This window comes from Muntiacus reevesi, chromosome 5, assembly GCF_963930625.1.
Source record: "Muntiacus reevesi chromosome 5, mMunRee1.1, whole genome shotgun sequence".
NCBI lineage: Eukaryota > Metazoa > Chordata > Mammalia > Artiodactyla > Cervidae > Muntiacus > Muntiacus reevesi.
This window is the reverse complement of record NC_089253.1, coordinates 52,100,567-52,172,188: the sequence shown is the minus strand read 5'-3', so window position 1 is coordinate 52,172,188 and position 71,622 is coordinate 52,100,567. Positions and strand designations below refer to the sequence as shown.

Sequence of the window (71,622 nt, the reverse complement as noted above, 5' to 3'; positions counted from 1 at the left end):
ATATACACACACCACACACACACACACCACACACACACCACATACACACCACACACACACACCACACACACACCACATACACACCACACACGCACACACCACACACACACCATATACCACACACACACACCACACACACACACCATACACACACACACACCACACACACACCACACACACACCACACACACCACACACACACACACACCACACACACACCACATACACACCACACACACACACCACACACACACCACACACACACCACACACACACACCACACACACACACACACACCACACACACCACACACACACACACCACATACACACCCACCACACACACCACACACACACACACCACACACACCACATACACACACACCACGCACACACCACACACACACACACCACACACACACCACACACACACACCACACACACCACATACACCCCCCACACACACCACATACACACACACCACATACATGCACCACACACACACACCACACACACACCACATACACACACACCACGCACATACCACACACACACCCACCACACACACACCACATACACACCCACCACACACACACCACACACACACCACACACACACACACCACATACACCCCCCCACACACCACACACACCACATACACACACACCACATACATGCACCACACACACCACATACACACACACCACATACACGCACCACACACACACACCACATACACGCACCACACACACACCACATACACCACACACACACCACATACACACACACCACACACACGCACCACACACACACCACACGCACCACACGCACCACATACACACACACCACACACACACCACATACACACCCACCACATACACACACACACCACATACACACACACACCACACACACGCACCACACACACACCACACGCACCACACGCACCACATACACACACACCACACACACACCACATACACACCCACCACATACACGCACCACACACACACACCACATACACACCACATACACACCATACACACACACACACACACCACACACACACCATACACACACCACATACACACCCACCACATACACGCACCACACACACACCACACACACACCATACACACACACACCACACACACACCACACACACACCACATACACGCACCACACACACACACCACACACACACCCCATGCACACACACCACACACACCACACACACACACCACACACACACCACATACACACCCACCACATACACGCACCACACACACACACCACATACACACCCACCACACACACACACCACGCACACACCACACACACACACACCACATACACACACACCACATACACCTCCCCACACACACCACACACACACCGGGCAGAACTTCCTCCAGGTGGTGCTGGGTACCCTCTGAGACTCAGAACAGCTCGCCCTGTCCATACACCTGAACACACACACACACACACACACACACACACACACATGGAATATCCAGCCAAGGCCACTCTCCTAAAGGTATGAAGAGGCAGGACCAACCCTCAAATGGAGGGGAAGGGTCAAGTTCAGTTCACACCCCAAAAGGCAGTGTGAGGACTCTGGGTGGCGGGCAGGAGCAGGGGCAGGGCGGTGGGACTGAAAGCAGTCGTGTGCATGCACACCAGGACTGCCTGCTCGCCACTGGACTGCCTGCTCGGTGGCCGTGCACAGGGAGTGCCGTCTCCCTGGACCCAGCACAGTGCCTGTCCCGTCTTCTGTGCTTGCGCATGTTTGCTAAACGAGGGGCTGCCCACAGGCCTGCTCCCACCCGTTCTGTCTGCCTCCCTCTCTGAGAGGCGGTCCACGGGGCTTTTGAAGATCCTAGCCGTGTTGTATTTTAGGTTGGCCCACTGTTGCCTTATGTGAGTTGAGGAAGGCGTGGGAGGAAAGGCGTCAGAGGGGAATAGGGCCTGGGTAAGGCCCTGGAACCTTTTGATGTTCACCAGCTGCTCAGGTCCAAGTGCCTGTGAGTTTGCTTATGGCCTGTTACGGTATTTTTCTGTAACAGCTGACTGCTCTGAAAGACAAAGCTATGGCTAGGGCCCTGTACTTGGGGAGACTGGGTTCTGGTGACAGACACCCTTTCCTGCATTCACTCTCACCAGCCTGGCACCGGAGCTTATTAGAGATCAGACGCAGGGGCGGAGGTGTCAGACCTGTAGGGACCACCCCTGCCCCCCAGCTTCTGCCTGTCTTCTCTACTTCCCTAATTTCACTGTGCTTTTATTGCCTGAGGCTGTCACCAGGTCTGGCTTCTCCTTGCCTGAGAGCCCAGGGACCCTGCCCCGCCCCGGGCGGGGAGCTTCCTGTCTTTGCCCAAGAAGGCTCAGAACTGGGGCTCCTGAGACAGCTAGAGGAAGCCTTTGGGAGAAAGAAAGTCCGTGCCTGACTGCTCTGCCTTCTTGCTCAGTGGAGCGGCGCCCTTCTCCCCCCCACCCTTGGGCAAGGGCTCCCGTCAGTGACTGAGCGGGAAGGAGCTGGTCACACTTTGAAGTAGAGGCGGAGCTGGGAAACAGGAATTAGAGCCACGGGGAAAACTGGAGTAATAATAGGATGGCCATGCTGCTCTAGTAGCAGGCATGTCGCTGGGCGGGCTCAGGTCTGGAGGACAATGTACAGGAGACTCCCAGGTCCATCTGGGTCAGTTCTGGTTCGGGACTGCAACAGTCCAATTGCAGCTCCAAATCTGGAGGCCTGTTTGGGACAGAGGCAGTAGAATCAAATCCCTAAGCATTCTCTGAAGTACTTTGACCCTCCCTCCCCTGTGGTGGGTGGAGTTTCCCACCCACAACCTGCTCCAGTACAAGGACCCTCCTCCCAGAGAATACAGGCATGAGGGAATGTCACACAAACACCACCACGCCTGAACCATGGGACAACCTAGATCTCTTGCCCTTGCTTCCAAGCTTCTTCCTTCATTCATTCAACAAATCCGTACCGGTATAATTCAGCCAACATCCTTATGGTGAATATGCTTCCAGTGAACTTTTCTCCAAGTGAGAGTGACTGCCTCCTGTTCAGTACCATCCATCAGACTTCCTAACGTCCCAGTTTGTTGCCACCATGGGCAGAGAGGCAAGGCTGCTTGGGTCCAAACTGCCCCCCAAAAGTACAAAAAAGTCTATGAAAAGTTAGAAGTCAGCTTCTGTGTGGATTCATTGTCTTGGAATTGATGGGAAGTAAGTTTGCTCTAACTTGCTTCCAGGTGCAAATGTTTCTTCCACACTAGCATACTGGTTCTGAGTGCCTGCTTCCACACTAGCATACTGGTTCTGAGTGCCACCGTGCGCTGGTTTGAGAAGTGGTTCTGCACCCTGTGTTTGGCTTCCTCTGGTGGAGGGCAGCACACTGGCCCCACTGGAGTTCTAGTTTTCTGGTCGTTTCTCTGGCTGAGCCCAGCCTGCATCCCCCACCCCTTACTTTCAGCCCCAGGGCCCCGTGCAGGCTGAGGTTAAGTGTTGCTCTTGAAGGGAATAGTGGGGCTGGGGGCTCCCAGAAAGGGAGCTGCTGCAGCCTGTCCCCCATGAGACAGGCTTCAGTCTCCAGTCTGGACGTCTGTTCTGCGGCCTGTGTGGGCATCCAGGCATTCTTACTGGAAAGGGGATGGCACACCTGCGGGCCCTCAGGGTGTGCGCTTGGTCGGTCAGATGGCCCTGAGGGGAAGGGCAGGAGGTCAGGAATACCTGAAGTCTGCTCCCACGAGCCTCAGCCAGCAGCCAGTTCCCCCATACCTCTCTGCTTCCTCCTGTTCTGCCTGTTTTCCACTGCAGCCCTCCACTTTCCTCGTGGTCAGCGTTCTTCCTTTGCCTGCCTGCTCCTTTTCTCTCTCAGCCTTCTCCTGCCCTCTTCTCTAAGAGCAGAATGCCCACCCAGCTTCTGCAAGCCTCAGTTTCCTTATCTACCAAATGGGAAGAAGAATGATAGCATTTGCGTTAACCAAATGATTATAATTAACAGGGGCCTAGCACTTGCATGACACATAGTTTTCATTCAATAAAATATGAGTTCCTTTTCTTTTTCCTCCTATGTCTTTCCTTTTCTTTCACGGTTTCTCTCAGTGTCTCTGTTCTGTCTCTCCTGTTTCTGTCTCCTCCCTTCCTCTGTTCTGTCTCCGACCTCCATTCACTCCCTCTTATTTCCACCCCCTGCCCTCCTGCAAGCCTGCAGGCCGGTAGCCGGGCGCAGAGGCAGTGCTGACAACTGGAGCAGGGCTGGGCGGGCGGGTGGCAGTCTTGGCTTCTCACCGAAGGCCCAAGAATGTGTGGAGTCAGGAGGGACAGTGGGAGCCTGCAGCAGGAAGGATGGAGCCTCTATCCAGGCAGGAGAGTCTTTCCACATCCTCGGCTCGGCTGAATGGGAATACCGGGAGCCAGGAGAGGGGGAGGCCCCGCCGGGTGTAGACATGGGGGACCCGCAGGGCTCCCCGGCGTTGCTAGTGTCTGTTGGTGTTTCAGGGAGAGCTCAGACCTCAGAGGTGACTGTGTCTTCCCCTGGAGTGGCCTGTCTTGTGGAGCAGGACCAAGGAGGCCAGCGGCCTGTGCGGTGGCTTCCGTGTATCTCTCCTTGGGTTGCCTGGGCCCTACCCAGTGCTCACCCCCCACAGAGCTTCAGATGGTTCAGAGGCAGCCACAAAGGAGACAGGAATAGAGGGGGTGTAGCCCCAGCTTGAGAGGGTGAATCCCTGGGGAGTTCTCAGCAAGTGGTGGTCTTTCAGCTGGAAAGCAGTTTCTCAATCCTGGAGGAAGCAGGAAAGGAGGTGAGGCCTGGTGACCTCTTTCCCCTCCTGCACATTCCAAGGAGCTCTGGACAGGCCAGTACCAGAGACTTGATACCTGTTCTTTCCCCTCTCCCTCCCTCCAATCCTCCTGGCCCGAGAAATGCCAGTGGAGAGGGGCTGCCTGCTTCCAGAGCTTCCCAGGGGCTTCCCAGGTGGGCTGGGGCTGGCAGGCCTGGGGCTGAGCCTGTCCCGTGCCCCAGAGTGGGCAAGCCAGCTCTGGGTCCCAGCTGTGGCCCAGGAACCCAAGGGCAGGACCCACCCTGAGCGGGTCTGAGGATCTCTGAGATAGAAGGCAGGCGGGCAGTGCTGGGCCGGAGGATGTGGAGGGCCCCGGGGCGGAGCAGTGAGCATGGAGAGAAGCTCCGCCGCAGAGACGGGGAGGGGCAGGCAGGCGGGAGAGGGGGCCCCCAGGGAGCCGCCTCAGGTCTCCTGCCAAAAATTAAACCATAAAAAAGCTGGAGGGGAGCAGTGGGGGGAGGATGGAGAGAAAAGAGGTGGGGAGGGAGGGAGGAGACCAAACAGCCCCTCCACACCAGTAGCCCGGCGGGGGGACGTGAGTAATACATGGCTGGTTCAGAGGCAGTGAGATCAAAAGCCAGCAGATACAAGAGGTTTGTGCTTCACCGACCAGACAGCCAGAGGCTCAATGAGACCTTTGTTACCCAGGCCCGAGTCAGGGTTGAAGGAATACCTGACCTCCTGGTCCTGCCCCCATCCCGGCCCCGGCGGGGGTGGCTGGCCAGGTCCTCACTCGCAAGTCAAGTTTAGCTGGGCACCGCTAGGGGCTAGGCGGGCCGCTCTAGGCAGGCCGCGGTGGGCGGGCAGAGGAGCAGGCCTGCCCTGGGGGCTGGGCCTGGAGCTTCTGGGGGTAAGTGGAGACCGAGTGGCTGCTGGAAGGTAGGCGGTGGCTCTGCGGGATGTGAGGGAGACCTCGGGGAGACCTCGTGGACAAGGGGCCCCGCTGGGCCCACCAGGTGAGCAGCCCCTTGGACCCCAGCCCAGGGCCCAGAGTCCCTTGGGAGGGGACTGCGGGCATGACATTTGGCCAATGGATGCCCACAGGTGTTTACAGGTCCCGAGTCTGGGGTTTGGGGCCCCGTGGGAGAGGAAGGGCAGGGAAACCAAAGGCTTCTGGGGTTGGGGGTTGATGACCCAAGCTCAGGTGAGAGGTTGGCCCCAAGTTTGGGCACGGCTGGGGTGCACTGTGTGGGGTTGCTGGGGCATGCGGGTGGCCCAGCTGGAGGAGGCCTCCCTGCCAGGGTCCTGCAGAGAGAGCCAGGGAGCTGGCCCTGAGGCTGGGTGGGGGGCTGCTGCGGGGTTGCTGCTGCTCCCTGACAGACACAGGGCTGGATCTGGTCCTGAGGTCTCTTCCCGTCCTGCTGGGGGTCCCTGAGCGAGGTCAAGACCAGCTCAGGGATCTGAATCCCTTGGGCCTTCCCTGCAGTCATGCCCTCCAAGGCTGAGGCAGGCCCACAACTGACCTATCACAGGAAAGGGAGTGAAGAGACAGTACTTGGACTTAGAGAGCATCTTTTCTGGGGTCCCGAGACCCTGGTTCATCTCAGCTGAGCTCTTCAACCTAGTTCTAGAGGTGCCTGGCCAACCACACTTCCTTCCAGTGAGAGAGGCAGAGCACCAGGAGCCCTCTCCCCCAGCACCGCCCAGGGATGGCCCCGAAGCTAGCTGCCCTCGGCTGCAGTGATTTCGAGGTCAGGCCTTTTCCTGCCTCCACTGAGCTCTGAAGACAGATCCCTTTCCCCAACTCTGGGGCCACCCAAGAATGGATGCAGTTGCTAGCCACCTGCACTAGTCTAAGAAGTGTGGGCTGGCCGCCAGCCGTGGGGTTGCTCGAGAAACTTGCTCACCCCTGTAAACCCAGGCCTTCCTCTGTCTTCTCTGCTTCCCGCAGCTGGACTAGAAAGGGTTAAGCTTTGTAAGGCCAGAGCCCAGTATGGGACTGGTCCTGAGCGCTGAGCAGTGGCGCTGAAAGATCCGGCCTCATTCTCTAGAGGAGGAGGTAGTTAAGGACCCTGGGCAGGGGGCTGGAGGCTCATTAAGGACATTTGAGGAGGTCCTTTATGGCCAGGAAGCCACCCCTCCTCATACCCCAGAGTGAGACCCATTGTGTGGGGCCTTTGTAGGGCGAGAACTGGGAACTCATTACTGGGATGGCTTTAAAAGCCGCTGAGGCCCCGGCAGGTGGTGGGGGATGGTGAGAGAATGTAACTTGGGGGGCCCCTGTACGTCTGGGGAGGCGGCGGTGTGGGAGGGTCGGTGGGAAGATGAGTGAGCACTCCCTAGAAACCTCCAGCTCCCTTTTGAGATTCCTGCCGCTGGACCGCCCCCTTCCCCCCAGCTCTGCTGTGGCCTATGGCTTTTCATTCCTATGTGATTACTGTTCCAAACTCATGTAGGGCTAAAAGCCATGGGCTACAGTGAGGGGCGCGCACCTACTCCCGCACCACCCGCATCCTCCCCGCCAGGACCAGGCTGGGGGGCAGCCACAAAGCAGGTACCGAGGGGGCTCCCCGAGGGGACAGTGCATGTGGGCATCTGGTAACCTGGGATCCGGAGGCTGTGTGACCTTGGCCAAGTCACTTCCCCTCTCTGGACCTGGTCTCTTACTCAGATAAGAAGAGGCTGGACGAGCGATTCCCCAGGGAGGCTCCCTCAGCACAGAAGGAAACGTTCAGGGGTGCTGGGGTCTCTGGGCTGGTGCGTCTCCCTTTGCCAAGTTCCAGAGGCCTGTCGTGTTCTCAGAGATCGGGCGGCTAGAGTCAGGGCGCTGGACCACATAGCACTCTGGCCTCTGCTTCCAGGCTTGGTGACGTCTCCTGTCAGCTCGGGATCCTCAGCCTTTTTCTGTGTGAGAGAGGCCTCAGGACTTCTCAGGGGCTGAACTGGGAGAGTTTAGGCAACAGAATGAAGCTGGGAAGGCTGCGAGTTGGTGCAGGAGAAGTTCCTGCCCATCCAGGCGCTTACCGCCCTCCTTCTGGGTCTCTGGATGGCGCCTGCTCTCCTTCTGCCCTCCTGCCTGTCACCCCTCTTGCCGGCCTCCCCAGAGCTCTTTCTCCTTTTGTGTTTAACCTGCCTGACTCCATCCTGGAAGACGCCAACACATGGAAACACGGCAGCCTGGCTAGAGAGCAGAGGAACCACCTTCTCCTCTGTCCCCCTTCCAGCCCCTGGTCTGTCTAAGACCACTGATGATCAGAGGGTACTCTGTTTGGTATTGAGAATCAGAAGACAAGCTACTTATAATGTCTCAGAGCCCTTAATTTCCACGGCCAGCATTTACCTGCCATGTACCACGCATGATTCTAACTTACCTGGTCTAACTCATTTAATCCTGGAAACAACCCCATGAAAAGGATACTGTTACTATCCCGTTTTACTTACGGGAAATCCAAGGCACAAGGGTGCTAAGGAACTGGCCCAAGTTCGTATGGTGAGGAAGAGGCAGGCCTGGGATTCAAATGGATGCTCTCGCCACATCATGCTGGGTGCTGGGAGAGCCCGCAGGCAGGCGAGGGCATGGGAAAGTGCTGCCTCACACCGGGGTCTCTCCTCACCAGGCCTCTGTAGGAGGTACTTCACAAAGTGGCCCCGAGGTGCAGCTGTAATCACCCTTTGTCTATCCCAGGTTTTCCTTTTCCATCAGAAGTGAGGGGGGAAATGAAAACAATGGGAGAAGCGAAGAGAAAGCCCGAGGCAGCTGGGTTTTTCCTGGGGCTCATCCAAGCCACTTCCCCTCTTGCCCCGGCTTAGATGGTGCAAGAACAGGGATGAGAATTTGCCAGGGTTTCCCACTTTCCCCCTGAGTTCCCTTGGCCAGAGATCAGAGGGGGGCTGGCATCTCCTTCCCTGCCTCCCTCCCATGAGCGTGTGCTGTTCCTCTGGGACATCCAGGCACCTGATTCTCTCCCTCTAGCTCCTGTCTCCTAAATTAACAGGGGTTGGAGCAGTGCCCCCTTCCTGCCTAAGGCTGAGTCTTTCCCAGGAATCCTGTTGCACAGTTTGCCAGGAAGGCCCCGGACACAGGGCTGGGCCTGGGAAGAAGGGGACAGATGACCCGTTCAAGGATTGTTATCCCTCTGTGACGCTCCAGCAAGGCAGACTCTCAGCAGGGGTTGCTGGGTAAATGTTTGCTGAATAAATCCTGAACCGGGAGGGCAGGAGGGAGGGGTCGAAGCCACTAACAGGGGCTCAGGAGCAAGCCCATCTCTCACCTGAGAGTCCCCCCTTGCAGAGCCTGGGCCTGGGTGCTTCTGGGGTTACAAAACTGCAGCTCCTTTCTCTTCTTTGTCTCTTGGCCCCTGCCAGTGGGGCAGGCCTGGAAGAGATAGGCAGTTAAATATTTCACATAACCGTTGAACTGAACTGAATAGGCGAGCTGGCCTCCTGCCCTCTCCCCGACGACGTGCAGATTGGAAGGCTGCGTCTGTCCTGTCCTCTGCCTGCAGACTGCTGAAACCTAAAATACTCTGAGCAATCTAAGCCTTTTTCAGAGCTACCAGCATAAGTCTTCAGAGCTACCCAGCATAAGGCCTCCCTGGGGAGAGTGGGCCCGTGCTTAACGCTGCTGAGTTTCAAGTGAATCTCTCTAGCCATATTCGTCCGGTTTTTAGTGGAAATGGAATTGTACTTCTAAAACTCTGCTTTCTGAATGCAAAGACTATCGAAAAAAAATCTCTGCCCCATCTTTAGAAGGGGGTGGCTTTAAAGTTTGACAGTTGGGGGCCCATGTCACCATATCACGCTGATGACCCCAGTCACTCTTGTGATGACCCTGGGGGTGGGCCAGCCTCAGACAGGCAGACCTGGAAGACCCTGAAAACCAGGGATTAAAGACATTTCAAGACTGTTAGTGTTTTGACCACTTGAGCTCCTAAGGCCCCCAAGTTCCCCAGAACTACTGGTAAATGAGGGGCTGCCCTGTAGTTTTGAAAGTTTCCTCTCTTTCTCCGTAAGTGGGTGAGTGAGATACAAGGGGTGGGGGCTGGCCTGGGCAAGCCATCAAAGGCAGAGGGGACCTTGGCTTCAGATTCCAGGCGCCCAGTAAGCCAGAGTCTGGAACGCCTTCCAGAGTCTGGAAGGCCAAGAAGGAGTTAATCTCCAAGGAGACCTGGGCTTCTTGGAGACCGGAGGCCGGTGCCCAGCTCTGCTGCTGCCAACTCTGGGAAGAAGGCCTGGGATCTGTAGTTTGTGCCACCACCCACCCCTGGCCTGCCTTGTTTATCAACACAGGCTGGAGACTACAGTTCCCAGAAACCTACAGAGGCCAGACTCTGGGGGAAGGGGTGGGGTGTGAGGCTCTGGGGTGGCAGGAGGGAGAGGCAGAGGGGAGGAGGTGGAGAGAAATCCCAGTTCACTCCCCTTTAATTCCGTCCTGGTGTGTCTGCTCCACGGCCGGATCTAATCCCCCAAATCCGGCCTGCTAAGCCGCAGCTGCTTCCCCGCGATGAATGGCGCGGGGAGGGAAGGTGAATCCATATTTTAATTACAAAGGCGCGGTGCTGAGGGGAGCTGGGGAGGAGCGGGGGTGGGGGTGGCTCTGCAGTGCTCTGGAGGTTGAGGGCACCCCTCCTCTCAGGGTCATTCCCCTTCTGCCCATTACCTGGGGTGGGGCTGGAGCAGAGTGCAGACTAGAGTGCCTTGCTGGAAGCTACCCTGCTTCAGGAGGTGGGGGGCGTGAGGGGGTGGGGAGTTGGGGGGAGGGATATATCCCTTTTTAGTCTGTCAGAGAATTCCAGGCTTGTCTCAACACTTGTAAATATGTTCCTGTCCTTCCAACCCCTACTCCCACCCACCTTGGTGAAGGACATTACCAAAATTTGAGACACCTAAGAATTTGTGGTCTGCAAGCTAGAACCCTGGCTTTCTCCTCGTCTTAGCCTCTGGCCAGCTCTGGCTTCCGTCTACCTCTTGGTTCTTCCACCATCTCTTCCAGCCATCTCTGATCCACTGCCCCATTTCTGCTGAAGGTGCTGGAATTGGAAGACCCTATCGGGTGTCTTCAGGGTCCTCTCGGAGTGAAGTGGGGGTGAGGGGTTGGGAAGGGTTGGCAGGGAGGCGGGGACAGTCCTGGCAGCTGGAGATGATTCTCTGGGGGTGGGCAGCACTTATGCTGAGTCCCCACAAAGCTGACTGGCAGAGACTCTTCTAGGGCCCCATACCCCAGACCATCTTGGACCTGAGCTGGGGTCCGGCCAGAGAGGAGGATGGGAAGGAAACCAAGGCCAACAGCTTGCAGTCAGATGCAGCCTAGCATGGGAGAGCAGGCGTTTGTCCAGTGTTCACGTCCCTTTCCTTCCTATTCTGGGTTTTGGGAGCTGTTTTTCAACTCTGTGCCCCATCCTGGGCAGGGAAATTGAGGCTAGAGGGGAAGCTGCAGAGTGGGAAGGGAAGTTTCCATCACAGACGTGAGCAGGGAGTGCCCCCGTGCTGGTCTGCTGGCTTCATTGAGACTCTCAGATTCCATTCATTTCAAATATTCTGACCCTTTTCCCCTGGAAACTCTAAGAGGAGGTTCTTCAAGGTCTGGCTTCTCTGGGGAGCCCTCCAGCTACTGTGAAGAGAAGGAAGGGGCACAGAGCCTGGGCACAGAGGGTACCCAGCTTCCTGCCGGTGGGGCAGAGGGACTCGGGGCAGGGGGAGAAAAGAGGCTCTCGGCAGGCCAGACACTGAGAGTGGGTGCAGGGGCTGCCCTGGGACTTGCTGCCGAGAGGGCTTGGAGTGAAGACCCTGCTTGCCCTGGGAGAGAACGGGTGGCCAGCCAGGCACTTCTGGTCAGAGCCCTGAGCAGAGTAACCAGGCTTCCCCAATACACCTTCCACCCTTAGAAACAGGGATCCGGCCTCCCAGGGGGGCGGTCCCCAGATCCACACTAGGGGGTCAGGTCGCAGCCCCTCACCCAGCTCTGAGTGGCTTTTTCAGCCCTCCTTTCCTCTAACGTGTAGGTCCTGGTTCCTTCCCCCATCCCCCACCTTGCTGACAGTGGGCAGAAAATTCAGCTTGTTCCCATCTTCGCCAAAGGACCCCTGGGAGGCACAGTCGTTGGCCTAGCTTGGAGGGCGGGTGGGGGCTGGGGTGGTTGTGTGCATTTTGCTGTTTTTAAGAAAGCAGGCATTGGAAGGGAAGTAGGGTGGGGATGGAAGAGGATCTCTGGACTCTGGGACCAGACTTGTTTTAGTTGTGAATTCCTTTCCCAGATCAAGTTTGTTGCGCCTGCTGATTCCTCCCCCGACACTTTCTCCTGAACTTTGTCGACAGTAGCCTTGATTCACTCCACATCCTGCAGCAAAGAAAGTGTGTGCGTTAACAATTACTGGTTACAAGGACCCCCTGACTCTCGCCCTCCAGGCGAGGATTCCCACTGCCCTTTCAGCCCCTTAGCTTTGGGGTCTAATTTGTTAAACCTTGATTAATCTCCTGGAGCACGGAAATGAGGAAGTGAAGGCCCAGAGAGGTACACTCACTTGCTTAGGGTGATACGCATACCAGCGTCATAGCCAAGAATAGAACCCAGGCCACCTAAGCCCCCATTAAGATCCCTGTCTCTCTCTAGGTTTGTCACGGGAGGAATCCGGAGATAGATATAGTAGTTGTGTCTCGGTTCTGTCTATATATATCCTGGAGATTGTGCTCTGCTCTCTATATATACTCCAGAAGAGTGGGTGTGTGGCTGGTGCTGGAAAGTGGGTGATTAAATAACCAGTCTACCTACCCATGCTGACTCAAGCTGGGCTTCCTGCCCACCCAGCTGGCCATTGGAAATGTGCTGCACCTATTAATTACAGTCATTATCCCTATTACCAGGATCCTGAGAGCGGGAGGGAGGAGAGAATCCTGACAGTACCCAGTCCAGTGTGGGTGCTGGGCTCAGTGAGGACCTGCCAGCCAGCTGGGCACTCTGCTCTGCCTGGAGACGCCTGAAAGGAGTTTGTTCAGAGAAGCAAGGTTGGCAGGACCCGTGGAACTCTCCAGAGAGCCACACCTGGGCCCTGCCAGGTCCCTCAGAGACAATGGAGGCAGCCCGCCCGCGTGCCCAGCGTCAGGGCTGGGGCCATCCCGTGCACTTCACTCCATCCCCTCCCAGGGCTGGAGGGGCCGGGACAGGGACAGCGGCATGCTTCCTTGTTCTCAGCCGCTTCCTCGCAGTATCTGGGCTGTCCTTGGTGTTCCTCCCAGAAAGAGAAGTAATCACAGCAGGCCCAGGGTGTGGGCCTGGCCTCCAGGCAGGGGGCTTTCCTCTGTCCCTGCTGCTCCCTCCAGGGGCAGAGGAAAGGCAGAGAAGGGAGCTGCAGGCGTCTGCGGGTGGCCGCGGCCAGGGAGGCCTTGGTGTTTGGAGAAAGGTTCACAGACTGAGAGCTGGCCTTCAGGAGCCTCGACCCCAGCCATGGCCCAGCCCAAGTTCCGCAGACCCCAGAGGGGCCCCTGCCTCCTGTGATGAGCATCGTGTCAGCCGGAACAGGGGTACAGTGCGTCCAGCTGGGATAGATGCAGCCTCAGCCTCTACCTCAGGCTGAGACTTTTGCACCAGGGACGCAGCCCCGTCCTGACCCATGTTCTTACCCCCCACCCCTCTGCCCTGCCTGCTATTGCTAAGTCACTTCAGTCGTGTCCGACTCTGTGCGACCCCATAGATGGCAGCCCATCAGGCTCCCCCATCCCTGGGATTCTCCAGGCAAGAGTACTGGAATGGGTTGCCATTTCCTTCTCCAATGCATGAAAGTGAAAAGTGAAAGTGAAGTCGCTCAGTCGGGTTCAACTCTTAGCGACCCCATGGACCACAGCCCACCAGGCTCCTCCATCCCTGGGATTCTCCAGGCAAGAGTACTGGAGTGGGTGCCATTGCCTTCTCTGCTGCCCTGCCTAGTGCTCAGTAAAATAACCCAGGGGCTGAAATAACCGTCTGCTCTCTGCTGAGGAGGGTGTCAGGAGAAGTACCTCTTGTTCTCCATAGGTTTCCCCAAGGGTCTCAGATAAATCTGGGATGTGAGTGGCGCGAGGAATCCGAGACTCAGCGCCAGATGTCTGCGTTGACATGGTGCTGGCTGAGGGGCTGCTGTCAAGACCCTGGAAGTCTGCTCTTGGATCACCGGACTGTGTGGTCCCGAGGACTCAGTGGGCACCCCACGCCCGCGGTGGCCCAGCCCAGAGCTCACTCTGAGCTGGCGCACTGCCTGCCCCCAGCGGCAGGTGCGGGATGGGGAGGCCGAGGGCGGGCCGGGATGAGGCAGCTGCACGTGTGGGGACCGGGCGGCTGCAGCCAGGGCCCCCTCTCCCCGGGCTCGCCCGGCTCCAGGCGGAGTCAGGACATCAGTCCTCAGAGACCAGGATGCATGGAGCTCTCAGAGACCACCCTTTGGTGACGCAGCCCCTCCCTCAGCACCGGGAGAGGCCTCGGGGGTCCCCGCGGTGAACCCCAGCTTGCTTGTCTCTCCTGCCTTTCTCCCACCCCCTTCCTCCTCTGCCTTTCCCTGCAGATCTCTGGTGAGCAGCCCACAGCCTGGCCCAGGGCATGCCCCAGTTCACTTTCGCTTGCTTCTGCGGCCTCCACGGTTTCTGCAAGATGAAGCGAAAGAAAGAGGAAGCTCACAGGCAGCGGGAAACAGCGGTGTGAGCTGAACCGGGGGCCCTTCTTCAGCCCCCGCCCCTGGCTGAGGCTTGGAGCAGGAAGCCTCCCTCTGAGTGGGGCTCTTCTCGGGTGACCTGACCCCCTGACCCCATCTCACCTGTAGAAGCAGCCTCGTGTGGCCTGGCCTCCTGCCCCTGAGTTTCCAGTCCCAAGACCTCCCTGAAGAGAGACCTGGTCACACCAGGGGAAGCCCAGGACCTGCTGTGGGCCTTCCAGAGTCAGAGAAGCCCCAGAGAGGCCCCAAGAGTGAAGCATCTTCTTGCCCTGGGGGCTTCTGCCCAGATAAACCACTCCCATGAGGGACATGCTGTGTGGGGCCAGGAGAGCTACTGTAAAATAGGAAACCGGCTGCTCTGCCAGAGAAGCTCCAAGCAGCCTTGACCCCGGGGGAAGCCTCAAGCAGGTGGAAGTGTGAGGCAGACCCCTCCAAGCCCAGGATGGAGTCTGTTCTGGAATCCCAGGACCTAAGCCTGGAGACTCCGCAGAGCCTGGAGACTCCGCGAAGCCTGGAGCCTCCGCTGAGCCTGGAGCCATGTCTGCGGGAGCGTGGCCAAGAGCTGAGTCCCCTGCCCTCCATCCCCTCCCGGTGTCCCGCTGGGCCCGGCCACAGGGAGGCCCCCTGCCACTGAGGAGTGCAGTGGAGGGACAGGGACGAGGAGCAGATGTCTGTCCTCACCTCAGCAGGCCACGTGTTCCCTGCCCCACTCTCCACAGCGTGGAGAGCAGCCTTCCCTCCAGTCCACCTCACCTCTGCCCAGCCTCGCCTCCACTGGGCCTCCTCAACAGCAACTCAGACGTGGCAGGGCCTCCTCAGGGACTGCCCCCCGGGCCCAGACCAAGGGACCCCTTTCCTGCACTACACCGAGCCCCTCCTTTGTTCTCCCATCTTCTCCCCCTTCCATCTCTTCTCAGAAGCCATAGGAGGGAATGCTTGCATGTGGTGCCTTTAGGGGACACTCTGATACCCTCCTGGACGTGTCCCCTAATCCTATCTTCAGGGTCAGAATCTATCCCATTCCCAGCCTGTTTCCAGGAGGTGGAAAGCAAACGGAAAACCGTTTCCTTCCTTCTCTGCCTCCCTTCCTCTGTCCTCTCATTTTGATGAAACCTGGCCTTCTGTCACTGTGCCTGGACCTCTCGGGTGCTAGAGGGTTACACACAGTGAAGCCAGTGGCTGAGACACAGTAAGCAGACTCTGCGTCTTGAGCGAGTCTGCCGTCTACTTTGTCACTGGAACAGCTCAGCCCAGGAACAGTCTGCATCCGGAGACAAAATAACCTTGCTGACACGTAACAAGTGACCTGGGTAGAGGAGTCAGGGTCAGCACAGAAGGGGCTGTGCACCCTCTGCTTGGAATGTGCCCATCTCTGGGTTGTGGGGGAGGGCAGGAGACTGCTGTCTCCGCTGGAAGCAAGGGCATGTGCCATCCTGGCAGCCTTTGTCTGTCCTGCCCACCCCCACGCTCAGGGGCATTTCCTGGGCTTTGAGCAGGTTTGGTGGCTTCCAGGTCCTCTTTGCAAGGCCAGAGCGCAGCTTAAGATCTCTTTCCTCCCAGCCTCCAGCCCCCTTCTTTGCTCTCACCGCTGAGCCCAAGCCCTCTACAATCTGTTATTTCCTTTTATATCCAAAGAATTATAAAAAGAAGTCCTTCCCTCGAGGAAGGAGCAATAATGACCACTGGGGTCACAAGGGACAGAAGAAAACCTCCCTGGTTCTTCGGCCTCCTGAACAGTAGCGGCCTCAGATAAGGCAAAGAGATGGTCAGGAAAGCACCCCAGGGTCCTGGTATGAAGCCACAGAGCCCTCCTAATGGCCAGGGACAGCTCTGGCACTTGCCTGCGAGGCTGCAGCCCAAGAAGTCACTTCTGTGGCAGAGGGTGAAATTGTATCCCTAGAGAGCGAGGTGTTGGGTGTCCTGTCCTGACCACACAGGTTGACCTGGAGGAAAGGTCAGGAGAGTGGGGAACACGCCGGAGGGGTGGTGAACCAGAGCTTCTCTGCTCTCAGGCCCGGCAGGGCTTTCAGCTGCAGGGGCTTGGCCCTGAGCCTGTTTGGGGAGAGCTGCTTCCCGCAGGGGATCTCCACTGGCTCTGAAGGGATACTGGATACCATGAGCCCCTGCTCTGGAAACGTGGAGAGGTCCCAAGGTCACAGCCCAGCTGTGCCTGCAGACATTTGCCCTTGGCCTCGCCTCCAAGCTGTGGCCCCTTTTACGTCCCGGGCTGAGGTTGAGGGCAACATGGCAGTTGGGTAAGAGGCAGCGGCAGCTTCCCGGCAGCTCACCCCATAGTCCCTTAGTTTCTGTCTCAGCGAAACGGGGATTTCGCTCCTCTCAGAGTCTCGAAGTTGAGCCCAGGGCACAGGTTTCACCCCAAAAGGCAGAAGCAGCCCTGGCATCCACACACCATGCTCCCCAGGCAGTGGGCTTGGAGTCCAGACTCTTCCTCCGGTTCCTTGTGGAGAGGGTGGGGTCTGGCCACCTTGCTTCCGGCCCTAAGTCTCACTCCTTCCCAGAGATCAGGTTGTACCATTGTGTCCTCCCTGCAGTCCAGCATCCTCTCCCAGACCCCACCTTGAGGAGGGGCCAGGAGCCCGGGGGTGAGGCAGGAGTCCCAGGAGTGATGGTTCTGAGGAGGGGTCGGGCCTCCTGGTCTTGCCGCGTGGTGTGAATCCCTACAGACACGTGGAGACCTTAGTTTCCCTCCCCAGGCGCACTTCCCCTCCATGGGGGCTGTTGAGGGGCAGGCTCCCATGACTGGACTGTTGTCTGGGACCCTGGCCGGAAGGGCCCCCAGGGCTCTTTTTTCTTGTCTCAGGCCTTTTTTTTAGAATGTCATTTCCTTCTCCGGAGCATATGAGTCAATGGGACAATACAGGGAGATGATTATTTTTTGAGGAAAAAAAGGAGTAATTTAGCTAAGTGCAGGATGCACGAGGTAGCAGAGTGGGATGCAAAGAGCATTGGGCTGGGAACCAGGACTCCTGGGTTCTGGCCCTGCTTGGTCACGGACGATGGTGTGGCCTTAGGCTAATTACCTTCTGTCTCTGGGATTCCGTTTCCTCAACCATAAATGGAGAACGGCACCAACGTCCTCATAGCCCCCTGCAGAGTCCCGGGCTCTGTGGGTCTGGGAGGCCCGTGGGGCCAGGGCTGTGGAGCCAGAGCGCTTGCTCTGTCCATGCAGCAAATATGGGGAGGGCGGATGGGAGTGATAAGGTGGATCCAAGAAAAGGTGGGAGGACTTAGGAAAAGCCAAGGCACCCAGAGCCTCTGCTAGATTCCCGCCTGCTCAGAGCCAGGACACCCTGCAGTTCTGTCTCCTTCCTGTAGCCAGGACTCCAATTTCAGGCCCTGCCGGGGCCATCCCAAGTGCCACTTTTGTGCACACTGTCTCATACACATACTCACCTTGCAGATGGGTCTGTAGGGTCTGCTCCCTGCCGCACTTTATGTAACCCTTTGCACAGCTGCTGGTGAGCCCATCTCCAAGCTGACTGACCCGCCCCACGTTATTACCTTGCCTTCTGCACGGGGAAGTGCCTCAGGCTGCAATCTGCTGTCTACAGACTTGGACGTGCATTTTGCCCAGCGCTCTGGGATGTGGGATGGGCGTTTGACTGTCCTTGGATGGAGAGCTGTGGCCGGCGTCTCCCCCCGCTCCGCCACGGCTGACTCGTGACCTCCACAGCCTGCTTCCTCTCTCCCGGCCTCCAAGAAAGGTGGTGACAAGACCCATTTCCTCTCTACCTCATAGGAAGGCGTACATTGTATCAAATGTGCCCAGGGGTGACTTGAACTTTTGCAGACAGACACTTGGTTCACAGCTATGAAGATGGGCTTTCACCAGGGAAGGAGATCTCGGGCTGCTGGGTCTGGTGGACTCCTTGGCATGCTGGTCCAGAAAGTGTGGTGTTCACTGTGAAGGTGGCCACTGTATCCAGCAGGTGATGAAGCTGACACCACCACGAGAACCAAGAACCCGAATGTGTTCACAAAGAGCCAATGCTGCACCCATCAGACACAGAAGCAAGAGCAAGAGAGAGTGGTCCTGCCCTCACCCTGGTCCCGACACACAGCTCCCTAAGGCCAGGGCACTGCTCAACAGAGGGACAGGGGAGTTAACCCTCCACCCCCAGGTCAGTGCTGGCTGGCTGCTGTGGCCAGTCCTGCCTGGGATCAGAACCACAGACCATGAGGACCAAACAGTAACCTTGGTTCTTCATAAGGGAGCCCAGAAGGTCAGGACCGTCCACCAGGAGGGTGGAGTGTGGGCGCTACCCTGGACTTGTTATACTGAGGAAGAAATTAAAAAATCCAAGAGCCCCCAAGCTGGGCAGTCCAGGCTCTGGCAGAAACCTCAGGCTCTGGAGCTCAGGGGTTTCCTAGCGTGTGACTCTCCTGTCTCCCTCCCCTTGGTCAGCCTTCCCTTCTCCCTCTGCCCATCCCTGAGTTCCATGCGAGAGGTGGGAGGCAGGCTGGAGGGGGAGATGGCAGGACCCAGAGATCCTCAGGACTCTCCCAGCCTTCGTTGCCATGGCAACGCTGCTATTTTTATCCCATTGTTCATGATGCTCAAAGCTCTGACTTTCTCTGTTCCAGAGAGAGGCCAGGCTGGCTTCTGCCCTCATCCTTCACTGCAGCACCTTCTCCCAGAGGCCTGGCAGGGGAAAGCGGAATGGAGGAAGCAAAAACCCGCTGGGTCACCCCTCAACCAGGGGACTATCTGACAGCAGTTTGCCCCTGCACTTTCGAGCCTTTGGTTTTTTAGCTGGCTTAGGCACTCAGTTTTATGTTTTCAGTGAGATCAAAACTACCCATGGTCTCCCTGAGAGGCTGCTCCAGAGAAAAAAGGAAGAGCTGCTGCTTGCAATGAGTTTTTCCCACAAAGCTATGACACTGGGGTTGCTGCCCTTCTTGGGAAAACCAGAGCTGGTTCTGAAGAATGTCCTGTTGGTACAAGCCAACCCCTGGCCCCTTGAAAGGGACTGGAGAGCTAAGTTTGGTTAGTTAGCAATCAGATATACTGGACATCACTAGGGAACCTAACGGTTCCTCCCTTTCCTCTGCCCCTCCACCAAAGAACTGGGCCAACTGGGCGTCATACCTTTGTCCAGTTTTTATGCCCAAAGCCTGTTAGCACATATTCTCTAGTCTGGGTTTGTCACCTTCCCACCCCCTAATCCCTCAACAGCTGTCTCTCTCCAGAGGCTTGAAGTCTTAAACTTTGATGATGCTCTTGAAGGCTAGGTTTAATGAAAAGCTTTTTTAGCCTCTCTTCCCTGGCCCGGCTTCTGGTCCTCACCCTACGCCCCACCTACTCCAGTGGCAAGGTACCCCTGAAAGCCAATGGTGCTAACGTTCCCCACTGATATGCTTTGAAGGCCAGTGAGATTTGAGCCCTTCAGCTGGGGTAGTTGGGTTCAGAGGGAGCATTTCATGTATGTCCTTAAGATCATGATCCTGGAGACAGGTCCAGGTCTTAACCCAGTAAAGTACAATCATATTGTGTCAGACTCCTGCACTGAGGTGATCTGACTCCTAGATGGCTAATTTTTCTAGGGTGGCTGGGACCCATTCACCTAGCCTCTAATGGGTTTCATTTTGGCTCAAGATGCATGGTTTCCACAATCTATGCACCTGGAGTAAGCACTTTTCTGGTTGCCTCTGAGAAAGCATGCCGGCAAATGCTGCTCTGTTAACTGCTGTAATAAACAGACTTTTATTATATCCCTTTGCAGTAAATGAATTATGTTGTCAGGGTAGGTGGGGCATCCGTGTTTATTTCGCACTGTAACACACTGCAGCAGCAAAAGCTAAGCATTTATTTCCACCAGCTCTGTTGGGGAGAAGGGAGACTGGGAAAAAGAGGAGCATGAACATAAAGTGAAGTGATGGTTCCAGGAGGAGGTTCTGGGAGATGCACAGAGCCCTGGGGCCGTAGACCTCACTTGTGCGATCTAGAAATTAGAGGAAGGCAGGCCTTCTCCCTCCGAGCATCTCAGAGAAATAGTGGGATAAAGCTGGCTGGAGGAGACGAAGTGGGGAATAGGAAGGGTCCTTTGGGACTACAGTATGATCACACAGGTATGAAGGTGCTTTTATTTTTTACAAGAGAAATAAAGACCTTTAGGTGTACTATTGACGGGACAAATGGGAATTTTCAGACTTACAAGGACAGAAAGATGCCATATTAGGAACAAGAATGATTATATCATACGGTATGTGAATTATGTTCAATAAAACTGTCTTTAAAAAGGATTATTATATCATAACTCCACTTTGATTAGAAGGCCAGTGATTTCAAATCATCAGTGAAACAAGAGGCTCTGAGGGGGCCAGAGAGCTAGAGCCATCAGGTCTCACACAGACCCAGCCTCCTGTGAGGCCCGGGGTGGCTGGGGCAAGGTGGAGCTGAAGTGTCTCGGGCTGCTGCAGCTTGGAGAGAGGACTGAATGCCCTGGAGCAGCCCGCCCCTTCTCCTGGCACAGCCACCGCAGAGCTAGTAACAGGCACACAACAGTGGTTGCTGACCGTCTGGGATTAATAAATGCCCCACGCCTCTCAGCCTTCAGGAGTCAGCTGGAGTGTCAGCTTCTGCTGTCAGAATCCCAGTCCTCACCCCTCATGTGGGGAAACGTGTGCAGCGCACTGCTGTCTGTTAATCTGTCCCATCAGACTTGAGTCCTGACTGCGAGGCCCTCGGGGAAGAGCCATAGGAGAAACACGGGGAAATCACACACTGTCCGGGCCCTTGAGGAACTCACAGTTCAGTAAAACGGAAAGACTTGAAGGATGCAAGATGCAGGGTACAAGGAAAGTGCTTTGAGGTTTCAGGGGCCTGAGAGGGGCCTCCAAACACTCTCAACTGTTCAGAGAGTGGGGAGGGATCAGGCAAGACTTCACAGTGGAGGTGGACTCCTAGCTGAGATTTGAAGGATGGAGAGGAAGGCATGCTCAAAGCACAGATCCCAGGACCCCTCTCTCTTTGCCAGCATCTAGGACATTTGCCCGTGGTTGTATACACATGCAGTGACCTTGCAAACAAGTGCCGTACAGAGCCTCTCCTGTCACAGGTGGGCCCTGTTGCTCCCAAATGCCTTTCCTTTCCAGGAGTCTGACATTTCTTCCTCTTCAAACTTTGACTCCCTGGGCCTTGTCCTCCAGGAGGAAGGGGAACCCTGGGCAGTCATCAGGTGTTTGCCCCACAGCATCAGAGGATACATCGGGCTCTCTCCTGGAGCAGGTTGCACTCGGATGGGAGAGAAGCTTGAGAGTGTCAGTCCACATCTGGGCCCAGGGTGGCATGGCTTGGTGGTCGTGCAGGCACCTGGCGGGGAAGAGGGATGAAGCAAAGGGTGGCCTGGAGCTCTGACAGTGAGCTTCCCCAGGCACCAAACTGTGCAGTCCAGGCACACTTAAGCTCCTTCACGCTCTAGAACTCCTCCCTCCTTTCCCCTCCCTCTTGTGTTCTCTCTCCAAGTTCTTTCCCCCCAGCTTCCTTCCAAAGGATGTCCCATCATGTCCCAGCACACTGCCAGGGTCCAGGAGATTGGGGAGAGAGCCGGGGGTTGCCTGTCCTAAAGCTGCTGTGTTTTTGTCCCGCCCTGCCCCAGCTAAGGTGCTTGTTGGTGGCCAGGAAGGCGCATGACTTCATCTGTCTGAATTCCAGTTTCCCCCTTTATGGAACAGGTGGATCTCTGCCTCCACTTCCCTTCCTCTCAGCTGGCTATGGGGGCAAGAACATAAGTCTTGGGTTCTGATCTCAGTTCTCTTCACTAGCTGTGGCAGTCCAGAGAACTCAGTCACCCCACCCTCTGTTTTCCGTATATAAAATGCAGATAATAATGCCCACCGCATGTTTTTTCAGGATCGAACAAAAGATAGCATGTGCTAAAATGCTTACTTAGCTCAGTGCCTGGCATAAAGCATGAGTCCAATGAGTTAACTGAGAGGGTTAGCTAAGAATGGCAGGAGATTTTGCCCTTATCTCACACATGTACTGCCTTTAGCACAGAGGGCTAGTGTGCTGAAAAGTGAGCCGGGGTTCCTCTAACTTCTTATTCTCCCCTCCCCTCCCCTCTCCTCCCCTCCCCCTCCCCTCCCCCCGCTGGACCGGGGACCGGCGTTCCCCCCGCCGCACTTCGGGGAGCGTCCTGCAGGCGGCGCTCTCCGGTCGCTGGCGCGCCGGTGGAGTTGGGGCTGGAGTAGGGAGTGAGGGGTGAGGGGGAGTGCGCAGGGAAAACAGCCCCACGCGCAGCTCACATATTTACATCCGAACTGTCAAAATAGTTATTTTTAAGTCGAGCTCCGTCTGCTGCGGTTTAAAATCGAGCAGGGCGGGGGCGGGGCGCCCTGCAGGGGAGCGCGGGCGGCGGGCGCGGCGGGGCTGGCGCGCGGAGCGGCTCTGGCGCGGGGACTCCGGCGGGGCTGTGTGTGTCTGGGCCCGGCGCGTGTGGCCGCAGCCTCATCCTCCAGCAACCTTGCCCCGAGCTTCGGGAGGCGCGGACACCCAAACGGGCCACGCCTGCCTTCCCAGAGCGGACAGGGGAGACCGCGCATCCCCCCCCAGCCAGGATGGAGGTCTGTCCTGTGCGCACCGTCCCCTGGGAAGGAGAGTCCCCCTGCCCCAGCCCTTGATAACCTCAGCCCCCAGCTCAACAACCATCATCCCTCCTAGCTGCATCTTGGACCCATCCGAGCTCTAAAGCAAGACCTCTGGGGCTCCAGATCGAGGTGTCATTTTGAGGACCCCCCCCCCCCCCACTCACTCGGGCATCCACAGCACAGCCACTCCAGGGAAGGAAGGTGCCTTCCAACGTTTGGACGGGCCTGAAGCTAAGGCCCCCTAGATCTGCAAGCAGTGGAGAGAGTGACTTCGCCTTAAATGTCAGCCATGGCAAGAATGAATTTTTTTTCTCGGTAAAGTGAGGAGCCTGCGGGTTTGACGCTTGTGACGCTTTTTTTCTGGCTTGCTCTCTCAGGGGCAGTGGGATTTGAGACAGACGCTGGCTGGCTCTGCTGCCATCAATATGTGTCCCAGCCCCGTCCAACGTCTGCTCTGTAATGAGTGCTGTTTGGGAATGTCACCTCTGCTGATGGGAAAGCGGCCCTGCGCACAGCCGGAGCCGCCTCTCCGTCTTCATTAGGCAGCCCGCAGGCTGGCTGCCCGCCGCCCTCGCTGGGTGACGGATGAGGGCGACGAGGAGTCAGGGCAGCAGCCTCCTGCTGTCCAGGATTCATTCCCAGACGATGACCCCACCGCCGTCCCTGCCGACCCCCCTCCCCTGATAGACAGCTGGAAAGAAAGGCCCTTCTAGGACAAGGCGCTGCAAGGACAGAGAATAGCCAGAAATCCGCACGGGAGAGTGGGGTCATTGCCCAGAACAGACACATGCCTTAACCACTGTGGTCTCCTGTCTGGATTGCTTTTTCGGGTCTTCCCCTCCCCTGCCCAGCTGTCTTCAGAGGCCACCTTTTGTGTCCTCTCTAATAAATCTGTTCATCATGCACAAGTCACCGGATAAGGGTATAACTGTGTTCTAATTCCAGACTTCCCCTAGCCAGGCGTGTTTATTGCCTCCCAGCAAAATCCTGCTCCTTTTAAATCTCAGCCCTCATATCTGCCTGAGACAAGGGACGCTGAGATGAGTGAAGCCTCAAGGTGGCATGAGACAATGACATGGCTTCAGAGGACCCTTGCTATTGCGATAAAAAAACATCTCCACGGATACGGATACCGTGTCTGGGTGGTCTCAGCGCTCCCCTCCCCTCAGGCTGTGTTACACCATTGTGGCATCTCCTTAGTCTTCTCTATGGGCCAGGCAAGTTAAGCTGGACTCAGAAGTGTTCTTCTGCACTTGTCAGTGGTTGGGGGTGAAGGCGGGTTGGTGCTACTTTGGAGGGTTAGGAGTGGAGGGTGTGATCATTCAGAATTGCCTGAGGAACTGTCTCATCCAAAAGCTACATGGATAGTTGATTTCTTGACTGGGTCTAGTGGTGGAAGGGGCTTCACTTTACCAGGTCCTCATTTTGAAAGGCTGTGAAGGGGCCACCTGAACTTTTTCCATCACTCCTCCATGACCCCGTAATGGGCACCCTTGTCCACCCAGGTGTTCGAGCCAGAACTCTTCTTTCAACTCAAACCAGAGTGTCATCTTGACGTTCCCCCACTCTCCACCCCACCCCCACATTCGATCCATCACCATGCCTGTGGGCTCTTCTCCCTAAATCTCCCTTGAAACTGCCTATTTCCATCTCTACGGCCAGCAACTTAGCCCAAGCCGATATCTCTTCTCACCTTGCCCTCTGATCTTGTCTCTACCACCCTTTCACTTGCACTTCTCCAGCCACCCTGACTTTCTTGATGTCCCAGGTGCACATGGGCATCCCTGGTCACCCATTCTAGAAATTAGGCCCTTCCCTCCCAAGTCCTTCTCTGTCTCATCTCAGTCTCATTATCACACTCTTAAATCCTCTCCTTCAGTCCATTTGCTTGTTTGTCTGCTTTCTCCTCCAGGGGCACAAGCTCTAGCAGGACAGGAACCCCATCTGCTTTATTTACCCTTAAATCCACAGCACCAAGAACAGTGCCAGGCATGTGGTGGAACTCAGGAAATGCTAGTTGAAGGAATGAATGAATCGGTGAGTGACTAGCTTGCCACCACCTCATGGTAGCCCAGCCCTGCCCCGCTCTTCTCTTTCCGTCACATTTAGAGGCATCTTCCTCCAACACCGGGGTCACCATGTCCTTCCTCTGCTCAGAGCCCTTTGGTGACAGGCAAAATGTAGGCAACTGTTGAAGCAGCGTGAAGGGTATGTGTGGCTTTTATCATACTTCCACTTTACTTGCTTGTAACTTACTACTGTTTGAGACCGTTTAAAGTAAATTGAATTTGAAAACTGTGGAAGCAAAAAAAAAAAAGATCAAACCTTCAGTGGCTCCCACTGTCCTCAGGGTAAAGCCTTGGTGCTCCTTCTCACGCCCTTCAGTCTCCAGCCCCTGCCAGGCCTCCAGCCTTACCCTCAGCGGTCACCTCATTGCTTTGCATATTGAGAGGATCCCCGTGGAACAGCCGCACTTGTTAGCATCAGAAAGACTCAGAGTTCGCTGGAACAGTTTTCTGTTTTCATTTTACGAGTATAGAATTGTAGATCTGTGTGTGGGGTGGGTGGGGAGCTGCTGGAAAGTAGGGTCAGCTTGGAGCGTCTCCTGCAAGAACTGTAAAAGTATGTGTAGGCCATTAGCGTTTCCATCTCTCTTAGCCTTGTTCTTGGTTCCATTTTATGCTCCTGCTTGTTCTTTTTTTCCTTTGCTTCTACCTTGATTATCTTTCTATGCCTGTCTTCAAACCCTCGCTGATACAGAGTCTCCTTTAAGCTGTGGGAATTCACCTCTCCTTGGTTTTAGGGGCAGGAATGGATGTCCCACCATACCCTCTTCATCTTGGTTTGTCTCATCTTTTATTAAATTTGGTCTCTGTTTGGCAAGTTGTTTCTTCCGCTGAACAACACTCTCTCCCTGTGGTGTGAGCCCATTCCCTCCAGTGCATTCTCTCTCTCTCAAATGTCCCTTAGAGTAAAAGCAGATCCCTGACTGGCCTTTTTATTTAACTTCATTATCATCCATAGGCATACAAATCCCCTCCTTGAACCTCCCTCCCACCTCCCACATCGTCCCACTCCTAAGTTACCGCAGAGCACCCTACACCATAGAGCAGATTCTCACTGTCTATTTTACACACAGTGATGCATATGTTTCTGTGCTACTCTCAATTCATCCCATCCTCCCCTTCCCCCACTGTGTCCACAACTCTGCTCTCTATGTGGACGTTTCCATTGCTGGCCTGCAAATATGTACATCAGTACCATCTTTCTAGATCCCATATACATGTGTTAGTATATGATATTTTTTCTCTTTCTGACTTACTTCGCTCTATATAATAGGCTCTAGGTTCATCAACCTCATTAGAACTGACTCAAATGTGTCCTGTTTATGACTGAGTAATATTCTGTAGTACACATGTACCACAGCTGCTTTATCCAGTCATCTGTCGATGGACATCTAGGTGCTTCCATGTCCTGGCTGTTGCAAACAGTGCTGCAATGAACAGTGGGGTACATGTGTCTTTTTCAGTTATGGTTTTCTCAGGGTATATGCCCATTAGTGGGATTGTTGGGTCATATAGTAGTTTTACTCCTCATTTCTTAAGGAATCTCCATATTGTTCTCCATAGTGGCTGTATCAATTTACAACCCCCACCAACAGTGCAAGAGGGTTAAGACTATACTACAAAGCTACAGTCATCAAGATGACATGATACTGGCACAAAAACAGAAATATAGACCAATGGAATAAGACAGAAAGCCCAGAGATAAACCCATGCACTCATGGGCATCTTGTCTTTGACAAAGGAGGCAAGAATATATAATGGAGAAAAGATAGTCTCTTCAATAAGTGGTGCCGGGAAAACTGGACAGCTGTGTGTAAAAGAATGAAATTAGAACATTTCCTAACACCATACGCACAGATAAACTCAAAATGGATTAGAGACATAAATGTAAGACCAGAAAACATAAAACTTTTCGAGGAAAACATAGGCAGAATACTTGATGACATAAATCACAGCAAGATCCTCTATGATCCACCCTCTAGAGGAGTGGAAACTAAAATAAAAATAAACAAGTGGGACCTAATTAAAAACTTTTGCACAGCAAAGGAAACTGGAAACATGAAAAGACAACCCTCAGAATGGGGAAGATAAGAAGTGAAACAACAGATAAAGGATTAATCTCCAAAATACACAAGCAGCCTGACGGGCCATTATAGGAGGACAGGCTCCCTTCAGTCTCCCCTGATTCACAGGGAGAGGTGGGCTGTGACAGTGAAGTTGGCAGGCGCCTATCACACCGTGTCCCCCCCCGCCCCACCAAGAGCCCTGCCCCGCAGAATAAGGGGGCTTCGCTCACAGCCCACACTTTTGAGTCCTTACTGTGGACACTACTGAAAACAGTGCATTAAGGACTTGAAGTGCATTACCTCGGTCCTGGGGCATTCTGTGGAGAAGGTAACTTTATTGTGCTTCCATTTCACAGATGTGAAAACCAGGGCCCAGGATCCCAGAGCTTAGAGTAGGAAGCGGGTCCAGGATAGAAGCAGAGGCAGCCTGGCCCCAAGTCTGCTCCTGATCACTCTGCGTCTGCCTCCAAGTTCCTCCGGAGGGTCCCGAGCTCCCGGCTGAGACTGGCAGTCCCAAGCCTCCCTCCATTGCCTTTGCTACTGTTTATTATCAGTTGACGGGGAGACTGGGGTCATGGATCCCCACGCCTCCCTCCCTACGGCCGCTCTCCCCCTGCGCTGCATCTTGTCCTGCACTGTCAGATTAGCCTTTCTGCCAGTCAGGGACCTCCAGGGACAACCCACCATTGTCATCAGAGAGCCCCAGAATGGGAGGATCCTGGAGGCAGAAGGGACCTGGGGCGCTACACCTTTGTAGGAAATCCCAGGGCTCTCTTGTCCAACTGTGTCCATCCCTATGTAAAGCAAATCCTTTGCTGAAGCTGGTCTGCTCTAATCCCTATTCCTACTCTAAGTCTTTGCTCATAATGTGTCTGTCCTTGCCTGGAATGCCCATCCTTTTGCTTACCCGCTCTAGTATTCTTGCCTGGAGAATCTCTTGGACAGAGGAGCCTGGTGGGTTGCAGTCCATGGGGTTGCAGAGTTGGACAGGACTGAGTACTCACACACTCACACACACACACACTGACACTCACACACATACTCACACACACACACACACTCACATACACACCCACACACTCACACACACACTCACTCACACACACACTCTCACACACCCACACACACTCACCCACACACACATACACACTCACTCACACACACACACACACACACACGCACACACAGAGTCGGAGTTTCACCTTCTCCAGGAAACTCTCCCTGAACACCTCCCACCCCTAACCAGGGGTGATTCTTTCTCCTCTGCTTCTGAACTTCTGCAACATTTTTGGGTACTATGTATGTATCCAATTATGAACTTTGACTTCTTACTTTTTATCTTATGTGTTTGGAGTCTGTTTCTTCATGGAGACATAATCTCTTTGAAGACAAAAATCACATTTTAGATCTCTTTCTATTGTCCACAGATTATCCAAAATCTTTTGCACATGAGTTATGCACAATCAATCCCGTATACAAGACCTACAGGATACCAGAAAGAGAATGCTTAAGATAATAACTTGTCAGCATCTAAGAGCTGATTTGCCTTCATAAGAGAACTAGAGGATAGATTCACTTCGGTTTTAAGAAGCAGTACAGAGAACAGGGTAGGTAGATGGGTAGCTTCCTAACTGCATAGCAGTGAAATTCTGCCTTTAAAAGCAATCTTCATAGGAGCCCAACATGCGAAGCTGGAAGAGGCAGACTAGTTCTGACTGCCCTGGAGTGTGGCTGCTCTCTGCTCACCACCCCCCTCCACGGCAGCTTGGAGGAAATCTTGGGGATGAAATGTTATATCTTGAAAACCACTGGGAACGATCCATCTTGTCTTACTTCACATAAGCAGCATTTACTAACTTGGGTGCTGAAAGAAGAGACTGTATGCACTCAATCTTACTGAAAACATATTTGCTTTGTGTTTATAAAATGGCAATTAAGCAACTTTCTTCTCTTTGTTTCACACAAATTTGGTTTTGTTTTTTTCCATTAGCCTTGTTCATGCCTTATTCTCCTGAGAAGATGCTTCTGCCAGAGCCCTCGCTGCATTTGGTTAAACAATTGTCCATTCCTCTGTTGTCCCCATTAAAGAGGCAGCTCCGTGAGAGCAGACACTGCCTTATCCATCTTCTCATCTTCAGTCTTAACAGGGTATCTGGTGTACAGTAGGTGTTCAGTAACTGATCTCCCAAGGGACCTGAGTCTCTAGCTACTCAGCCCTCTCGCAGTGAGCCAGGCCCAGCTTGTGGCCTCTGTGGCTGATCCACGTAGACTCTGGGTGTGGCCTGCCTTTCTCCTGCTTCTAGCCTAAGGCTGAGCACCTACCCTATCCTCCCCTCCTCTGCGCCCCTCTTCCCCTGCCTGACTGTCACGGGCTCCAGGAATATTAGTTAATTTTAATATTAGCCTAAGAAAGATTAATTAGGAAGGCAAATTTGCTCTTAAAAGTGTAATTAATTCCAAAGCCAAATAGAGGAGAGTTATGGATTATCTGCTTTGCTGCTGCCTTCAAGCAGTGTGGAGAATCAAGAGTTGACTAGATGAGCAAAGAATAATTGTTTAAGTGTCAGTGCTGTGTAGACCAAACTCCAGATGGCTCCTTGTGAAATATGCTCATGGCTGAGACAAAAAATTTAGGCTGAAGTAACTCTCTCATACACTCGCAAACCACATGTCTTTCTCTCTAGTCCTCCCGCAAACTGGCCTGGCCCAGTCTGAATCAACCCTTTTCTGGGCTATTGTAATAACTTCCCCAAGAGGCCTCCAGACTCTGCCCTACCAACTCATTCTCTACTCAGACTCAAACTGAAATTGTATCAAATGCATAAATGCATTATCCTCAACCCAGTGTCAAACATAGTCATGCCATGCGCTGCTTGAGAACTTCCAAATGTGCGTAGAGGTGAAGGGTTAACTCCTTGGCATGGGCCACAGGAATCTTCACAAATTGGCCCAACCTCTCCACCAGGCTCATTTCCTTCTTGCTCACCACATCCCAGAATGATGGTCCCCAGCTCTCTTTTTATAGGGCAAATTATGGCTTATTCTCTGGTGGCTCAGACAGTAAAGCGTCTGTCTACAGTGCGGGAGACCTGGGTTCGATCCCTGGGTCGGGAAGATTCCCTGGAGAAGGAAATGGCAACCCACTCCAGTACTCTTGCCTAGAAAATCCCATGGACAGAGGAGCCTGCTGCAGGCTACTGTCCATGGGGTCACAAAGAGTCAGACACGACTGAGTGACTTCACTTTCACTATGGCTTATTCTAGAAGCCTCAGCCCAGATGAAACTTTCAGCCTTTAGAAACTTCCAATTCTGGGCTCCTGGAGCACTCTGTTAACAGTTTATCTTATTTTCTTGCAATTATTTGCTTTCTTTTCTCTTTAAGGGAATGAACTCCTTAAAAGAAGGACTGTGGGTTTTGCATCTTTGTATTTTCTCTTCTCTGTCTCCCTAATTTAGGCCAAACATAAAGTTTATCCCATAGGAGATGACCAATAAATATTTGTTGAAAGAAATTGGTCAGTTCATAATTTCAATAGTGATGCCAACTGGATTAGCTCACTGAAGCAAACTTCCTCCTTTGTCCCTGAGTCAATAGTAAGTGCAGCTTGAAATATCTGAGAAAATGCCTCAGTTCCTCACTTCCTTGAACCTGCCTAGCTGAGGCTCAGAGGCAGGTGGCTTTGGGAGGAAAGTTGGGAGAGAATGGCAAGTGATGCAGACTTCAGCCTGACAGCTGCTGATCCTTGCTTTAGTTGATTTCCCCCTTTGCAAATGGTTATTGGCAATTGAAACTGCATATCTACTCTCTGCTCCCCTATGTAAATTGCATTTACATTTAAATTGTGCATTCTTCCAAAGCATGGGGTTAGTAAATAACATCAGATTAAGCTTGAGGAGAGGAAATTGTGCCCCATGTCAAACCTGAAACTGAAGTGACATCTGGCTTTTACTATTTCCGTTATTTCAGTTTAGTAACAGCATGTGGCATTAAGGGAAAAGAAATTGGATCTACATTTTAATGAAAGGAGGAAGCTCTCAGGGTTTAGATACCTTATCATGTTGAATACCTAGTCGATTGGCAATTAAAACTTGTTTCCCTGGAGAAATGGAATAAAACATCTTTGCAGCCATGGAGAGAATAAAACAAAAAACAAGCTAATGACCAGGACTTCACAGATAAAACCAAGGGAAATGGGTGATGTAAACATCAAAATCAAATATTTCAGGATGTCGCAGAATACAGGGATTTTTAAACAGAATAACACTGAGAATAGAATCATGCATATGCTTCAGACAGAATGGTTTGTGAATAATAGGGGTATTAACCCAATCATATCATCTGATTATACTCTTTGTCAACCTAACTTGTTTTAGTTTCCAAAGTTCTGACCAAGAAAATATTTTAGAAATGCTAGTTTCATCCCAAGAGTCTAACTGTTTAAATGAAAGCAGTTCCACCTGCTGGCTGCTTTCTTTGTTTAAAGCAATTCTGGGAAATGTAAATAAAATGATTGTGCATCCTAATAACCCAAGCCTATCATTTATTTGCTTTGATTTGAAACAAATGTGTCAATTTTCTAAGTCTTTGTTTGGTAAACCCAGTGTTCAGATGTTGGCAAATGTTTGCACTGCATGTTTGTTTGGAAACTGATGCTTTATTCACAGACTCGGAAGCCAGAGCCCTTGGAACCGCAGTCTGGGATGCCTCAGTGAGACTCCCTGACCGTGCACACAGAGATGTTCAGTCCTTTCCCAGAATCTGCAAAGTGTTGAATGACAGAATCCCATGGGCAAGTGTAAGTGGGATGGAGACTTCTAAGAAAGACATTGGACGTAGAAACTTTCTGAGCATGGGGTTCATGAAAAATCAAAACAACAGAAAACATTTATATACTACTTACTATGTGCCAAGCACTTCATATGCCAAGCACTCTGTGAGTCCACATAACAGTCCTGTGAGGTAGGTACCACTGTCATCCGCATTACAGATGAAGGAATGGAGACACAGTGAGGTTAGTAACTTACCCCACCCAGGGTCACTCAGCTGGTAAGACGCAGAACTGGAATTTTACTCTGGCCAGGCTGGCTCCACTGTTCTCTTAAGCTCTCCCAGTGATTTCCTCCTACCCCTGGTATTTAATGAAGGCATTGTGTTTTCACGAAGTTATATTTTGTCTTGCATAATTGTTTTTAAAGTCTCAGCAGTATTTTTTGAAATACCCAAGCTAATAGTCTGAGGGTTCTTTCTTAAACAAAATTAAGCAACAACAACAAAAACTAGCTGCTGTAATATGGATAATAAATAATATCTGTGCCAGAGGTCTTTCAGGAGTGTGCAGAGGATGAAATGAGATGATATGAGAGTGCTTTGAAAGGCCAAAACCATCAAAGTTTTGAAACATTGTTTATCAAAACACTGATTCTTTTTCCTATATGAGCAGTTTCCTTAACAAGTTAATATGAGTTCCTTCTACCTTCCTATTTTCCCTAGAGTATATAGCCAAATTACCTATCCACTACTGTGAGTCTTTTGATGATGGCCTGGACACTCGAGTCTGTTTGATTTCTCCTTTATCTTCCCAATTTCTTAGCACCATTTGGTTTGGTAACAGATCCTTCTCACTTTCTATGTGTGATAGTCTCTCTGCATCCCTTGACATTTTACCATGGCAGTTGGCCTGTAAAGTTGACCAGTGCCACCTTCTGCTTGAACTCAGGTTAAATTCATCATCTGACTTTCACATCAGTCTGTTGCCAGGGGGATTTCTGATGTCACATGTCAGTTTTATGATTACCATAATACTTAACAGGCCAAAAGTGATTGGTTGCTAGTGGAAATCCTTGGATGAAACTCACCCAGCTTTAGTAACCATCCCAACTGCATAGACTTTAGACAACCATGTAAACGGGTAAGTGAATTAATCATTCAACTGGATTCTATTTGAATTTTTCCTCCATATGTGTGTTCCCTTTAAGCAATTGTCTACTGTCACTTGAAATTGATGAGGGCTCTTTTGGAGGTTATTTTTGGGTAGGTGGTGAAACGACAGACAGCTGTTCTTGGGAGCAAGTGTCATAGGATCGGCCCAAGCTAGCTTCCAGTTTAAAAAATATCTGAGGTGCATCATTCTTTTCCTTCATAACATTAGGTCATTTACTAGTGGCCTTAAAAGTGTCAATTCAGCTTTCCAAACACACAGGAAAGAAGGAAACTTACATTTACCAAGTACCTACTATGTGCCAGAATGTGACTCTGGCCAAGGTAGAGCTTTAAGGTGGAGAACTGGTAAATGAGGCGTTCTTGAACAATCCTGTTATACTTGACAATTTACAGCTTTTTCTAGCTTATATACAATGTTCTTCCTAATTGGACATTGATTGATCACCAATAAAGTTCAAAGTCATTACTTAAAATTGGTCCAGATCCTGATATGCTGAGTAATTGTCTTGAAGTTGTTTTCACTGCAATATTAAGAAGAACATGATAGAAATGAGGTATAATAATAAATAAAGATTTGACAAATGCATCTGTCTTTTCAGAGTTTTATTAAGTAGGTGGAAGGTCAGTTTTAGGGGATACAGGGATCAACGAAATAAAACTGACTGAACCTGAGGTTGTGCAGATTTGGAAAGCCATATCAAGACTTGCCTAAATCTATATAAATCAATTTGTGTGCCAGAGAATGAATAGCTGACTTTTTTTCAAATGCCAATTCAGCAATTACAAAGTCTGCTGGCGGTTAATTAAAAACTACCATCTCATTATGTTCAGAGTTAAATTACAAGTGTGAAAAGAGGACTGTCTGCAATAACTGAATGCTCTGTACTCTCTACGCTCTCGTCAGAAGGAGGGCAGGGATAAATAACTTTTATTTAACGCACTAAAAAATCTCTCTCAGCTCTTTCATATTTAATTAACTTGTCTTCTCAGAGCTTGTGTCTTACTCAGAGCTCCTAAGCAGTGATCGAAATATTTGTTCATTTTGTGTAGAAGATTTTTCTTACATTAGTTGAGTAGAAAAGTTAGAAATAATCGCACCCCGAAGACTGGGGAAGGTGACACCCTACCAAAGCTTTGCATTGAGGCCACTAAACCCAGAAGAGATTGGTGACAGAAAAACAGCAGAAAATGGTGGATTTTGCTTTATTGACTATGCATCTCCACAACTGGGGAGCTGGGGCTGTAAACACTTTTGTGGACTGGTAAAGTTTTAGTTCTCATTTATAGGTCTCGTTTATAACTTAATGTTTTGCTATCTCAAGGATTCAACTGTCAGAAAAGAGACCAAACTTTTGTCACCATGGTGGAGGTGAAGTGTCTGAGTGATAACGAATTGCAGAATGAACTTGACAAACTCGGATTTTCACCTGGCCCAATACTACGTACGTATGTGGCAATTATTAGAGACCACTCAATGATTAGTTGTGAGTTAACTCCAAAGACTGAAAATTATTTGTAGTGGAAGGAATATATACAATAAAAAACATTAAAATAGAAATAGGAAAAAATTTTAAAACCCAGAAAACCATATAGAAGGAAGAGTCCAGTTCTTATTCACAGATTAGTGAAGGGAAAGTATTGGTATTTTACAATCATGAGAAACTAGTTACTCTTGATTATATCACCCTGGGCTCTTTTTACATTTCTAGTGCGTGCACCGTGTTAACTGTGTGTGTACTTGTTCATATTTCCCATAAATAGGATGTACGACTTTGTCAGTCTTGTTCTCCAATGTCCACAATAACTAACTATGTGGCCAGTCCACAGAAGCCCCACCTTAAGTGTTGGTGGAAGGAAAGGAGTGAGTTCAGTAGGTATGGGGTCCACCTTATTGTAAAAGCCACAATTTCCCAATAATGTAAGAATAAAAATCTAAGTTGTGTAATATTTTGAATCCAGTGAGATCACATACACAGAGTGACTAAACTGCTCTCCACATTTTTTCTCAGCTTCCACCAGAAAAGTGTATGAAAAGAAGCTAGCGCAATTGTTGGTCTCAACTTCCTGTGCATCACCCAAGAAAAATGGACCCAGAGAACTGGACAGAGCTCAGGACAATGATGACAGTGAAGGTACCATCAGAAGCTGAGCTGTAGATAACAGCTATGCACTTATTCACACCTTGTACGGTACGATTTATGCAGCCTTAAATGATATGCCAGGTGACCTGTGAAATATCCCTGTGGCCTGTTTGCACACAGAGCCAAAAAATAGGCCCCTGGGCTCCAAAAGGAATCTATTAACTCCATATCTACACTCATGCCAGGGACTCAGTGGGTGGACTGTTGGAGAAGGGACTGGTCAATTTGCACATTCTGATACTAATCAGAGCCAACTCTGTATTTGATTTCTAAAACCAGAAGTTCCGACAGGTAATTTCCTAGTCTCCTTTGAGGTCTCAACCTCTGCTTTGCCTCAAGCAATAAATTTGGCGATTATTTTCTTCAGACTAAATGATGACACGCCCATTCAGATGTATGAACCAGATTTACCACCCCAAAGTCCTCCTGTGCCTACTGCTTTCCTGACTCCATGTGGGTTGACCACAGCTGGTCTCTTCCAGGCCCCAGGGCTGGCAGGGAGTGGTGAACTCTGGGATCCGTGGTTTTCCTTTTCAGGGACCCGCCCCTGTGTACAGTTCTCCTGAGGGAATGTCCAGTTCAGGCTGAGGGGGTGGACTTTAAGATTCCCACAGCATTCGAAGGCTTTTTTTGTTCAATAAACATTTATTAGGAGTCCTATGTGAGCCACAGTAAAATGACAGGAACTATCATTTATTGAAGGCCATCAATGCATTTCTGGCCTAATATACATTATCTCATTTATCCTTCACAATACTTAGGTGAAGTTCAGAGAGGCCAAGTAACTGGCTTAACACATAGCTAGGAAGTGGCCCCAGAAAACCAGCTCCCAATAGAATGTGCCATGAAGAGCAAGGCCCATCTGTCTTCATTATAATTACGTGTCCAGGTCCTGGAACAATACTGTACACACAGCAGGAAGTCACTCTACACTTTTCTCATAATTTCCATTATGAGGACGAACATATGACATTTTTGTCCATGTCTGACCTACAAAAAATGGCAATTTCATATAGTTCAGATTAAGAACTCGACAAGCAACGTAAATACCTGGGGCCCTGAAGAATCCCCTGGGATGCCCGGTGTTGATGGTGGCGCAGACCCTGAGGCTTTCCTGAGCCTGGCATGACCTCATCTGGAAATGGCAGTGGAGTTTGGGGACAGACCTCACTGGCCCCTGAGCAGAGCAGTTAGCATGGGGGTCCCTCAGGACAAATGGCTACTGCAGAGTTTTTCTGGAGCTGAGATGTGTTCAGACTCTTGACCCAGATCTGGGACTGCCTCTGTTCCCTGCCAGAGACAGGAGCTGAAGGGACCTGACCAGCCCTCTGATAAATGCAGTGGCAGCCTAGAAGATTCCAGAGAGGAAGGCTAGTACGCTCACTCATCATGACTGCCCAGGACTGCAGGTCAGAGCTACACAACCAAGTTGTTGTGGTCTCAAACCAAGCCATGCTGGTTCTCAGCAGGCAGATTCTCCCCAGAGGTGCATTTATGCGAGGTCTAGGAGGGAGCTGGACCTTCGGTTTGCAAGCTTTGCTATTGCTTTACTGTCCACCCAACACTAGCCAACTGCAGGCAATCAGGTCAGAGTAAAAGCTCTGGTTCAGTCCTACACTTGTAATGCAAGAGTCAATGGACGGTGGGTAGTACAAGTAGAAAACCTGCTTCTCAAGGTCAGGTCTGAATTAGACATTTGAATCTGCCCACTGGAGGAGTTTCATAGACCCTGATGGCGTTAGAATGCAGGAGTTGTCATGGAATTCGTGAGGTCTTGTGGACATTCGGCCTTGGGCGTTTCACAGAAACACGCAGTCCTAGGGTGGGGTTGTAGTGGAGGGGTCAGGGCCGCACCAGACCTGAGGCTGAGCTTTAGGTCGTCCAAACAATGAGTGGGTTCGGTTCTTCTCCTTCTCACTCACTGTGCTGGCATTCGGGATCTAACCTCTTCAGGGGCCTCCATGGTGGCTCAGAGGGTAAAGCATCTGCCTGCAATGCAGGAGACCTGGGTTCCATTCCTGGGTGGGGAGATCCCCTGGAGAAGGAAATGGCAACCCACTCCAGTACTCTTACCTGGAAAACCCCACAGACAGAGAAGTCTGGTGGTCTACAGTCCAGTGGAGTCACAAAGAATGAGATACAACTGAGTGATTTCATTTTCACTTTCACTTTCACTTTTCACAACCTCTTCTAACTTCCCAGATATTTTTGACTTGGAGGACTCGTGTAAAATCCTCTGCAAGAAAACTTCTGCTGCATGTCCAACAGCACACAGTTGCTCCAAGTTGATCAAAACAATTCTCCGCCAACTGAAGCCAAGAGTTGATTAACAACCACCTTTTCTGCTCATGGCAGTTCCCCTGATTTTAAAGCCTTTTTAGCACAGGTCGGGCCTTCCCTCCCCTGGGTGCTCCTTTGAATATGGGACAAATTCTGCCCTGTCTTTAGGATCAGAGGATGCATGAGGCTTACAGCCACTTTGAAGGGGCAAAGTCGAGACCAAAAACATGCCCAGATGAGCAGCCAGCTCCGGCTCTGCAGTGTTTTTCTCCAAGAGGCACACAAAGACGACCGCAGCCTCCCAGGGAGGAGCCCGCACCGTGCTCCCAGGGGAAGGCTGGTGTGTTCCACAAAGGCCAATGCAGAATCTGCCCTCAGAAGGAGAAATGAATTTTCTTCCCCTCACAAGAGTCTTTTGCCCTGTGATTGAGAGGATTCACTCCTGTGATTGGTGTGTATTCCCTTTGCTAGCTTGTATATTCTCATAGCTGATTTTCCTTTTGTTTCTCATGATCCAGAGTCTAATGCCACTATCACTTTGAAACGAAATATCACACCCTCATCAGAAAAAAGCAAGGGACCCAAAAATGTATGTACAATTCTAATGCATAAATACTTTTACACATATATTAAATATAGGAAAGAGCACTTTCCATGTGTCTTAGGAAAGGAAATAGCTAGTCTGCTATACTTGGTTATAATGGTAAAATCCTAGTTTTTTTAAAAGCTCATGTTAATGCAGGTTTCTGTTTTGTGGCTCTGTTTCCACATGCCAGCACAGGACCCAGAGTAACAGTGTCCTCCCGCCCCTCCCTGAGTAGCCACCCTCGTCCCCTCCAGCTGTCGTCCCCTGTCTGTCCTCTCGCCCGTGGTCACACACGCGCCCACAGTGAGTGTGGGGTAAGTGTGAGTTCCCACGCCCTTCTCTCTCTCTGTCTCCCGGACGCCGAGGTCTGCCCTCCACCCTCATCACCACTGAGGCAAGCAGCCGGTTGTGTGGGAGTCGCAGGCTTGCGGAAGCCCGCTGGATTAGCAGCCTTGCCTTTCCACTTGCTGGTTGTGAGACTTTAACACTCCCCGAGTGCAGGTTGGTCACTTGCGGGTCACACTGGGCGACTGGGAAGGGAAAGGCTCTTAGCCTTGGACCTGGAGCACCGTTAGCCCACGTAATGAACTCCAGGTCATCAACTCTAGAGACACTTTCTCAGCCTTCTGACCACTGTCCCTCCTTATTTAGAGACATCTGTTTCCTTTAGTTCAGTTCAGTTCAGCCGCTCAGTCGTGTCCGACTCTTTGAGACCCCATGAATCGCAGCATGCCAGGCCTCCCTGCCCATCACCAACTCCCAGAGTTTACCCAAACCCATGTCCTTTGAGTTTTTCATGGCATCCTACCACCTCATCCTCTGTTGTCCCCTTTTCCTGCCCTCAATCTTTCCCAGCATCAGGGTCTTTTCCAATGAGTCAGCTCTTTGCATTAGGTGGCCAAACTATTAGAGTTTCTGTTTCAATATCAGTCCTTCCAATGAACACCCAGGACTGATCTCCTTTAGGATGGACTGGATGGATCTCCTTGCAGTTCAAGGGACTCTCAAGAGTCTTCTCCAACACCACAGTTCAAAAGCATCAATTCTTCGGTGCTCAGCATTCTTTATAGTCCAACACTCATATCCATCCATGACTACTGGAATAAACTATAGCCGTGACTAGACAGACCTTTGTTGACAAATGACATCTCTGCTTTTTAATATGCTATCTAGGTTGGTCATAACTTTTCTTCCAAGGACTAAGCGTCTTTTAATTTCATGGCTGCAATCACCATCTGCAGTGATTTTCGAGCCCCAAAAAATAAAGTCTGACACTGTTTCCACTGTTTCCCTGTCTATTTGCCATGAAGTGATGAGACCAGATGCCATGATCTTAGTTTTCTGAATGTTAAGTTTTAAGCCAACTTTTTCACTCTCCTCTTTCGCTTTCATCAAGAGGCTCTTTAGTTCTTCGCTTTCTGCCATCAGGGTGGTGTCATCTGCATATCTGAGGTTATTGATATTTCTCCCGGCAATCTTGAGCCCAGCTTATGCTTCTTCCAGCCCAGCGTTTCTCATGATATACTCTGCATATAAGTTAAATAAGCAGGGTGACAATATACAGCCTTGATGTACTCCTTTTCCTATTTGGAACCAGGCTGTTGTTCCATGTCCAGTTCTAACTGTTGCTTCCTGACCTGCATAAAGATTTCTCAAGAAGCAGGTCAGATGATCTGGTATTCCCGTCTCTTTCAGAATTTTCCACAGTTTATTGTGATCTACACATTCAAAGGCTTTGACATAGCCAATAAAGCAGAAATAGATGTTTTTCTGGAACTCTCTTGCTTTTTCAATAATCCAGCAGATGTTGGCAATTTAATCTCTGGTTCCTCTGCCTTTTCTAAAACAGTTTGAACACCTGGGAGTTCACGGTTCACGTATTGCTGAAGCTTAGCTTGGAGAATTTTGAGCATTACTTTACTAGCGTGTGAGATGAGTGCAACTGTGTGGTAGTTGAGCATTCTTTGGGATTTCCTTTCTTTGGGATTGGAATGAAAATTGACCTTTTCCAGTCCTGTGGCCACTATTGAGTTTCCCAAATTTGCTGACATATTGAGTGCAGCACTCTCACAGCATCATCTTTTAGGATTTGAAAGAACTCAACTGGAATTCCATCACCTCCACTAGCTTTGTTTGTAATGATGCTTCCTAAGGCCCACTTGATTTCACATTCCAGGATGTCTGGCTTTAGGTGAGTGATCACATCATTGTGATTATCTGGGTCGTGAAGATCTTTTTTGTACAGTTCTTCTGTGTCTTCTTGCCACCTCTTCTTAATATCTTCTGCTTCTGTTAGGTCCATACCATTTCCCTTTATTGAGCCCATCTTTGCATGAAATGTTCCCTTGATATCTCTAATTTTCTTGAAGAGATCTCTAGTCTTTCCCATTCTATTGTTTTCCTCTATTTCTTTGCATTGATCACTGAGGAAGGTTTTCTTATCTCTCCTTGCTATTCTTTGGAACCCTGCATTCAGATGGGTTTATCTTCCCTTTTCTCCTTTGCTTTTGGCTTCTCTTCTTTTCACAGCTATTTGTAAGGCCTCCTCAGACAGCCATCTTGCTTTTTTGCATTTCTTTTTCTTGGGGATGATTTTGCTCCCTGTCTCCTGTACAATGTCACGAACCTCCATTCATAGTTCATCAGGCACTCTGTCTATCAGATCTAGTCCCTTAAATCTATTTCTCACTTACACTTTATAATCATAAGGGATTTGACTTAGGTCATACCTCAATAGTCTAGTGGTTTCCCCTACTTTCTTCAATTTAAGTCTGAATTTGGCAATAAGGAGTTCATGATCTGAGCCACAGTCAGCTGCCAGTCTTGTTTTTGCTGACTGTATAGAGCTTCTCCATCTTTGGCTGCAAAGAATATAATCAGTCTGGTTTTGGTGTTGACCATCTGGTGATGCCCATGTGTAGAGTCTTCTCTTGTGTTGTTGGAAGAGGGTGTTTGCTATTGCCAGTGCATTCTCTTGGCAAAATTCTATTAGCCTTTGCCCTGCCTCATTCTGTACTCCAAGGCCAAATTGCCTGCCTGTTTCCTTAGATTTTGGCAGCTCTATGCTCTCTGGGTTCTTGGTTCTGCCCGCTTCCTGTTCCAAACTGGGTCTTTGTCTGTTGGCCCCAAGGCGCTGGTGCTGAGGTCTGTCTTAAGCCGCTTCCCTCTCACTCTGCGTCTTAGTACATGTGCTTCTGAAGCGAGCACTCACTCCGTGTCTTTTCCCTTTCCGTCTCTTCTCTGGGGTGTCTCTACATGGCCTGTACAGAGAACCCTCTCCTAGGCTTGGATCGGCATATCCAGCTGCCTCCTGTCCTGGAGAGCTCCTTCCTTCTCTTTCTCCTCTCCTTCCTTCCTTCCCCATTTCTCACATTCACCCAACAAATGTTTGTCCTCTTGGACATTTCACAGTTTAGACAGATGTGTTTATACTTCCCCCTTCAGCTCATTCTCACTCACCCCAACCTCCCATCTGTGGCCTCTGCTTATTCTGATCGCTTCACTGCCTTCCCATGCTCAGGCTCAAAACCTCTGATTTATCGTGGGATGTTCACAGTCCTCAGCTTCCTACATACACATCATCGCCAAGTCCCATGGATTAGAACTATGAGTTTTGCTTTGTTTTTAAATATCCCTCCTTCTCTCTCCACTGCTGCTATGTTGGTTTGCATTCATCTACTTTTTAAAAAATTTTGAACAATTGCAAAATCTTTCTAACTGGCCTCTTCCTCCAACTTTACCCAAGTCAGGTTCAAATCTACCAGTAGAGATTAAATCATACTACTAATTTGCCTGGAGACTTTAGAACAAGATGCAGGCTTACTCTACACTATGAGGAGACACCAGTGTCTCCAGTAACTTTGTCTCCCTCATCATCAGACTCAACCATAATTCCTTGTTTCTGCACCTCTCACACTTTCTTTCCACAGGCCTTTGCCTCAACTGTTCTTTTTGCGTGAATTCCTTTCATTTTCCCACCTGCTCCCCGTTTTTCTTCCTGTTAAAATCCTGTGATGACTTAAGGAACATCTCAGAGGCCAGTGCAATGTATCGCTTCACAGTGGCCTTGTGTCCCCTTCAGGGTTTGTCACAGGCTCTTGGAGCACAAAGCTCACCTCATCAAATCTACCAAACAGTTCTGTTGACAAATAGGTAAGTTCACCAATGTGATCTAGTACGTAAACTACTTGCTGAGTTTAAATACCAAGTGAAAAGGAACCCCCATGTAAACACTCCTGCAGTACACTGTAGCTTCAACTTCCCCTTGAAACGTAATTCAAATTTGATGAAGGAATTCTGATATCTTACAAATTTTCTAAAAGGATTTTTAAATTCTTCTAAATGGCTCATTAAAGGAATCCTTTCCATTCAGTAAACCTTATTTCCACAGAAAAGCTTTTTGTATAGTTCCTGCAAAGACATTTACAGGAAAAATAGCAGCCTGAGTATTTAAAATGCATCAGGTGGGACCAATGTCCTTCAGGCTTTGCTCTACGGAAACCCGAAATAAAACACGTCAATATTTTGAATTAGCAACAGAATTTAATAGAAAGTTTGTGATGGCATAAGATGTTTTGATCTGAAGGATTTATATAATCCATTTCGATTCTCAGAAGTGCCCCAAGACATCTTTTCAACTTTAAGTCTGAAAGTAAATGTAAATAAGCACTTAAATTTCCATGTAAAAGGTGGTAGAAAGTGTGTTTATTGAGACATTTGTCGAACACCATAGACTTTAATTACTTAAAAGCAGTGGTCTGTATCTAACATTCCTCTAAGTACCTGCAAGTGTAGTGTTTACATTTCTCTGAAACACCAGCGAACACACATTTCCCTCTTATTTTAGTAGATTTCTAGTGGAATACAAACCACTTTGAGATTTGGATTGTGTCATTTTCTGGATACTTTTTAATACTATATGTGTATGTGTTTTATCAAGTCACATATATGGTCCATTTGATTTGGTAATTAAGACTACCAACAAAGCCAGGTGAACATTTTTAATTGAGTTTTTTCCGTCAGATAGACTCCAGACACAGTTTATGCTTCCACTGTTGGAAAAAGGAGTTAAGCCAATCTGTATAACTCAGGCTCTAAGTCCCCTTCTCCCAAAGAGGGAAAAATAGTGTTTGGGTGGAAGTAGGGAGGCAGATGTTCAAGCTGGTTTTAGAAAAGGCAGAGGAACCAGAGATCAAATTGCCAATATCTGCTGGATCATCGAAAAAGCAAAAGAGTTCCAGAAAAACATATATTTCTGCTTTATTGACTATGCCAAAGCCTTTGAATGTGTGGATCACAATAAACTGTGGAAAATTCTGAAAGAGAAGGGAATACGAGACCACCTGACCTGCCTCCTGAGAAACCTGTATGCAGGTCAGGAAGCAACAGTTAGAACTGGACATGGAACAACAGACTGGTTCCAAATAGGAAAAGGAGTACATCAAGGCTGTATATTGTCATCCTGCTTATTTAACTTATATGCAGAGTACATCATGAGAAACACTGGGCTGGAGTAAACACAAGCTGGAATCAAGATTGCTGGGAGAAATATCAATAACTGAGATATGCAGATGACATCACCCTTATGGCAGAGAGTGAAGAGGAACTAAAAAGCCTCTTGATGAAAGTGAAAGAGGAGAGTGAAAAAGTTGGCTTAAAACTTAACATTCAGAAAACTAAGATCATGGCATGTGGTCCCATCACTTCATGGGAAACAGATCGGGAGACAGTAGAAACAGTGTCAGACTTTATTTTTTGGGGCTCGAAAATCACTGCAGATGGTGATTGCAGCCATGAAATTAAAAGACGCTTACTCCTTGGAAGGAAAGTTATGACCAACCTAGATAGCGTATTAAAAAGCAGAGACATTACTTTGCCAACAAAGGTCCGTCTGGTCAAGGCTGTGGTTTTTCCAGTGGTCATGTATGGATGTGAGAGTTGGACTGTGAAGAAAGCTGAGCGCCGAAGAATTGATGCTTTTGAAGTGTGGTGTTGGAGAAGACTCTTGAGAGTCCGTTGGACTGCAAGGAGATCCAACCAGTCCATCCAAAAGGAGATCAGTCCTGGGTGTTCGTTGGAAGGACTGATGCTGAAGCTGAAACTCCAGTACTTTGGCCACCTCATGCGAAGAGTTGACTCATTGGAAAAGACTCTGATGCTGGGAGGGATTGGGGGCAGGAGGAGAAGGGGATGACAGAGGATGAGATGGCTGGATGGCATCACCGACTCGATGGGCATGAGTTTGAGTAAACTCCGGGAGCTGGTGATAGACAGGGAGGCCTGGTGTGCTGCGATTCACAGGGTCGCAAAGAGTAGGACACGACTGAGCGACTGAACTGACCTGAACTGAGGAAGGCAACACAATCTACAGCACTGAGGTTGCATAAAGTGGGGTTTGAGTAGGGTGACCATAAAATTTATTGTCCCTAACAGGATGCTTTTGAGAATGAAACCAGAAGGGATGCTGAAATAGCAGGAGTAAAAACAGGGCTGTTCTGGCAAAACAGAGCATATGGTCACCCTTGGGTTTGGGAGTGGTTCCAAAGGGTGACGTGTTTGTGCATGCACGCGTCTGGCGGGTGGGAGGGCTACCGTGTGCAACACCCAGAAGGCAGCTGGCCCTGGAAGGTGTGTGCTCCTGGTCCCATCTGGGTGTCTCCTTATTCTCTCCCAGACAGAGTGCGCTCTTTTCGGCCAGAATCCCTGTTCATTCTGCTCTCCCAGCCTGGAACGCCTTCTTCTCATCTTGCCGCCTATCCTATATGACATTCCACCACAAGTTTCTCCTAATGTGTTCTGTGGGTCTGGTTCTAGGAATCTGCCTTTTCAATCAACACCTACTGCCACCCTCTGCCCAGGAGTGTTCCAGGCCATCAGCTTTTGAGGGTGAAAAACTGTATCTGAGTCCTCCGTTTAATTCAACTCCAGGCATGTGTGGGTTGGGGCAGTTACTCGGTCCCTGTGGCTGAACGGAAGGGAAGCTTCGCCCTGCACTAACAATAATCTGGCTTTCTGACTTCCTCGTCTGTGCCATCTCCTGGACATACCTTAATGCAGTCTCTTGGGAGACAATGCTTAGGTCAGAGCAAATTAATGACCATCCAGGAAATCGTGACAACAGAGTTCCCACTGGCTCTCAGCGTGTGAGTTAGTGACTATTTATGGTTCTTAACTGTATATAGCGTATATACATTTATACACTCTATATATAGGGTGTTGTGCTAGACCTTCTTCAGGAAGAAAATAGGTGCAAAAGGAGCCATAGTTTCTGTCTTGCAGAAATTTAAATAGAGCTCCAAAAACAAAGAACATGTATATAAAAATATGGACTCTACCCCCCGGGTTCATATCCCAGTTCTGCCGCTAACTTGGACAAGACACTTGGCTTTTCTGTGTCTTCACTTTTTCATCCATAAATATGGATGATAATAATTTCAACTTCATAGAATTTTGTAAGGATTAAGTTGGAGTGGGTAAAATAGAGAAGTGATGGCATATAATGAGTTATAGAAGTACAAAGAAATAATATTCTTATCATTGATATTATATAAAAAGCATAATATTTCATTATCTGCGGTACAAAGCAATATACTTAGTGAAAAATAATATAATGGAAACAAAATCTTCAGTATTGAACTCCCAAGTGCCATAGAATGTGACTTACAGTAGCCTACAGGTGACGCTAGTGGTAAAGAACCTGCCTGCCAACGCAGGAGGCTCAGGAGTCATGGGTTGGATCCCTGGGTCCACAAGATCCCTTGGAGAAGAACAAGGCAACTCACTCCAGTACTCCTGCCTGGAAAATCCCATGGACAGAGGAGCCTGGCAGACTAGAGTCCATAGGGCCGCAAAGAACAGGCATGACTGAAGCGACTTATCACATCACACACAAATGTATTTATATAGTTAAATATACATATATAATTAAAGATTGCTCTCTGTGAGTGCTGTGTGTTGAATGAGGCAGATCAAATTTTTTTTAAAAATGTTATATGTGCTCTCTCAGTACATAGGATTCTCAATCTTAGGTTTAAATCTATCCCCTGCCTCTTTAAACATTTTTGGAATAATTTATTTTGAGATAAGTTGAAACTTGGGGAAAGTTGCAAGAATAGTATTGGGTTAGCCAAAAAGTTCATCTGGATTTTTCCATTACATCTTACAGAAAGACCCAAAAGGACTTTTTGACCAACTCAATAGAATTCCCATATCCCAGAAAATCCAAGGGTTATCCTTTACCACGTTTAAAAAAATTGAACTAAAAAAAAAATTTGAACTACAGTTGATTTACAATGTTGGTTAGTTTTAGTGATTTAGTTTTTTTATATATATGATATATATATATATTTATATATATATATATATATGTTCCTTCTCCTTATAGGTTATTACAAAATATTGAGTATAGTTCCCTATGCTATATAGTAGGCCCTTATTTTGTCTGTGTGTGCACATATGTGCATGCGTGTGCATGCGTGTATCCCACCATTATGTCTTTCTGAACCACTAAGAGCAAACAGTAGTCATACAGCCCCTCAGTTCTCCAGCATGTGTTCTGCCTACCCCTAAGGGATTCTTTCCCACATAACCATTGTGTAACACTCCAAATAAGGAAATGCACATTAATTCAATGCTACCATCCAATGTTCAGACCCCATTCAGATTTCACCAACTGTTCCCATTATGTCTTTTAGTTTCTGGCCCAAGGCCAATCCAGGAACACGTGTTGCCTGTAGTTGTCAAGTCTTTTCAGCTTCCTTCAGTCTGAAACAACAGTGCCTCGGTCTTTCCCTGTCAAATGTCCCTGACTGTTTTAAGGAGGACAGGCCTTTCATTTTGCAGGGTGATTTTTCTTTTGACTTTCACTCAGTCCGTGTATCCGGGCAGGAATCCCTCAGAAATGGTATGCTCTTGTCATTCTGTCCCATTGCTGGTAAATGCTAACCTTAATCACCTGGAAAAGTTGGTGTCTGTCAGGTCCCTCCATAAAGCTATCATTTCTCTCTTTGGAATTGAACAGAGTTTTGAGGGAAAATATTCTGAAATGATACCTCATCAAACCCAGTATTCATTATCCCAGTACTCAGAAATGACTGCCTAATTCAACTTCCATCATCAGGATGGCCCATTGAAAGTTTCTATTTCTATTATTTCTTCCACGTTTATTAGTTGGTATTTTACTATAAGGAAGACTTTCCCTTCACCCTCATTTGTTTATTTGTTGGTTTATTTGGTTTCCCTGGTGGCTCAGACGGTAAAGAATCTGCCTGCCATTGCAGGAAACGTGGGCTCGATCCCTGGGTTGGGAAGGTCCCTTGGAGAAGGAAACGTCAACCCACTCCAGTGTTCTTGTCTGGGAAATCCCGTGGACAAAGGAGTCCAGTGGACTACAGCCTATGGAGTTGCAAAAAGTCAGACATGACTTAGCGACTAAATAACAAGAAGTGGTGACTAATATCCCACATGCAGTGCAGTGAAAGCAGTACAAAACAAAAAAAGAAAAAGACATGCATACTGTGTCTTTTTGACATGTGCTCATCATTCCTTGAGCATGTCCTTAACTTCTGAAACATAACAAGATGTTTCAGACCCATCTTGTGCTTTTCTGCCCCAGGAATGCTGGCTTCTTTTACTGCAGAATGATATTCAGAAACCAAGATCTTCGCTGAGCTCGCTGTTACTGGGGAGTCATTGCTTCTAGGCCCTCTCAGTGGACAGAGTTAGAAAATGTTTGTTTCTATGTGCACATAAGCATATGCATCTATCACTATTTTTATATCTTTATATACGTACATTTTTAAAGTATGAGTCCATATTGGCTTTCGATTACAATCCAGCATTGCAGTGTTCTAACCTTTCCCCTTTCTGTGTTTGTAAGTCACTGCTCTGACAGGGAGAAACCTGCCTTCCATTATCCTCAGTGTATTTACATTTTTGTTCAATTTTCTAATTCTCTCAGCATAAGCAATTTCACAATCGTAATAGCCAGCTCCTTGTCTGCACAGCCCCCGTCACTACTTCCTTGACCCCTGGACATGCCAACACCTCCATGGGGCCCTCCGCTCACTGTCTTTCTGTCCTGGGACAGAGGCACACAGAGCCTCCAGGCTATTCTCTCCCCGTCAGCTCCTGTCCTCCACCCATCAGGTACCCCCAGAGGGCTGTGTGTGAAGCCCCCTGCTCCATGTCCTTGACCTTCAGGCAGGCTGTCACTCCGAGTCCTTGTCCCCACTTCCCGTCTTCCAGTGCAGAACACACTGGCAATCCGGGGAAGGAAAAGGAAAGGAGAGAAAGCTTCATGTCTTCTCCCTTTCTGATTCTGAGATCGTTTCAGTGTCTTTGTGCCGGGACTTTCATGGGATTTTTTGCTCTCTGTGTCTCAGTTGCTATTGTTACTGATAATATGCCTTGTAGGCCTGTAATTATCATGTACAGAGCCTACCCCAAGCTCTGCAAACAGAAGACCCTGTATACCAAGGGAATATACTACTCTTAAGACTGCCATTAAGTGTGTGGTTTGAGTTGCATGTAAAGATTTTAGGAGACCTGATGTTAAACATCTCTATAGTAGTTTCTTAATTAATTGAGAAACATCCTTATTCCCAATAATAGTCGTATATTCAGTTGAGTCAAAGTGAAGAGTAAATTGCATATTCTAAAACTACTTAATAAGCCCTTTGTTCTTACCTATGACATGTGCTAATGGGAGCTAAATGCCATCTTTACAAGGAATGTAATTTAACATTGTTCTGCTAAAAACACTGACCTCCCGGTAGATATGCTTAATAATCAATGTGCCTTTATCGTATTTTTTTTGCCTTTATCTTATTGGTTACATGCTGGTTCTTTCTGTGTAGTAAAACTCAGTTTTTGAAATACAAGAGCAGCAGGAAGAGATAGTGAAACCAAAATCTGATTATAGTTATTCTAAGCCGATAATAAAAATAAACATTTACTTTCATAAAACAGAATTATGAGCACTGGTGGTTTTTTTCTATAGGAAAAATATGTATTTGTTTAGGACGTACATCTTTCCATTCCCTTTCATCTAAGAATATAACCACACCGACTTTAACCAGTTTATAATTTGCCTTATGAGTTTAGATATATGTATCCATTTGGGGGATAGGAATTTCTCACAGGAGGACCTGTGAGTTATTTTAATTTCTTGGGACTTGGTAGGGCTTTGTGAGCACCAGGAACTATTCATCACAATTCATGAGTCTAAGCATGATTTACTAGAGATAATTATTGATTATGGAATTTCCTATCTGAAAGGCTTCTTGGAGGAGGCTGTATGGTTCATCTTATAGATGAAGTAACAAGCAGAGAGGAGATATGACTTGCCCAAACCACACAGCGTTAGAAGAAAAGTTGGAATAGAATTCCAGCCTCCCAATTTCCATTCTATTGCCCTTTCCAGTATATCAAGCTTTCAAAGGGGAGGAAAAACAACCAGGCACCTGAGTGGTGAAACAGCTCCCCCCAGTGTCTCTTTTGTTTGCATCGCAGAAGGACTCCATGTTCACCCGTGGAAACAAAGGCTTTCTTTATAAACAGAGGCGCTTGTCATCCATCCTTCCATTCACTCATTAAACCATGCTACAGAGAGAGTTAAAGTGGGCTGATGTTTATGCATATGGGTATCCAGAACTTTCCCAAATGGACAAAAAAATTCAAACCTGAAAAACTTTTTGACATTTTATTATAACGTATCTTATGCATCTAAAAAGGTATAGAGAATCACGAGTAGTTAGAGTCCCACTCCAGAGATTAAAAAATAATCATTTCCAATTCAGCTGAAGACCCCAGTGTATCCCTCCCTGACTGTATTCCCTTCCTACCTTTCCCCAAGGTAGTCACTACCCTGAATTTTCTACCTTTCATTCTTTTCCTTTTCTTTACAGTATCCACAAACCAGTTTCTCATAATTTTGGATTTTATTTAGGTTATATCACAATGTAAGTATTCTGTGGTGGTGGTGATTTAGTCCCTGAGTCATGTGCAACTCTTTGTGACCCCATGGGCTGTAGCCCACCAGGCTCCTGTCCATGAGATCTCCTAGGCAAGAATCCTGGAGTGGGTTGCCATTTCCTTCTCCAGGGGATCTTCCTGACCCAGGGGTTGAAAGCATGTCTCCTTTATTGTAGGTGGATTCTTTACCATTGAGCCACTTGGGAAGCCCAAGTATTCTTCTTTAACTTTCTTTATCATTCCGTATTATGGTGTGAGTTTCACTCAATATCTGTTGCTCTAGTTCATTTTTACTGCTATGTAGTTATTATGAAAACATATCTATTCATTCTTTATTCGTTGGACTTTTCAGATCATTTCCAAGCTTTTCTAATACAATCAGTGCTGCCACAAACACTGTGGCACATGACCCATTGTGTACAGGCACAAGAAATTTTTTCTGATTGAATGAATATACCGAGAAGTGGACCTGCTCCACTAGTAGTGGAATCGAAGGAAATATCTCTCTTCAACTTAAGAGACTATGCCAAGTTGTTCTATAAAGTAGCTGCAACATTTTACGCTCCTACCAGCAGTATGTTAAGAGCTCCATTCTTCTAAATCTTCTTCAAAGTGTAGTATTGACAAATTTAATTTTTGTCAATGTAGTGGGAGGAAGATGGTATTTCATTACAACTGTAATTTGTATTTTTCTTATTGCAAGTTGGGCATCTTTACACATCTGTAATGGGTCATTTGTGTTTTCTCGTCTGTGAGATGCCTGTTCATGTGTCTTGCCCATTTTTTTCTATTAGATTGTTTACCTTTTTCTTGTTGCTTTGTAAGAAATCTTTGTATATTTTAGATACTAATCATTTGTCAGTCATTAAGTGTAGAATGTATCTTCTAGTAGTTTGAGATTTTTCTCTCTTTTTTTGTGAGACAAGTATTTTTGCAGTAGTTTTAGGTTCACGGCAAAATTGAGAGGAAGATAGGGATTTCCCATGTAACTCCTGCCCCTTGACATGCATGGCCTCTCCCATTACTAACATTCCCCATCGGTAGGTTTGTCTTCTTACTCTTTTCTTGGCGTCTTTTTAAGAAATGATTTCAAATTTGACAGAAAGTTTCCAACAAAGAGTTCCTGTCTGTTGGAGTTCCAGTTTGATGGTGAGTTCCTTCACCTAGAAATACCAAGTCTCAATGTTTTACCACATTTGTTTTATAATTTTATCTGTTCAGTTCAGTTCATTTAGTTCAGTCACTCAGTCTTGTCCGACTCTTTGTGACCCCATGAACCTCAGTACACCAGGCCTCCCTGTCCATCACCAACTCCTGGAGTTCACCCAAACCCATGTCCATCAAGTCGGTGATGCCATCCAACCATCTCATCCTCTGTTGTTCCCTTCTCCTCCTGCCCTCAATCTTTCCCAACTTCAGGGTCTTTTCAAATGAGTCAGCTCTTCGCATGAGGTGGCCAAAGTATTGGAGTTTCAGCTTCACCATCAGTCCTTCCAATGAACACCAGGACTTATCTCCTTCAGGATGGACTGGTTGGATCTCCTTGCAGTCCAAGGGACTCTCAAGAGTCTTCTCCAACACCACAGTTCAAAAGCATCAGTTCTTCGGCGCTCAGCTTTCTTTATAGTCCAACTCTCACATCCATACATGACTACTGGAAAAACCATAGCCTTGACTAGATGGTCCTTTGTTGGCAAAGTAATGTCTCTGCTTTTTAATATGCTGTCTAGGTTGGTCATAACTTTCCTTCCAAGGAGTAAGTGTCTTTTAATTTCATGACTGCAATCACCATCTGCAGTGATTTTGGAGCCCAAAAAAATAAAGTCAGTCACTATTTCCACTGTTTCCCCATCTATTTGCCATGAGGTGATGGGACCAGATGCCATGATCTTAGTTTTCTGAATGTTGAGCTTTAAGCCAGCTTTTTCACTCTCTTCTTTCACTTTCATCATGAAGCTCTTTAGTTCTTCTTCACTTTCTGCCATAAGGGTGGGGTCATCTGCATAGCTGAGGTTATTGATATTTCTCTCGGCAATCTTGATTCCAGCTTGTGTTTCCTCCAGCCCAGCGTTTCTCATGATGTACTCTGCATAGAAGTTATATAAGCAGGGTGACAATATACAGCCTTGATGTACTCCTTTTCCTATTTGGAACCAGTCTGTTGTTCCATGTCCAGTTCTAACTGTTGCTTCCTGACCTGCATACAGGTTTCTCAAGAGGCAGGTCAGGAGGTCTGGTATTCCATGTTTTTCAGAATTTTCCACAGTTTGTTGTGATCCACACAGTCAAAGGCTTTGGCATAGTCAATAAAGCAGAAATAGATGTTTTTCTGGAACTCTCTTGCTTTTTCGATGATCCAGAGGATGTTAGCAATTTGATCTCTGGTTCCTCTGCCTTTTCTAAAACCAGCTTGAACATCTGGAAGTTCACGGTTCACATATTGCCGAAGCCTGGCTTGGAGAATTTTGAGCATTACTTTACTAGCGTGTGAGATGGGTGCAGTTGTGCGGTAGTTTGAACATTCTTTGTCATTGCCTTTCTTTGGGATTGGAATGAAAACTGACCTTTTCCAGTCCTGTGGCCACTGCTGAGTTTTCCAGATTTGCTGACATATTGAGAGCAGCACTTTCACAGCATCATCTTTCAGGATTTGAAAAAGCTCAACTGGAATACCATCACCTCCGCTAGCTTTGTTCGTATATTACTGTTTCTCAGACTAAACTGTAGACATTATGACTTTTTACTCCCTCCCCAAAACTTTATTATGTATTTTCCTAGACGAAAGACATAAAGGCAGGAGTCCCCAGCCTCCTGGTAGCAACCAGGCTGTACAGTAAAAGCTGAGTGGTGGGCAACTGAAGCTCTTCATCTGCATTTACAGCCGCTCCCACTGCTCTCCTGCCACCCCCGGGTGGGGCCGGCTAGCTGCAGGCACACAAGCTCGGGGCTCCTCCTGCTCTGCTTTATGGTGAGCTGTCTAATTATCCCATTACATATCGCAGTGTGATAACAATAGAAATAAAGCACTCCCCTCCCTCCACACTCTCCTATGAAAGTGGCCCCTGGTGCCAAAAAGACCGGGGACCACAGCATAGAGACATTCACAGCACAATGACAGGAGTCAGACATTTTTGAAAACTGAGGTTAAATTCACACAATGCAAAATTTACTATTTTTAAATGAACAATGGCATTTAGAACGTTCATAATGCTGTGAAACCACTACCTCTATCTAATTTCAAAATATTTTCATCAGCGCAAAATAAAACTCAGCACCCAGTGGCCAGTTATTCCCCACCCTGTTCCTAACAATGATTTATATGCTTTCTGTTTCAATGAATTTACTTTCGGATTTTTCACATGAATGGGGTCACTTAATATGTGATGTTTTGTTACTGACTTCTTTCACTTAGCATAAGGTTTTCAAGGTTCATCCATGCTGTAGCAGGTATCTGTATCTTTTGTGACTGAATACTATTCCATTGTATGTGAGTGAAGCGAAAGTCACTCAGTCATGTCCGACTCTTTGCGACCCCATGGCCTATACAGTCCACAGAATTTTCCAGGCCAGAATACTGGAGTGGGTAGCCTTTCCCTTCTCCAGGGGATCTTCCCAACCCAAGGATCGAACCCAGGTCTCCCACATTGCAGGGGGATTCTTTAACCAGCTGAGCTACCAGGGAAGCTCATTGTCTGGATATACCACAATTTTTTTATTCATTCATTCATCGAAGGACATTTGGATAGTGCTACCTTGAATATTCACATACAAATAGTTGAGGGCCTGTTTTCTGTCCCTTTGGGTACATAACTAGGAGTGAAATCGCTGGGTCGTATGGTAATGGCTGCAGCATTTTCCTACTACCTATGTATGAGAGTTCCTATTTCTCATATCCTTGTCACCTCTCCTTATTCCAATCCAAGTTTTTTAACGGCCATCTGGTGGGTGTAGAATCTCATTGCGGTCTTGATTTGCATTTTTCCTTAATGATTAGTGATGCTAAACCATCTTTTCACGTGTCTATTTCCCTTTTGTGTATTTTCTTTCGAGAAATGTCTACTCAAGCGATTTTAACCAGATAGTTTGTTGTTTTTTTTTGTTATAAGACTTTATATTCTGAATACTAGACTGTTATCAGATATATGATTTGCCAATATTTTTTCCCCATTCTGTAAGGTTGCCTTTTCACTTTCTTTATGATACCCTTCAACATCATAAAAGTTTTCAGAAAGTTGATTATGACATATCTTGGCACGGCTTTCTTTAGGTTTATTCTGTTTGGAATTCATTCAGCTTCTTAAATATAGATTAGATGCTATTGTTTTTCAGTCACTAAGTAGTGTTTCAACTCTTTGCAACCCTATGGACTGCAGCACTGCCAGGCTTCCCTGTCCTTCACCATCTCCCAGAGTTTACTCAAATTCGTGTCCATTGAGTCGGTGATGCTTTCTAACCATCTCTTCCTCTGCTGCCCTCTTCTCCTTTTGCCTTCAGTCTTTCCCAGCATCAGGATCTTTTTTAATGAGTTGGCTTTTCACATCAGGTGGCCAAAATATTGGAGCTTCAGCTTCAGCATCAGTCTTTTCAGTGAATATTCAGGATCGATTTCCTTTAGGATGGACTAGTTTGATTTCCTTACTATCCAAGAGACTCTCAAGAGTCTTCTCCAACACCACAGTTCAAAAGCATCAATTCTTTGGCACTCAGCCTTCCTTATGGTCCAACTCTTGCATCCATTTACGACTACTGGAAAAACCACAGCTTTGACTGTTCAGACCTTTGTCAGAAAAATGATGTCTTTCCTTTTGAATAAGCTGTCTACGTTTGTCATAGCTTTCCTTCCAAGGAGCAACAGTCTTAATTTCATGGCTACAGTCACTGTCCAAGGTGGTTTTGGAGCTCAAGAATGTAAAATGTGTCACTGTTTCCACTTTTTCCCCTTCTATTTGCCATGAAGTGATGGGACCAGATAGCATGATCTGTTTTTTTGAATGTTGAGTTTTAACCAGCTTTTTCACCTTCTTCTTTCACCCTCATCAAAAGGCTCTTTAGTTCCTCTTCCCTTTCTGCCATTAGAGTGGTATCATCTGCATATCTGAGGTTGTTGATGTTTCTCCCACCAGTCTTGATCCCAGCTTGTGATTCATCCAATCTGGCATTTAGCATGGTGTACTTTGCATATAAGTTAAATAAACAGGTTGACAATATACAGCCTTGTCATACTCCTTTCCCAATTTTGAACTAGTCAGTTGTTCCATGTCTGGTTTTAACCATTGCTTCTTGACCCTCATACAGGTTCCTCAGGAGACAAGAAAGGTGATCTGGTATTCCAATCTCTTTAAGAATTTTCCAGTTTGTTGAGATCCACACAGTCAAAGGCTTTTGCTTAGTCAATGAAGCAGAAATAGATGTTTTTCTAGAATTCCCTTGCTTTCTATATGATCCAGTGAATGTTGGCAATTTGATCTCTAGTTCCTTTGTCTTTTCTAAGCCCAGCTTGTACATCTGAAAGTTCTTGGTTCACGTACTGCTAAAGCTTAGCTTGAAAGATTTTGAGCATAACCTTACTAGCATGTGAAATGAATGCAATTGTCCAGTAATTTGAACATTCTTTTGCACTGCCCTTCTTTAAGATTGGAATGAAAACTTACTTTTCTAGACCTGTAGATTAGTGTCTTTTGTCAAATTTGGGACATTGTCAGTCATTATTTCTCCAAATACCTTTTTTAGCCTGACTTCATCTTCCTCTGCTTTAGGGACTCTAATTACATACATGTTAGACATTATAATCCATTAAGACTCTGAGACATTTTTTTTATTCTGTTTTCTCTATATTGTTTGTTTTAGATGACTTATATACTTCTATCTCCAAGGACATCAACTATTTCCTCTGTTTTCTTCATTCTGCTGTCAAGCCCATCTAAATAAATTTTGGTTGTTGAATTTTTTCAATTCCAAAATTTACACTAGATTTTCCTGTACCATTTCTGTAGAGAATTAAAATTTTTTCATTTGTTTCAAACATGTCTCATTGGTCCTTGAAGCACTTTGTGAAATTTACTCTAACATCCTGGTCAGATGATTTTAGTATTTGTGTCAACTTGGTGTTGGCCTGTTAGTTTTTTCTCGCCTGAGTTATGAGGCATATCTTCCCTCACCTTGTTGTTTTTAAATGGTGTCTTTACTTGTCTCTTTGTTCTTCTATATAAATTTTAGAATGAGTTTATCAAGTTCCATGAAAAATGTAGACTGGAATTTTGATTGAAATTGTATTGACTTAATAAATTAATTTGGACAAAGCTGGATCTTCACTCTGCTGAGTCTTGCTGTTCGTGTTCTTTACATTTATTGAAATTTTCTTTAATGTCCTTCAGTAAGATTGTATTATTTTCTCAGGGAAGGTCAGGCTCATCTTTTGTTAGCTTTATTAGGTGCTGTGTTAGGTGCTGTGGGGTGCTGTGCTTAGTCATTCAGTCGTGTCCGACTTTTTGTGATTACTGTTGGGAATAGTATCTTTTTTAAATTATGTTTTAAATGGTTAGTTGCTTATAGATAGAAATGCAGTTGACTTTGGTATATTGATTTTCTAACAATGAATTCTTTGCAATCATAATCATTTTTCTGTAAATCTCTTTAGTTCGTTTTGATTACCTTTAATTTCTTTTTGTTTTACGGTGCTGCCTAAGACCTCTTTATTACAATATTAAGTCAGAGGGATAATAGTAAGAATTCTTACTTGGTTCTGATCAAAAGAAAATGTTTATGACATTTTCCTTTTGAGTATGATTTTTGATGTAGGTGTTGGAAGAAATCTTTTAACAAGTTAAGGAAATTCCCTTTCTATTCCTGGTTTGCTGAGAATTGTTTTAAAAATTGAGAATGCAAATGATCACAAGGTTTTTAACCTTCCTTTTGTTAATGTGATGCAGATTATTAAATTAATTCAAAATCATTACTTAGGTTAAAAGAACACAATGTTTTAGATGAGAGCTTTATTTAATCAAAGTTGAGGTAAAAACAATAAAGAGTCTGAGATTATTGTAAAATCTTTTATTAACTTAATAGTCAATAAAGGGATTGGGCTAACTCAATTTTATAGAGTTCTAAATCAAAAGGTTTTTTTTTTTCTGCCTTTAAGCAGAGTCGCAAACTACCAGTTTGCCAAGTCATTGGTAAAAAGTCTGATTCTACATATAGGCCTTTTCCAAAAATTGCTTTAGTGAGTTAGCGACTAATTGCATTAGTGATTAGGAGAGAATTTCGTCCCCACCCCCAGGAGCTTCACTGCCTCTAGATTCCCCAGAGTCCAACAGTTAGAAGTCATGGGAGGATAAGAGGAAAAAAGGGTGGGAAACCCAGTGTGTGGCACCGCTTTGATTGCCTATAATTGTGGGTATCAACCTATGACATTTCTGGCTAGATTTGGGTCTACATTGTAAAATACACTTCTTGTGAAAATGCAAACAAACTTGCATTTCTTTATGGGCAAGTATGAATGGCTTTAGTCAAGGTAGATTATCTTTCAAGAGCGAATACATTTTTGGATGAGTAATGATTTAATGAGGATACAAAATGATTATTGTTCTTTCTGGCTCTATATAATAGCCCAGTGTTTTATAGTTAGCCATAACAGAGTACGACATAATATCTCATACACAATCCACTTTCACATTCAATATGACACACATATATATGTATACACACACACACACACACACACACACACACACACATATATAAGTAGCATCACCGACTCAATGGGCATGAGTTTGAGTAAATTCCGGGAGTTGGTGATGGACAGGGAAGCCTGACGTGCTGCAGTCCATGGGGTCACAGAGAGTCAGACACGACTGAGTGACTGAACTGAACTGATATTTAAGTAGGCCAGAATTAGCACAAAATAGTCTACCTGGAAAAAGCTTATAAAAAGACAATTTATCTGAAATATTGAAGAAGAGATCTGATGGTTACAAGTGTTACTTCTTCAGGAAATTAATTGATGATTAGATAATATATCAACCAACGATATCAGTTTTCAGAAATGTGTTTTGATATATTCATAATGATGAATCTCCCCAACAGAATGATTCCAAAACTAAAAACCAGAAAGCATAGGCATTGAAACCAGAATATCTGAATTTAAATTACAGCTATTCCTTTCACTAATTGTGTAATCTGGGGTAAATAATTTAGCCTATAAGTCTCTATTTCTTCACCTATAAAATGGTGGCAGTTAGCTCTTAGAGTTGTTAGAAAGATTAAACGAACTGAGGCACGTTCAATGCCCAAGATATTAAACCTTCGGGCACGGTATTTCTAATTCCCTTCCAGTGAAGAGCACCATCATTACGCATACAGCCTGCAGTGAGGAGGAGGGACTCCGAGGCTGCAGCGCCTGGGTTGGCTGCTGGCTCCACCATCTCGCCAGCTGCGTGACCATGGGCGCACTCCTTAAACCAGCCACACTTCAGTTTTCTCATCTGCAAAATGGGCATTATAAAAGCATCTTCCTCATAGGGTGGTAGGATTAAATGAGTTTATTTCTGTAAAATGCTTAGAACAGGGACTGGCACACAGGAAATGCTATGTAAGCGTTAGCTGGTGTTGTAGTGAGACACTCATGGTTTATTGTACTGGTATATCTCAGAACTACTACATTTACATCTACAGTTGATCGGTAATATGTGGATGAGTGTATTTTTCTGATTTCAGTGCTAGGGGTGTACTGAAGGGGGTGGAGCAGCAGAGGAGGTCACAAATTCCCTCAGTATCAGCTGCAAATGCTCTGCAAAAGCAGCTGCCTTTGCAGAATCTAGCTCCGGGCATAGGGAGAAAGGAGCAGAGATATTCTATTTCCCCATGGGTGCCATTTACCCTCACTAAGCCATGGCTTTAATGAGCACCAATATTTTTTAGTTCCCTTGTAAATGGTGTTTACAGTGAAAATCATATTACAGCAACATTAAAGAATTGTTCAAAGATAAAAAATAAATCAACTACAAACATGCAAAAACTGATTTAATTCTTTCAATTTCCCTCCAGTTTTTGTTTATGTGCACATGCAGTATGTGTTTACACAGCTGTCGTCAATGTGCACATAGCGTTTTGTACTTTACTGTGTTTAACATTAGCTGATAACTCTTTCCCTGTTATATAGTCTTTATTATTGTTATTGATGGCTGCAGAGTCATGTTGACAAGCATAATTACTCTTTTTTTGAAAATCAAAACATTCACCTTTTACATACTGTAGGAGAACTCTAGGAATACAAGTAAGGGCAATAAATTATAGAAGAAAAGGAAATCAAAGACCTACACCTCCTATGACAGGAGGAAAGATAGGAGGGGAGTATGTGATTGCCTAAGAACTGTGAAATCCTATAATTTGATTTTGCAACAGATTTCTACCCCAATGCTTTACTTAACATATCTATTTTTAAATGTAAGAGGATTAAAAAGAAACTGCATTTGATGGGTACACAGAGGTTCATTATACTATTGTCTACTTTTGTATATGTTTGAAACTTCTGTAATTAAAAAAGGTTTAAAGAAAAGAATGTGCTTATAAAAGACTTTTCCAACCCCCTTGGAAATAGTTTGAGTGTCTCTTGGTGAGCACACCCCCGCAGCCCACACATGTGGGAGTTTTCAAAGTCCTTCTACCTCCAGAGCCTTGCTTTCTTCCTCCAGGAAACTGATGTAGTGCAGGTGCGGAGATGTCCTTGCTGGGAACAGTGCTCCCTCAGGCGTGGTGCTTTTGTGCCAGGCACAGCTCCTACCATCTGTGGAGACCCTGCAGCTGGTAAACCACTGCTGAGAACATCTTGTTTAAGAAGGTGGGGCAGTGGGTAAGGGGGATGGTGGAGGCCACACCTGACTCACCACTGGTGGTCTCTGCCCGAGTGGGTGACCCCCAGTAGATGGTCATGGAGCAGGCCAGGCCCTTCCCACCCCACGCTGGGCTGAGACCATCACACCTGCTGGCACAGCACCCTCTGAAGGTGGGTGTCCAGACTCCCCAAGTTGTGTGTTCTCTTGGGGTGACCTAACGACACACTTGCTAAGACCAGGGCTGTCCTTCCTCCTGCAAATTCTGTGGCTCACACGAGTGCCCAGCGGCCTCCCTCTCCTGCCCCGCCCTCCATCACCCAGCGTCAGTCTATCTCAGTCCTGCTGTCAGAGCTCCTCCCTTGGTCTTTCCTTCTGGGTCTTGTTCTGTTTGTTCTGCGCAGGTGCGGGTCAGTCCTCTCCTGAGAGGCAAGTCCCATCTTGCTCCTAACCCCTGACTCCCTCACCCTCAGCCAACAGCCTCCTGAGGACTCTGGAGGCGTGGCAGCTGTCGGAGGCTCCTGTTGTGTTCAGGGGTGCTGGACCCCTGGGAGGGGGACAAATATCTACCCCCAGTGGTAGATAATATGGCTTGATTAAAGAGAAATAGAAAATCAAGTCATCCTGCCGTACACTTTAAATCTATACAGCAACGTATGTCAATTATTTCAATAAAACTGGGGTGGGGGGGAGTGGAGAGAAATAGAAGACAGCTCTGTGAGATCCAACAGATGGTCTGATTAGGGAGAAGGAAGTCAGTGCAGAATACACACAAACTCCCCACACTCAGTGATCAGCTGTTTAGGACAAGGATAGTGTGGTGGTCCCTGTGAAAATCCTCACTGCCAGCATGGGGACTGGTACTCAGCAGCACAGTACAAATGTTTATTGAACAAATAAATAAAAATTCAGGTCAACAAAGTCAGGTATAGAATATGTATATGAGGGTCAAAGAAATATAGACCAGATGAGTGATCTGAGTGGATAAGAGCAGTGAAGAAGACTTCTCGTAGGAGGGAAATAATTTTTTTAGAAGCTGGAGGGTAGAGAGGAGTCTGGTGTAGAGTTCCAATGATAATACTGAGTGACCTTAGACAACTTATGAACCTTTCTGTGCCTCAAACATATGCTCTCTAACATGGAGCCATGAGTGTCTACCAGACGAGGGCAGGGTGGTCAAGGAGGTTCAGTGCATTCATGGGAAATGGTACCTAGAACTTGGTAAATGGCAGTCAGCGACACCATCTGACACCACTTCTTCACCTTCCTAGGGGTCACCCCCTGGACACTGCAGACATTTGAGGATGATGAGGCCTGAATCTTAACTATAAATGGGCAGTCAAGGGAAACCAGACATATGAGGAGAAGCAACAACATGAGATTAATAACAGTTATCATTATCGCAATCATTATGACTAATGTTTATTGAATGCTTACCATGTGCCAGATGTTTTCATCACTTCGTACAGTTTAAATCATTTAATCTTTACAACTCTATTTCACAGAGAGGGAACAAAGGCCTAAAGAGCTATACCTTTTGACTTAATTGAAAAATATACCAGTATGAAAGAAGTTTGGGGGAAAAGGAAAAAACAGAAGCGCCATGATTATCTCTCCTTCTACTCCTCTTACAGAACATTTTCATTTTCCTAAATTACTTTCTAATCCATGTTCATTGCCAACTTGTCTTTTAAAATAATTTTATTCTTTATATAAAAATGATATGGGCTCATTATGAAAAGTTTCAAGCAATAAACAAGTACAAATAAGAGAGAAAAGAAAGAGCTGATATTTAAGAAAAAAACACTGCTTGCATCACGTGACCCTCATCACCGGCGTGTCTGCTCTTCCTGTTGAGTCACTGAAGTAAAATATTACTCTACAGAACTTGGATGTTTCTACTAATTATTGAATAAAGGAAGGCTAACTTACAGTTTGTGTTATGAGGTACTAAACTACCCAATGGGCTTCCCAGGCGGCACAGGGGTAAAGAATCCACCTACCAATGCAGGAGATGCAAGAAGCATGGATTCAGTCCCTGGGTCAGGAAGATCCCCTGGGGTAGGAAATGGCAACCTGCTCCAGTACTCTTGCCTGGAAAATTTCATGTACAGAGGAGCCTCGCGGGCTACAGTCCATGGTGTTGCAGAGTCAGCCATGACTGAGCACACACACGCACACACAGACTACCTGATACACCAGAACTTATCAGTTCTCAGATTATATTTTTTCCTAGAAAAAAAATAAGATTCTTTGTATAAAATATTGGAAACTATAAATTCTTGATATTTTTTTTTGTTCGTTAGAGATGCAAGACTTCCACCAGTAAACCAAAAGCTGTAGAAACCTTCTGCTCGGGTTCTAAGCATACTGAGAGAAGAAGGTAATGCTTTTCTTAACATATGAGAAGATATGTATGTGCATAAGATATGAGTCTTACGCAACTCCTGGAAAAAAAACTCATTATTCAGATTTCTGTGAGGGGTTTGAGTCTGAAAACAATGTGTTGCGAAAGGAGAAAGATTGGTGATCTCTCAGAATTTTGAAGTCTAAGGGGCCTTACAGACTCTGCACTTCACTACTCATATTTAGAGATAAGGAAATGGGCCGGAGAAGCTAAGGAGGATAGCATAAATCACAGTAAGCTGAGATCAGAACCCAAGTCATTTAGAAACATTAGTTGTCATTTAGAAACCTTTATTCCTATTGGTGGGAAAGGAAAAAGAAAAGGAAAAAAAAAGAGCAAGGAGTTGAAATAAGAGCTCAAAACAGATGTTTTATGGGTCAAAACAGTAAAGCCTTCTGGTATACTTCCTAACTTCTGAATTAATTTTGGCCGATTGCCAGGATTTGACTAGCAGATCAGAAATTCCCCTCTTTCCTTTGGCAATGTAAAATAAGCAGATTTCAAAAGTAGTTCCCATCTCCTCCCTGAAAAATCAGTGCTTATACCTGTGGAGAAAAGGGAGAGGGCCAATGTACAGATGCCCCCATCAGCGAGCACCCATCCCCAACGGACACCAGGGGACTGTAAGGCCCTGAGCCTGGCCTTGCACCACCATCGGAAGATGTCACACACACAGTGATAAATACATGTTCTGTGGGATTTTAGAGATCTCACATCTTGGCGATATCCTGTTAATGTTACTCTTTGAAATTAGCTTAGGTTTTAAATGAGCAGAGGGTTGCTCCCGGAAGTCCCACCATGGTTGCTCCCTTGGGACCGAAGCCCCACGCATTTTAAGGGGTCCTCAAGTAGCAGTTGTACGCAACCCTAAAGGCCACTACTGTTTTCACAGATGTGCTGCAAGGGCACCAAACATCATGTACAAAGCACTGAGGAACCTCAAAGAGAAAGCCTGCTGCAGAGTGAACAGGAGAGCTGGAAACGGGAACCTGGAAATGTTTCCAATGGGCTTGACACTTGCTGTGCTCGGCATCTTCATTATCGTGATATTTGTCTACATAACCATGGAAAGCAAGTAACTCTTGGTTAAGTCCTTTGGAAGCAGAGTGAGGAACACGTGCCTGAGTATTGCTCCGAGCCCTCCTGCTTCAGGAGGGAACAGAGGCTACTCTCAAGGTGGAGACCCAGCCCCACAGCCGGGGGGTCTTCCCTTGCCCTGTGCTGAGCTGAAGGGTCTGTGACTAGGCTCCAGACAGGTGGAAGGGATGAGGGAGCAAGCCAGGCACTTGTGTCAAAGAGCTTGATAGTAGGAAGTTCCCCGAGTCAGGTTGGCCATCATTAAAAGTACTTTCACGTTAGTGCAGTCCTCTAAGAAGGAGACTGTGCCTGGAGTTGCTCTTTTTCACTATGGTGATAAGCCGTGGATCACATTTTATTCACTCTTCAAATTGGGTAGTCAACTATGGGCAAGGCCACAACAGGCGATGAACAAAAAAGGGAGCGTATCTGCTTTGGCAAACACAAAGAACTAGCCAACATCACCAGTAATGAAAAGAAAATCACTCAGAACAAGATTATATTTTCACCATTGAACTTAGAAAGGTTTGAAAAGATTAAGACCTGGTAAGGAGTGCAGTGATCACGGCCCTGGGAGTGGGCAGGGCTGGACAAGCACCTGAGCTCCTCTGTTTCTTGGCTTTGTGAGCTTGGCGGAGGTAGCTGTCTTCTCTGAGCTTCAGTTCAACTTCTGAAAACTGGGATAAAATAGACACTTATGGTGACAGAGGATGAGATGGTTGGATGGCTGATGCCATCCATGGTTGGATGCCATGGCTGATGCCAGCCATGGTTGGATGGCTGATGTCCAACTCAGTGGACATGAGTTTGAGCAAGTTCCAGGGGTTGGTGATGGACAGGGAAGCCTGGCATGCTGCAGTCCATAGGGGTCACAAAGAGTCGAACCCAACTAGCGACTGAACTGAACTGAACTGAACTGAACTGAAATTCTTAGGGAGGTGAAGAATTGGAAGAAATTGCACATATGAAGTATTGATATAATACTTAGTGTTGTCCGCAGCTAACTGGTAGAAGCCCTCACTAAATGTTCGATAAATGCTTAAGCTTTGTTACACTTTGGCATAATATTTCAGCTTCTGGGGAGACCTCCTTCTAGACAGAGAGAAGTCTTAAGTACCAAGAAGTTAGCTGCAGTGATTTTCATGGCAGTCAAAAGGTAGAGCCAACTCATATATCCAACAATAGGGGAAAGGCTTAATAAGTTGAGGTCTAGACTCTTGACAGATGACTATATAAGAATTTAAAATATTAAAAAGTTTATCATAACAGAAAATGCTTATTTAAAAAATTTTAAGCAGCTTTATTGAGATATAATTTACATGCCATACACAATAGTTCACCTAATGTGTAAAAGTCAATGATTTTTAGAGTATGTGTAGTTGAACAACTGTCACCTATTTAATTTTAGAATATATACAGCTACACAACCATTACCACAAGCAATTTTAGAATGTTTTCATCACCCCTAAAATGCTTTTTTTAAAATAGTAAACAAAAATGATGCAGATTTGTTACTATTGTATTATCACAACTAAACAAACAACACTGGAAGAAATATGTAAAAATGTTCATAGTACTTCAAAAATGGGACTCTGATTTTCTTTATTTCTACTTTTCCATGTTTTTAAAGATTTCTATAAGCAGAGTGTGTTGATTTGTGTTAATTCAGGAAAGTTTTAATTTAAAAAAATGTATACTGTATTACAGTTTGGCTGTAAGGAACATAAAACTCAGTAAAGCTGGCTTAAACAAACAAGGATTTATTTTTATCTCTTAAAAAGAAATTTGGAGCTTAAAGCATATAATACTGTTAAAAATAACTAAATGTAATATGCTCCTGCTCAAATAAACCAACAGTAGAAAAAATTATGATCATGAAAATTTGAAACTGACTAGATATTTGGTGATATTTAGAAATGCTTGATCTTATTGAGCTTCAGCAGCTATTCTGTGATTACAAGTTAAAAAGCATTAGAGGAAAGCTAAGATAATCGCAAAGATATTGGCCTGCTGTCTTTAAACTCCTGAAATTAGTTCTGAAACTCAATCCATTGCATTAGTATTTTAAGGCAGAACTTAGGAACTCACCACCTCCTGTCCCCAGCTCCTGTTATGAATTTCATTCGGAACAGTAAGGCTTCCCAGGTAGCTCAGTAGTAAAGACCCCACCTGCCAAAACAGGAGACCCAGAAGACACAGGTTCGATCTCTGGGTCAGGAAGATCCCCTGGAGGAGGGCCACCCACTCCAGTATTCCTGCCTGGAGAATCCAGTGGACAGAGTAGTCTGGCCAGCTATGGTCCATAAGGTCTCAGAGAGTTAGACATGACTGAACTGACTTAGCATGCAGAACAGTAAGGGAGGCTAGGAAGGTGGGCATTTGAAATTTAGCAGCCTCTGTTAGACAAGGGATAGAGGATTGAGCATAAGAAGAGGAGGAAGCAACCTATAGTGGTGGCCACATGTTCAGCTGTCAATAAGATAAAGCATAAAAAATAAATAAATCTCTCCTAGAAAGCCTTCATCAGTCCTTGAATCTTTGCCGATTACTTCTTGTAAATTAGAATCCTGGAATCAGTCTCAGGAGACTGAACAAGACCTCTAATTAGCGCCTCAGCACTCAAGGAGCGGTCTCCAAACAGCAGCCTTAGCAGCTCAGGCCCTACCCCAACCTACTAAGCTGGAATTTGCATTTTAACAGGATCCCAGGATTCCCGTACACATTAAAGTTTGAGAAGCACTGCTGTGGTTCATGCCCATCAGATGCTTATGTAGGAGGAATCCTAGCTCAAGCCTAAGCCAGGCTGACCTTAAGCGTCAGGCCAGAAGACCAGCAGGCTGGGTCCATCAGGGGTCTGTGCACACTGGGGACTGGTTACCTCTTTGAGAAAAATGTGTCTTAAAGGAAGAGACTCAGGGGTACGAGTTTGATCTCAGGAAATGTTCCACTATTCATCCATCCGATAATTTATCATCTCCTGCATCCTCTCAATAGAAAGGCAAATAAAATCAGTGTAAGATACAGTCCCTACTCTTAAGGGACTGGTAGGGGAGAAGGAGATGCCAACAGACATTGCAATGTTAAGTGACCTCCTTTTGATGGTAGGGCAGGGAGTATAGAAGAGGGCGACTTTCTCCAGTGTTGGGAGTAGACATGGGTAGCTTCCTGGAGCAAGTGGTATCATAGTTGAACCCAGCAGGGAGAGTAGGATTTGATCAACAGAAGTGGGAGGAAAGTGGGTGAGGCTAAAGGTGAAAGGACTGTCTCCAGGCCGAGGGCACAGTGCTTCTAGAGATGAGTAAGGGAGAAGCACTATGAAACTGAACGGGGTGGTGAGGAATGGGGCTGGCAAGGAGGGCAGAGTTCGGATCATGGCGAGTCTCGGGGACCATATCAAGGTCTTTAATCCCGGGGCCAACGCAGAAGAGGACCTCTTCTAAGAACGAACCATCCCTGCCTCCCTGTCTTCCTTGACAGTTTCCATAGCTTCCATGCCTTCCCCTGAAAACTGGGTAGAGAAAGCCTTCTAACGAGGCATCAGACTGAAGGAGACTTTTGCCCAGGCCCCTGGAAGACTCCAGGCATGAAGGGCAGTTATCAGGGTGCTGGGCCTGGCAGCAACAGGAGCAGGAAGCCCTGCATCAGTGGGAGGGAGGAGGCACACTCTGACACGGACTTCCTCTGCCTCCCTCAGCGAGGGCACCGCATCCCACAAGGCCACAGGAGCAGGGCCAGGAGCGGGAGGTCAGGGGGTGCTCCCTGGTGCTGGTGGGCAGACACGAGGCACCTTCATGGAACTCCCTGGAGGCAAGGAAGAAGCTGCTGCAACTGACCCAGCAAAAAGGGTAGGGGTGACAGGGGGCCATTGAAACCCCTCTGCGTAGAGAACTCAAACCACTGCCACGGTCTGTGAATCTTCATCCTGTGACCCAGGTGTTTCACCATCGTCTCTGTAAGGCTCCCCTTGCCCTGGCGATCTGGGGAGAGTGTGTATACGGAGGGGAGCTGTGTCTTCCCAGGACCGCTGTCCTCGGTCTCCAGGAAACTGTTGCCACCAAACTAACCTCACGGAGCTGGTGCAGGGAAGGCTGTGTGCGTAGCCGGCTTTTCTGAAACTGGAGATGTGATGAGGAAACTGAAATGTGGAGAGGAAAGAACAGGGCCTACTTTGGTGCCTTTCCCAGCTCCGAGTCATCTACCCGCCGCACTCCGCCCTCAGCTATACACCCCCGCGGCAGAAGCCGGGACACTGAGACTGTCTTGACTTTGGGCCAAATTGAATTCCCAAGCAGGACTCCCTCCCCCCACTAGTCTCACTGATAGGGAAGGAATTGGGGTATAGATTTATTCTCTCATCAAGGGCAAACTCCAAGACATCAGGGTGTTTTATTTTTCCAGTTCCAACTACTTGTCTGCCTCTCCTACAAATCTTGTAGCTCTTTGGGTTGGGGGCTGTATCTTAACTGTCTCTGGATCTCTTCTTAAAAAAGTCCTGACTCATCCAGAACAAGCCCACTTCCTTTTCAAGCCATTTCCAACCCAAACAGACATTTGCAATGACAAAACCAATACCCTAGATTTCACCTCCTACTTATCCCTGTGAGAAGTTCCTAAAATGAGCAAACTGCTGCTGAAAGGCATCATTATGTGTGTTTATTCCTGAACAGTCTGTCCTTCCTGGGCATGGGTATTGCTCATGGGTAGTGACATGGATCAAATGTCACTTACCTCTGGGTAAGCATTCTTACCTCTGATCGCCAAGCAGTTAAGGGGGGTACTGGCTGGCAACAGGATTCAGCTAATTTCATGTCCCAAGGGGTGCTGGATTTCGTGGGCCTGTGTTCTTCATGTGGAGCAACAGGTTCTATTCTATCACGTGTACTGTTGAAATCTCTATGCAGCCAACGTTCAGGCTGGCAGATGGAAGAAATTCTTAAAGGTTCTATTTCTGGCTTTCAACATTCAAAGAAATACTGTGCTCCCACCTCTTAAAAATAATTGGTTAAGCACCAAGTTATATTCATTGCCACAGTCATAAATAAAAAAGTGCTAGACCACATTATTCACATCTAGGGTATTGATAATACCCTAGAAAAGGGTAAAGGAAAAGGAATATTAATGTTTGGGAGGTTTTCCTTCTTGCTCCCCTGCCCCCACTTTCCTTCTGTCCTCAAACCCCACCACTACCCCCCAACCAAGAAAAGTCTTGCTGATTAGAGTAGCATGAAGAGGCTGATCTCTAAAGTAAAATTAAATGTTACTCTTTTCCAAATCAAGAAATAATCTCAAGACTAAAATAAGCAAGTGCCAAACCAATTTAGCATTTGATTCTGAGGAAGATTTCCCCTAGAATCTTGGACGGCAGAACATGAAAGGGAAGCCAATTAGCTTGTGTGAAGCCACACTAACTTTGAGCAAGCTTGCTCCAGAAGAAATGCACCCAGTAAGAAGGTACGTGGAAGCCAGAGCGACTGTCATCAAGGCTTCTTCCCGTTGGTGCACACAGACAGCTTCCTGCCCGTTTCCTGCTGGCAAAGCAGGTGAGTGCAGAGCAGCAGGAAATATGCCGAGGTGTTGCAGACACACACCACCCAGCACTGGTTCACGTTCACTGAAAAACGATGGCTCATGTGTGGGTGTAACCTGAACACAACCCTGCCTAATGAATCACTCCCTGGAGAGCCAGAAGGGGCTATTCTAGGTACGCTGCAGGCGTGGACGAGGGTGCCTCGCTGTTTCCTGACAACTGGAGAACGCTGTGACAACTCCAGTTCCTAGAGAGCCATTGTTAAATTCTCTTCGGAGCTGAGGGATTAGCTAAGAGTATGCTGAGGGGACAGGATGAATTTGCTTTGTTGTGGTTGCAACTAGGGTTCGTTGGCCTCTCGGGGAGTATGGGTCACTGACGTCTACTGCTCTTCCAATCAGAGCTCAGCTCTTCTGCTTTTCCCAAGACTGGCGTGGGACAAGCAAGAAGGGCACGTCCACAGCCAGCCTGAGTCAGGGGGACTCTGCTGCCAGGGGAGCACGTCTTTCTTCCTGATGCTGCTGGAGTGTTGAAACTGGCCCGAGGGGGATGACATGGGGGACAGTGCTGAGATGGAACTCAGGGGATCCAGGTTCCAATCTCACCTCTGCCCCCACTACGTGTGGGCATGGAAGGCTTGCCTGGAGCCTCAGTTGCCTCCTCTGTAAAATGAGCAATAGATTTCTGAGTTGGAAACTACATTGATGAACCTTAAAGACAGTGTGCTAAGTAACATAATCCAACCACAAAAGGGCCAGTGCTGTATGATTCCACTTTTATGGTTACCTAGAATAGTCAGACTCATAGAGACTGAACGCAGAATGGTGGTTGCCAGTTTCTGAGGGGTGGGGGAGTGGAGAGCTGTTGGTTGGTGGGTTCCAAGTTTCAGTTTGGGAGGATGAAGAAGTTTCAGAAATGGATGGTAGGGATGGTCGCACAACAGTATTTAGGATCACTGAACTGCATAACTAAAAATGGTTAAAGTGGTACATTTTGTGTTGTGTATGAAAGTGTTAATCACTTAGTCATGTCTGACTCTTTTCAGTCCCACAGACTGTAGCCTGCCAAGCTCCTCTGTCCATGGGATTCTCCAGGCTAGAGTACCGGAGTGAGTTGTCATTCACTTCTCCAGGGAATCATCCCAACCCATGGATTGAACCTGGGTCTCCTGCATTGCTGACAGATTCTTTACTATCTGAGCAACCTGGGAAACTATGTGTTATGTATATTTGCCACAGTATTAAAAAATAAAAAAGAAATGAAGCAATTACTCACAGCATTTGCTCACAACATCAGGGGTCTCAAACTCAAACATCCATAGAAAGAAAGAAAGAAAGAAAGTGAAGTTGCTCAGTCGTGTCTGACTCTGTGACCCCATGGACTGTAGCCCAACAGGGTCCTCTGTCCATGGGATTTTCCAGGCAAGAGTACTGCAGTGGGTTGCCATTTCCTTCTCCAGGGGATCTTCCCAACCTAGGGATCGAACCCAGGTCTCCCACACTGCAGGCAGACGCTTTACCATCTGAGCCACCAGGGAAGCCCAAACATCTGTGGGTCCAGGCAAACTGTGTAAGTGAATGAGTGAGTCCTGTGACTTGCTGGAGGCACATCGCCCTGGAGCGGGCAACAGCTCCCCAGCCCATCCAGGACTCACCATGCAGGAAGGTGGGGCGGTTTGTCAAGAAGAGTGAAAATTCTGGATATTTAGGTGAAATCTCTGAACTTTTCAAATTGGCAACTAATCTAAGAAATTTTTTTAAACCCTCAAAACTGTGAGCCAAGCAAAATACATCTACAGGTCCGATTCCGCTTGCAGACTCCCCCTGTGTAGATGACCCCTATGTATCATCTATATTCCTTTCTCCTGTGCACCCCAGCCCTACTACCCCCTCAATAACACACTGTGGCCACGACAAGCTGTCTCGGGGTAAGTCTCTTGACTTTCCACACCATGTGCCCGTGGAAACCCAACCAGAATATGCCAGAACAGGCAGGATATACTTCACCGATAACAAGCAGGTAGGCTGGAGTCGACACTGCGATGATCCTAACAGAGTCCATCAGAGATGTGGGGGTGCTTTTATGCATTTTCTAGCCCCAAACCCCACTAACTCTTATGATTTTTTTTTTTACTTTCCTTAGTGGAAGCCTACTTTGTCACTCTCCTCTTTCACTTTCATCAAGAGGCTTTTTAGTTCCTCTTCACTTTCTGCCATAAGGGTGGGGTCATCTGCATATCTGAGGTTATTGATATTTCTCCCGGCAGTCTTGATTACAGCTTGTGCTTCTTCCAGCCCTGAGTTTCTCATGATGTACTCTGCATATAAGTTAAATAAGCAGGGTGACAATATACAGCTTTGATGTACTCCTTTTCCTATTTGGAACCAGTCTGTTGTTCCATGTCCAGTTCTAACTGTTGCCTCCTGACCCACATACAGGTTTCTCAAGAGGCAGGTCAGGTGGTCTGGTATTCCCATCTGTTTCAGAATTTTCCACAGTTTATTGTGATCCACACAGTCAAAGGCTTTGGCATAAAGCTCAACATTCAGAAAACTAAGATCACGGTATCTGGTCCCATGACTTCATGGGAAATAGATGGGGAAACAGTGGAAACAGTGTCAGACTTTATTTTGGGGGGCTCCAAATTCACT

General features: G+C 47.6%; 2 protein-coding genes across 2 annotated transcripts; both read left to right on the top strand.

Annotated features, from left to right (window-relative positions):
• The first annotated feature begins 5,705 nt into the window (after positions 1-5,705).
• On the top strand, positions 5,706-15,144 carry BLACAT1 (BLACAT1 overlapping LEMD1 locus). The gene is made up of 2 exons (XM_065938366.1): positions 5,706-5,808; positions 14,323-15,144. Exon 2 carries the CDS (start codon positions 14,358-14,360, stop codon positions 14,457-14,459), a length of 102 nt encoding a protein of 33 aa, XP_065794438.1. The 5' UTR covers positions 5,706-5,808; positions 14,323-14,357; the 3' UTR covers positions 14,460-15,144.
• A 17,919-nt stretch (positions 15,145-33,063) lies between these two features.
• LEMD1 (LEM domain containing 1) lies at positions 33,064-63,446 on the top strand. The gene is made up of 5 exons (XM_065937112.1): positions 33,064-33,121; positions 34,476-34,595; positions 35,163-35,297; positions 38,396-38,474; positions 63,260-63,446. The coding sequence occupies exons 2-5, from the start codon at positions 34,514-34,516 to the stop codon at positions 63,444-63,446; spliced, it is 483 nt and encodes a 160-aa protein (XP_065793184.1). The 5' UTR covers positions 33,064-33,121; positions 34,476-34,513.
• The last annotated feature ends 8,176 nt before the right edge of the window (positions 63,447-71,622 follow it).

Bases quoted from the DNA above. Each gene is read 5' to 3' on its own strand.
- BLACAT1 (XM_065938366.1), top strand. From the start codon at position 14,358: ATGCCCCAGTTCACTTTCGCTTGCTTCTGCGGCCTCCACGGTTTCTGC.
- LEMD1 (XM_065937112.1), top strand. From the start codon at position 34,514: ATGGTGGAGGTGAAGTGTCTGAGTGATAACGAATTGCAGAATGAACTT. The intron at 34,596-35,162 runs GTACGTATGTGG...ATTTTTTCTCAG, and splicing joins TTCACCTGGCCCAATACTAC to CTTCCACCAGAAAAGTGTAT. The intron at 35,298-38,395 runs GCTGAGCTGTAG...CTCCCTGAGTAG, and splicing joins CAGTGAAGGTACCATCAGAA to CCACCCTCGTCCCCTCCAGC.